The sequence below is a fragment of the Lissotriton vulgaris genome, chromosome 2_1 (assembly GCF_964263255.1).
Source record: "Lissotriton vulgaris chromosome 2_1, aLisVul1.2, whole genome shotgun sequence".
Lineage (NCBI taxonomy): Eukaryota > Metazoa > Chordata > Amphibia > Caudata > Salamandridae > Lissotriton > Lissotriton vulgaris.
In genome coordinates, this window is record NC_141687.1 from 2,128,660,832 (window position 1) to 2,128,732,920 (window position 72,089).

Below are 72,089 nucleotides of genomic sequence, written 5' to 3' on the forward strand. Positions count from 1 at the left end.
TTAACTATATGGGGTTAAGAGGTTTATCAAATGCTTTGTAAAAGCTTGCCGAAAAGCCATCTGGGCTTGGAACCTTGTTATTTTTGAGAGATTTGATAGCGGAGGAAATTTCTTTGTCTATAAAGGGGGAACCTAAAGGAGTACTGTCCTCTTCAGAGAGTTTAGGGAGATTTAGAGCGTATTTAACGCAATCATCTGGCTTGTCTACTAGTTTGTTCTTGTAGAGGTCTTCGTAGAAGGACTGAAACGTGGACAGAATTTTGTAATGTTTGGTGTGGATATTATTGGCGGAGTCTATAATAGAGGATATAGTAAATTGCTTCTGTCTGTGATTGAGGTAAGATGCGAGCAGTTTTCCTGCCATTACCTCCGCACAGTTTAAGTGCTTTGAACTTATTGATCCAAACCCCGGCTCGTCTGCTCACTATCGCATTATATTCATATTTATTTTTAAGAAGCAGGTCTAGAGAGTTGGCTGAATGGGCAGTTTCTAGAGCCTTGATGTCCTGTTCAAGTGTGTCAAGGTCCATATTTAACTTTTTTATTGGTGTGCGCTCTAATGCCTATAATGACTCACCTGATGGTAGCTTTAAGCACATGGAAAAAACAAGTATTAAGGACCAAGGGGAATTTTAAAGACCAAGCACCAATATGTTCCCTATAGACTTATAACAACACATATACCAGAGGGTCTAACATTTAAATACGCACAACGTTTCCAAAAAGGGTAACCTAAGACAACCTAGACCTATGTATATCCAAATAGGGTCATCCCCACAGTGGTCAGAGAAGGATGCCCATCAGTCACTACACGGAACCGCCCTTCATCATTTGGGATTCCGTCAAGACCACCACTGGGATAGCCAATCAACTATCACGATCGGGGGTCCAGATGTAGAAAGGAACTCCACCGCCGATCAGTAAGGTCTAACTGTGGTCTTGCTACTCAAGTTCTGAGGATTTTAGTACACGTATCAAAACAGGGGGACTGATGTTGCAGTGCTCAAAAGGTGTAAAAAAATTGAAAAATAAGTGATTGTAAAATAGGATGGGGGTACTAATAACTTTATTCAGGTGTTACCCACCCTTCCAATGTTAAAAAGTAGTCAGTGACAGTCACTGGTATATGGACTGCCCGAATGTTCTATGCGGTCGACATGTTTCAGCAATCTAGTGACAAGTTCGTCATTGCTTTCTTCAGGACCGTATTTACTGATGGCTACTGCAAAATAGTGATTGTGAAAATAAACATGTGCTCAGAAACGGATACAGAGATCACCAGATATCACTAGGTGTTCTACTCCCTCCTTTCAAGTTGTACTGAAAAAGAGGAAAGAGAGGTATGAGGTATGAGGTATTGGGCCCAATGATAATACGTGTGCACTCAGCGAGGAGTGCCTTTAGTATATATTAATGATACTTATTATTAATCATAAAGATGGTTATAATGTTATACGCCATGTTGTCTTAAAGGATACCTTGGGTTTGCCCTTCATACCTCTCTTTCCTCTTTTTCAGTACAACCTTAGGCTGCTTGTCTCTCCACGTCCCAAAAAATACACAGCATTTTTGTCGCAGTCCAATAAGGTTTGCCAGAAGGTGCGGAAGAACGAGAGGAGACGGGTCAGACCAAACAACCTAACTCACGCCCACACCAGCCTACATCCTCCTTGACAATGGCTGACATAGACAGGGACAATCGATCCAATAACTAAAAAGTGTGCCGGGAACCGTCACCCCAATTTCGAATCAAAGCCAGGTCAGACCTGACAAGTACTATGGACATGATCTTAAAAAAGTTAGCAGAAGTTCATGATTTAGCGAAATCAACTAAAAGCAACACGGACACCATGCAACTAGAACTCACAGCAGTCCAAGTGGATATGAGTGCGATGAATAAGAGCTTCAATGAAGCGGAACAGCATGTAAGCGATGTGGAGGACAGAACCAATCAATCTTCCAAAATCATGATGCGCCTCCAAAGCACCACAAACGAACTTATATGACAAAACCCCGAATTGGAAGATCGTAATAGGAGAGGGAACATACGCATCTTTGGGGTTCCGGAAAACTCAGAGAAAGACGCAGGTTCGTGTGTTGCCTTCCTTGAAGCCTGGATACCAATGATCATAGGGATCACATTCAAACATGGCCTGGAGCTTGATAGAGCACATAGGATTCCAACCTTCACTGTCCAAGGGAGGAAAGGCCCTCGACCCTTGATCTGCAAACCTCTCCGGTGGACTAGTTGCGGGCTATGAAGAGGTGAAGTAGACCGGCTGATGGTGTTGGCAGAGTCGCTGTGAGGGTACACCTCCTCTTTCCTGGTATGGGTGAAGTGAAAGCAGGATGGTGTCCAGAGCACTGTTTATGGGCAGGGCAGCATCGATCAGGCTAGAGATGTTAACATCAGTTGAAGACAGTGGGTATAGAGAGTTAATCACGAGTCTCAACAAGTCTCAGCCCAGCAGGGATGGATGGTAGTCGGAACACAAGCGCAGACAGTTCAGCAAAGGGTGCATGTTGGTAGTGGCTCACATACAAGCAGGCAAACTCCGGAGATAAGCAGCATACCTGAGCACCTGGGCACATGGGCACATGAATTGGGCACCTATTTTGAAGCCGAGATCCAGATTGATGGCTCATATTGAGGATCAGGAGCCGGGCGGGATGACCATTTGGAGCAATGTGCCACGTTGAGATCCCAAGAGGGGTTTTGGGCTGAAATGCTTAGGTATCAGTGTAGTGCGGGTTCCCGAACTGCCGTCGCCGCCATTTGAGAATCGAGACAGAAAGTGTGGTGGGTCCCGAGATAAGTCGAATCGTGCTGCAATTTCAAAGTGACCAGCAAGCGTGAGGGAATGATGGCAATGATCTTCGCGATGCTGAGTGTGAGGTTGATCGCGTGTTCAGGCGGCTGTGAGAGCTGTGATATCTGGTGCCATGGCGGTATTTCTTAGACACTAACCGCATTTACAGGGTCAGGCAGAACGAGGATTGTGCGCAAAACTCTCCGTTAACCGTGGCCACTATTAAAACCACCCACCTTCAGTTGCGCAAAGGTGGAGTAGCAAGACAGCTCTGTGTGGCGATCCAGGGTCACCAGCACCGAGAATGTATGCCTTGTTGAGATCGGCTACGGGATTCGGTGAGCCGCCATTTTGAGGCTTAGCGTAGCCGAAATGAAGGTCGCTGTTGGTGGCGGCAAATCAGTATTTGCAGGGCATTAAAGTTGGAATCTGTAACTGCAATGTGTGCAGAGCAGTTAGGAGCAGCTAAGCCCGTTGTCTCCGGTCCCAAGATCGAGAAATTCAGGAGTGAAATCGGCCTGTATCGCTCCTCTGTTTGCCGAGCGACGCGCTTAGGCAGCCATTGCCGCTGCCGTCTTTTGAAGTAGCCTTCATCTGACTGCTGCTTTTTCACACCATGAACTCAGTTCACATGAACTCTCAATGTAAGATCTTGAGGGTGCTATACCTTTGCAACCCTGTCATTCCTTCTTTCTTTCTTTCTGTCCTTCTTTCCTTTAAATTTGTTTGTTTCTTTCTTCCTTTCTTCTTTCGTTTGCTCGCACTTTCCTTCATTCCTTCTCCGGTTCTTTCTTTTCCCTTTTTCTTTTCTTTTTCTTGCTTGGCTCTTCTTTTTCCTTCTTTAATTTCTTCTTTCATTCCTTCTCGTTCTCTCCTTTCTTGCCAACCGCTTTCTTTCTTGCCTTCACTCTTTCCTACCTGCTTTCTTGCCTTCCGCTTTCTTTCTTTCTTTCTTTCTTTCTTTCTTTCTTTCTTTCTTTCTTTCTTTCTTTCTTTCTTTCTTTCTTTCTTTCTTTCTTTCTTTCTTTCTTCCTTTCTTTCTTTCTTTCTTTCTTTTATTCTTTTCTCTTTCTTTTCTTCTTTGATTTTCCTTCCTTTAGACTTTTTTCCATCTTCTTTCATTCCTTCTCGTTCTCTGCTTTCTTGCCAACCGCTTTCTTTCTTTCTTGCCTTCACTCTTTCCTACCTGCTTTCTTGCCTTCCGATTTCTTTCTTTCTTTCTTTCTTTCTTTCTTTCTTTCTTTCTTTCTTTCTTTCTTTCTTGTTTCTTTCTTTCTTTCATTCTTTATTCCTTTCTTTCTTTCTTTCTTTCTTTCTTTCTTTCTTTCTTTCTTTCTTTCTTTCATTCTTTTCTCTTTCTTTTCTTCTTTGATTTTCCTTCCTTTAGACTTTTTTCCATTTTCTTTCCTCTTGTCGCTCTCCTTCCTCCCTCTTTCATTCTTTTTTCTTTGTTCTTACCTTCTTTCTATTTCCTCTCTTTCATCCTTCTTTGTTTCCTTCTTTCCATTTTCTTTTTTTCTCTTTCTTTTTAGCCTTCCTCTTTTTTCCTTTCCTTTTTTCCTTTTTTTTCTTGCCTTCCTTCTTCTTTATCGCATGCATTGTTCGCTTTTTTTCTCACTTACCTTCCTCTTTCCTTCTTGGCTTTCTCTTTTTCTCACTTGCCTCCCTTTTTCTTACTTGCCTCGTCTTTCTTTCTTTCTTTCTTTCTTTCTTTCTTTCTTTCTTTCTTTCTTTCTTTCTTTCTTTCTTTCTTTCTTTCTTTCTTTCTTTCTTTCTTCCCTTCCTTCCTTCCTTCCTGTTTCTTTCTTGCCTTAATCTTTCTTTTTTGCATTCCTCTGTTATGTTATGTTGATTTATATAGCACACTACTCACCTGAGAGGGTTACAGGCACTTAGGTAGGTGAGTAGGTGTGTGCCCCAAGATTCTTATGTGAAGAGCAAAGTCTTTAGCTTTGTTCAGAACTCTTGAAGTGAGGAGGAGGCTCTGATATGTTGAGGCAGGTTGTTCCATGCCTTGGGTGCAATGTAGGAAAATAAGCGACCTCCACTTATTCTTTTGTGGGTGTGGGGAATGTGTAGCGTCAGAGAGAGAATGAATATACGTTTCTTTGGGGTTGGTAAAAGTGCAGGCAGTTTTCAGGTATTCCTGTTCTGTGTCGTGTAGGGCTTTGAATGCGCGTGTGAAAAGTTTGACTTGACTGCACATGTGAATGGTGAGCTATTAAAACTTCCAGAGGTGCAGTGTAATGTGGGTGCAGCGTGGAAGGTTAAGTATGGGTCTTGCTGTAGTATTCTGGATGTCTGGAGTCTGTGGAGAAGTCACTTACAGATTCTTGAGTAGAGAGTGTTAATGTGGTCCAGCCTACTTCTGATGAGTGCTTATGTGAAGGTCAGCCTGCTTTTCTGAGGCAGCCATTCAAGATCTATAGCAGCATTCATAGGATGTAGAAGCAGGCGGTGCACAATGCATTGACTTGAGCTGTCATGTTGAGCTTGTCTAGGATGATCCTTAGGATTCATGCGTGGTCTGTGGGTGTGGGTTTTCGTCCTAGCTTCACCAGTCACTAGGTGGAGTCCCATGGGGAAGCCATATTGCTGGAGACCACTGCTTTTGTCTTGTCGGAGCTGAGCATTAGGCATTTTGTTGGCATTCAGTCAGCGGGGTGTGAGTGTTTGATTGATTCAGATGCTCCGTCCATCACCACCCCCTTTTGTACCGCTTTTAGCCGCCATAAGTGTGGCAGTGTATGCTCAGACGTGAGTCCCTTGCTCACTTTGCCACTGGATTCAAGCAAGCCGGGCTGAAGACGGCTGGAATGCCAGAAACCGGTCCTCGGAAGCTTGTTTCCGGTCCAGGGAAGACATGGCTTGGCAGTTCGGGCTGGACTGTTCCCATGAGGCCCAGGGTCAGACTGATTTGCATATAGCCATGTCTGAACTGGGGTGGCAGAGTGGGCTAAAGAACGGTGATGGATTAAACCCAGATCTTTTGACTGAGTGTGAGTGTTTGATCGATTCAGATGCTCCGTCCATGTACCAGCATCCCGTCAGCTACCATGCTCATTCAGTTGGTAAAGTTGGTACTTGTGGTGGTTGCCTTGTCCATAAGTGAAAGAATGGATGAGTTGGATGCCATCTGTGTAGAAGATGATGGTGATATCTTGTGATCGGATGATGTTGGCGAGCTTTGCCATGTATATTTTGAAAAGGGTGGGTCTGAAAGATAATCCCTGTGGTTTCTTGGTCTATGATGTGATGGGCAGGAGCCTGACCCTTTGTGTTCTTCCCGTAAGCGGAAGAAACAGGTCCAGACTCTCTATCTTTCATTCTTTCTTTCTGAACTTCTTTATTAGAGGCATGAGGCTGTCAGCCAATGCCATGCTGATTGACTTTTTAAGTCTGTTTGCCCAGACCATTTTTTATTTTAATAAAATGATGTGTATAACATAGTTACCTAGAGGGGTTTTCAACATGACTTTGCCCATTAGTCCGAAGTTCTGTCATTCACATTTTTCTTTCATCCAATCCAGCATGCTTCAAGGGGTTAGCTCACTTCAGCCATTAGCTGACTTTGCTATGAGTTATTGCCTGCTGCCTTTTTAGCCAATAATTTTGTTTAGATTATTGAGGGTTCACCAGCTTCCTGAACAATAAAGTTTTCCAAAAACCATGACCAAATAAGAATTGAAGAATTGCCTAAACGTTGGTGGTGAACACAGACCTATTGGTTTTGCCTATGCTTATTTAGTCATTGATAATGAGCTGGAACAACAGTCTCATTCGGCCTAGAAGGCAGAAAAGACCAAGAATGCATACAATGTGTCTTCCATCACCCAGACATATATGGTAAAAAAAACATTGACTTATCACTCAGACATATATGGAAATAAAAACACATTGATAAGTAACAAATGTCAGTACATCATCCGGTGCCCATTGAATTTATTGAAAGCCATGTCAGTGGACACAGTCAAAACTATAACTACACTCACCATGATCCTCCTTTCAATCTGCTTAGTAAACCATGTGGTGTCCTTGTGTATGCACCTTTGCCTAACGGGCATATGAAGACAGATGGTGCTGTACAGCTAAACTTTGCATCTTCTTGTAGCCCTAATGTTGCATAGGTTTCAGGGAAATTACAACCTATGTACAAAGTCCTCGCCAACACACTCATATGATGTATAAAGCGTCATTAACACACGTCGGTCATGTTTAATGATGTTGTGAAGACAGATGAAAACACAAGACTAATCCTGGGCTTGATTCACAGAGTTTTGCTACACGGAACTCCAGGAAGTTATAAAAAAAAACTCCACGAAGTTCTGCAAGTGACGGAGTGTAGTGCAAACTGTTGTTCATGCTGGTCTTCCTGCCACTCAGGTAGTAATTTCATCCGAGTGGTAGCTCGCGCTGGCAAACTCACGTTTGCTAGCGCGCAGGAGAAAACACTCCGCTGCACTATGCGCGGCGCTGTCTTCTGCACTCCGCGAGCTCCACAGAGCGTGGAGTGCAGAAAACTATGCAGACTCCGCAAATGACACAGAGTACATCGCCCAGGCCTACACAAGACTAGAACTGATTGCAGCTCCACTGGTGGGAGACTGGGAAAGCGACGTAAACTGGTGTATGATCAATGAGAAGCCAATACATCATGGAAGGGGCGGCCCACACAGGTGGGAGAAAATTTGGTTGGGAAGGTACGCCTACAGGGGTTTTGATACAGGACCCACCCCAGGGTGGGAAGATGGGAAACAGCAGCAAACAATGTTGACCACTTCCATCTAGTTTATTTCCCCATATGTGATCCCTGGAAGGTTTTCCTACTTAACTGCGTGCCAAATGTTGCTACCTAGAGATCTCTGTATGCTGATTTTTGTTTGTATACTTATATGTTTTGTTTGTTTAAAAATCAGTAAAAATATCTATTTTTAAAAGACTAGAACTGCCAACACCATGCTCCCATAACACATGTTAAACAAAATAGAGGATTCCATGTCATATGAAAAATCAACTACTGACTACTAAGCAACTACTGTGTGCCCCCAATGTATTGCACTTTGATGACATGCCTATGAACACCGACTCAGGCTTCTCATGTAGTGATATCATGGTTGAGTAGTGCACATGTGTATAGCGCAAATGTACACCTAATTCACCAATTGATCAAGCAACAAAATCCATCCCCTTGCAAAACATAAATGGGCAGCTATAACTGAAATAGAGGTAATACTGGACCACCTTGGACCAACATCAGAATTACCTGCCAGCATATTATCTTTTGTAGATACCTTTAAATAAAACCCCAGATACTGATAAAGAGATGCAACTACATTAGACCAAGAAGCATTCAAAAGTTGGCAACCAGTAAACATGTGCCCAATATCTGCCACTTGACACCCACACTTTGGGTAATAGCAGTTATTTCCAGTGCTGTTAATATACCACATATAGCACTTATAGATCTTTTCTGGGGGTATAATATAACATACAGAGTTTTATATTACTGCAGCATAAGACTCACTGAAACCACAGATAAATTGATTAGGTCTAGAGCATCAGAGATATTTTCTTGCAAAATCGTCTGCCGCAGCCATCAGCTCCACTCTGGAACAAACTTCCACTGCACATAAGAAGTCTGCCCAGTAGATACACATTCCGCAAGGAAATTAAAACTTGGCTATTTCCCTAAAGTCATCTGAATGTCTGTACAGTTAATGTCTCATTCTAACACAGCGCCAAGACGCCTCGGCAATAGTGCGCTTTACAAGTAAAGACAGTCAGTCAGTCAGTCATTTTCATGGAAGATTTACCAAATTATCATCTCTATAATCACTCATAATTTAGTATAATTCTCTGACTGTTAGCTTACTCTCTGTTGTGTACTAATATACCAGGATGTCAGGGTATCTGACAGCAGTATTATATACAGGATTATATAGCAAGTAGTCACAAATTTGGAGGTACTTAAAGAATGACAATTGCAGAAGATCATGTAATGTTTGTAATACTGCAAAAGTGCATAGCCCATGGTTATCATGTAGCTGTCTGACAGTGTTCACAACATGGTCATATCAAAATCTAGCCATTGACTTGTGAAAAATAAGAGGGAATTGGGAATACCCCAGAAAGAAGTAAAAGAGTGAATCCTAGGGATAGAATATTTATAACAAATTTCAGCCCATATTTTGTGAATAACCATAATCTTAATGTGCACCTGTGTAAAATAATTCGGGTCTGAGAGTTGGCATAAATTAAACTTCAAAGTGCACCCCATTCTCATTCCATATCCATTCCATAGCCAAGGGAATAAGAGTCAAGAATATTGTTGTCACTTGGCTGGTGGGGACATTGTTGACATCTCTAAGTTAGCATGAGCCCTGAAGCCATTATGCTGCTTTGCTCACGTTACTACATGGCTTTATTTTTGCTGTGTTTGTTCTCTGCATGTTCCTGGAGTTTAGTCTGAGCATTGCCACTTGTTATTCTGTTCAGGCCCTAGCAACTACATCTACATCTACACAAAACATGTTGTTGGAAACTTGTACTTTGATGTTATGGGAATACATGCATGGGGGCACAAATTTGGAGAGGGACCTTAACAGAGAGAAGAGCAAGACAGAACCTACGTAAGGTGTGGGGTCTGCTGACAAAGCCTATTGATCTTCTATTATATAATAATACTTTTTCTTAGCAAGGGGAGGGAGGTTAGGCACTATAGTCTTTGTTCCATTGACTTTTATGATGACATCTCCTGTCATGATATATGGACTACTTGCTATGCTGACTGTATTTGTACTATGCATTTTCCTGCTTGTAGTGGCATGTATACTGCATGTTAGGGCATGTTAGTTCAAATAAATATTTTAAACTATTCTGTGTCTCTGTCAGATCTTATTGTGGACAAGTACAAGAGAGTGAGCAACAGGGTGTGTCTTGTTACCGCGATTCCTGAGGTTGTGTTCTTGGGTGCCTAATCATTTGTTTCTCTGTAAGTCAGTAGGAGAGCAAGTGAGGCACTAGAGATACTCGGTCCTGGGATTGTGGATACTAAGGTTGTAGGAAGACTCAGTCCCTATACACCAAGGTCTCACAATCCTGCACATAGTTCTGTGTTTGTGTAGAATCTCTGCAACACGGCGCCACCAACTATTGGTCTGATACTTATTCATGAGACCTCTGAGTAGCTCTTGTCTTGACTCAACGCAGAGTCCCCAATGTGGGGACTACTATTATCTTTGTTGTAGAAGTGGAGGCCGCTTACCGCTACGAGGTTTTCTATTATTGTGTTACATTTCTAGCTGTGGATGGGAATGATAATTTGGGTCATGAATATACAGCAACGGTTTCTGTACAGCGGGCTTATCGCCCTTATGCATTACTTGAAGTTCCATTGACAGCCTGGGAGCTTACCATTTACTTTAATGGATCCCTTCCTCACCCTGTTTCTGTGGTCTGTTTAGGCCCCTTATCGGTGGATGGGGTTACATGGCCTGTTTTGGTGAGTTTAACACCACATCCAAATTATGGTAATGTTACACATGCAGAGCTACGTCAGTTACATACCATGCTGATTCATATACACAGAAGTGTGATTCAGTTTATGTCAAGTGCAATGCAAGTGGCTCCGGCTCGAACTGCTTCTCAACCGCCAGGACCTGCTGGTGGTCTAGTCATTCGTCCAATCATGAATAATTTGTTATGGGCAAACATTGCACAGAAATGTGAGCAACTTGAAGCTGATTTTCCACACACAACTTCTGTAGAGAAGTTCACAGGATCCTTACAATGAGTTTACCGAGTGGTTTGATTGCCACTTTAGGTTACTGACCCACCTGGGGGACGGTGTTTTCTTCAGTGTATATACTGTGCTTTTGCGCCCCCTACATGACCGTTCTTCCGAGCGTTCTGAAAAACATTAAAGATGAACCCAGGGCGGGTCCAGCCCTGGATTAGGGGATGAAATTAGTGGGCAGGCTCCTATTGTCTGCAATATGATTCTGCCCATTATTATAGGTGAATCAGTTTGCTTACAAGTAGGTCAATGCCAAGCGGATGGTGGACAATGTTGATCGGCAATGGCAGTTGCCGTTTTTCATAGCGGATGTATATACAACTTTGGGTCGTAATAGATTAGGCATTCAATCGTTTACTCAACCGCAGATTAAGGCCCCTCCCGAAAAGAAGTGTTGTCAAGTCTTTACTAAAAAGGAATGGAACAGAAATCTGCAGCAGTAACAACAGAAGCCTCATTCTCGTGCAGGTACGCCTCCACCAAATGCTTCTGAGCGAAGATATGATTTGCGTGACCGCTCTAAAATTAAGACACCTTAGAGGTTCCAGGTTCCTGATCCTCGTTTTCCTCCCTCCTTTCAGGAATTTGGCAGAGGAGGATGACAGGATTGCAGAGAAGGTGAGTCTGCTCAAACAAGACGTAGCCTGCAGCGCAAGTTTGATGTAAAAGTCAAGCAGGGGGAAGCACCTCCATATCTTGCTCCATTCCAGAAAAAGACATTTTCCACTTTGACTGCAAAATATGCTTCAGACGGTGAGAACCTTGCTCCTCAACAAGCGTTGAGCGGTGACCCTCCTCAACAGTGCAGCTGAGGTTACCATAGTGCAGCAGACACTCTACCCATGCCTGGAGGCGAAAGAAACTGACACAATTATTACCAAAGAAACAACTGACACTTGATAGACACTTGATAGACTTTATGAAGTGATTCTCCAAATTTAAGGTGATATTAAATGCCCCATTAAAGCAGTGTTTGAGAGAATCTCATTTCTTCCTATGATATTTTGTTAGCTGAATTTGATTGGGCTCCCCCTTTATCCCATCGTGATGACAATAATATGGCTTATGCCTCCAAGTGGGCTTTAACCTAAGCCCCAGCATTATATCGCAATCAGGCAGGTTGGGATGAGGGTTCTCCGGATCATGTGATTCCTTGGCGTTCTTTGCCTAGCCCCAACCACAATCAAATGAGACGCTAAAGCATCCGTGAATGATACTTTGACTCAATTGGAATATCAGGGTTAGATTGAACCCTGTGTTTCATTAATGAATGACCCTCTTTTTCTTATATTGAAACTGGACGATTCATATCGTATAGGTTTGGATTACAGACACTTGAAGAGTCATATTTGTACCTTTGTGGTTCAGAACACCCATAGCTCTGCATTAGTGAATAACATTGTTCGAAAAAAGTACAAAACAACTTTAGATATTTCCAACTGCTTCTACAGCCACTCTTTGGCTCCAGAGAGCCGTAATTTGACCACATTCAGTGTGCTAGTCAATCAGCGCCAATATGCGAGATTACCTATGGGATAAAAGAATAGCCCTGGTGTGTTTCTGGCACGCAAAGTGTCCCTTTTCCATGAGTTCGGCTATGATGCTTTCTCATACGTTGTTGACATATATTTGATGGATGATGAATTTCAACCACATCTCTTGTGTGCGGACAAAATTATCACTCATTTTGCACACATTGGTTACAAATTCAATTTCGCCTTCTTGACAGTTCTTTTTCTTGGTTACAAACTCAATAATGAAGGTAGGGGGTTGGCCCCCACTTTCTGGAGAAATGTGCTCAATTGTAACCTCCAACTACACTTACAAAATTGCATTCTTTGCTGGATTTTTTAAATTTCAAGAGGACATACACTCCTGATTATGCCCAGCACATCAAACCTCTTTGGTCATTGAGACAACCTTTTTTCTCGGTTTCCTGTTGGCTTATGGAACATATCGTAATTCGTCAGTCTCTGCAGTCTAATCTGCTTGCGACCAACTACTTCTTAACACCAGACAACTATACAAATTTGGTCATAAGGGTTGTACCAGGTGCCTTAGGCTTTACTTACTTGACGGTCAATGAAGGAGACACATTCCTCATTACTTATAAATCACATTTGTATACTTTGGCTGATATGCGTTTCTCTTCTACAGAAAAGATTTTGTCAGCTGTCCAGTTTGCAATTGTGAAGAAACGCTATCTGGCTAAGAGCAAACACATTTTCTTGGTTTCACTGGTACCTGCTTTAGAGGACGTTACAAAAGCTGGTGTCCTGAATTTAAAAGCATTGCACCCATGTTGGATACAATGGGCTAGTTCCTTGACGTCGGCTGATGTCAATTTCATCTTTGGCCCTTCTTTGCAAACACAGGAGTTTTTACAATATGAACATGTTCATCCTCTTCCTTTACCACTACTCCCTCTAGATCAGTACAAGTGCTTTAATCAAACTGATGGATCTGTGAAGCCAGCCATTGGTTCTAAACATGCTTATTCAGTAGCCTGTTCAATTGTGGTAGGTTCGATTGTTGACGGGGATTTTAAATTCTCTTTGGTGCACACACAATCTCCTGGTGACTGCATGGCTTAATTGGCTGAGCTACGTGCTTTGGTTTTTGCATTTGAATTTACTGATCCGGATGTTCTAACACTTATTGTGTGCGATTCCTTTTATTGTGTACAATCTTACAATGACAATGTGTTCTTCTGGGCACAAAATTATTTTCGTGATTCTAAAGGTAGCGTCATCAAGCTGCAAACGATTTGGGTTTGAGTGGCCGCTCTAAAGGAATATTTGACACTCACATATGTTAGTCTTACATCGGCCATCGACTTGTGAGAGCACATGCTGTTGGTAATTCACTGGCTGTAGAGGCAGCCACATCTGCAGTAGCCACTTGTTCAGTAGCAGCAGTCACTAGGTCTATGACTAAAATTATTGATGATATTTTAGCAGCTATTGCTGATACGAAAGAGGGAACAGAATATCACCAAGGTTTCCATTCATGTTACACATACCACTAGACGTCTGATCAGCTTCCATTTGCAACTAATCCATCAGTTGGGGATCGGCTGATTCCCAAACGAGGACTGTAGGCCCTCTTTAATAATAGCCGCAAATGAAGGTATTGGTTCTGCACATGTTTCCCTTTTGCAGCAAAGTTTTTGGTTGCATGGTTTATACCAACAGGCACAGAAATATGTTCTTTCTTGTGACATTTGTCAACAAATTAAGCCTTTTACTGTTGCACGTCCACCACATACTCAACTTCAAATCTCTAATCAGCCGTTTGGCTGTATTTATCTCGATCACTGCAGTCCTTTGATGTCTGACACTGCTTTTAAACACATGTTGGTTGCCGTGGTTTCGTGCACTAGTTTCCTTTGGGTTTGGCCGAAACGCAGTGCTGACACTTGAACTGTAATTAAAGATTTGCGTGTCTTTGTTGGAACATTTGCCTGTGTCATCTTTCATGCTGACCAAGGTCTTGCATTTGACTGTAAGGCTTTCTGGGATGAGTTGAAGTCTTTGGGGGTGCAGGTGCAATTTTCTTGTCCATACCAGCCTGTTGTGGCGCGAATGAATTGTGACTTAAAGCTAGGATCTTACGTACCAGCAGGGTCTGGCTGACTTATCTCTATGGAGTTCAACGTGCAGTAAACAATTTCCCTAAAAGATCTCTGAGTGGGCAGACCGCACACAAAATGCTCTTTGACATTAAATGTTTTTGCCAGACCTTGATGGTTTGCGGAAACCTTTGACGTATATAACCATTCTGCTATGTTACTGGATATACAAAAAGCTTGTGATTCACAAGCAATAGCCCATTTGCCCTCTTCAACAGATGCAGCGGTGCTGGCTCCTGTTTCTGGCTGACTTCCTAAAGTAGGAGACTTGGTCCAAGAAAAAGTGGAGAAAGAATCATAATTTGGTCCATCCTACCGTCTACCTGTCAGAGTCCTTGGCATAAAGGGCACCCATACAATGATTCTGCCTCCATTACCTGGCCGAAAGGAGAATCGTTATGTCGTAATTGGCATGGCCGCGTTAGCGATTAGCTGAAGCTACACGTTGTCCTCCTTAAATTGGCTATATATGAAAACGCCATTTTGAATGTTGTGGCGGCCATTTTAGACCATACGCGGCCTCGTGGCCGGCGTGCCCTTTAGTCCGTTGTCCGTTCCAATGACTACTTCAGTCTGCCCAGCAACAGGCTATTTTTAGTACTGGTCAAGCTTGCACATGCGCAGTCCCAACTGACCAGTAAGCCTTTAGGAATGTGCGCCAAACTGACCAGCGGAGTTGTGCCCCCTCCAATGAGCTGGCAGTGTTCCAAAACATGACCATATATGTACATAAATGTGTCCTAACTTGTGCCGCCTATCTTTTATTGCCCCAAACTGTATATAAATCGGGGTCACACCGGTGTTCGGTGTGATACCTCTTGCATTACCGAAGGGTGCTGTTTGAGTGTACCACCACCCCATGGGGTCTTAATAAACTTGTTCTTTGCCTTTTACAGTTTCCGTGCCAACAGTTCTTGAGTGTAAGTGGGTTATCTTCGGAGCATGTAGGCCTTGAGAACCCTGAATACTTCAAATTGGCGACCACGAAGGGACTCATCGGCGACTCGGATGCCCGAAGGAGAGGTCGTGACGAAGGCTTGGAAACTCGCCATGGACGCGCGCTGCCACGAGTGACCCGAGTCTTGGCTGCCACGGTGTTTCTTCCTTTCCTTCCGATCTGACCTTCCAGGTGGCGCCGGTCTCCGACTGAGTTTTCGAGTGTCTGCGTTGCTGAGAAAGTGCCGTTTGGCTGATTTGGCTTACAAGACCTTGGCAGTTGGAATCTGGACATTTGAGAATTTGGGTAAGATTTGTGTTCGGTAAGGTAGTCTTTGGACGCTTACTGAAGTTCTATGATTTGTGATCGGTAAGGTAGTCCTCGGACGCTTGCCGAAGTCCTACGATCTACGTTTTGATTTGAGTTAGCTAACATTGTGATTTTGTGATCTTTGAACTTATATGTGTAGTGCACTTCACATAGGCAGGCATGTAGAGATGTTTCTCTAACTTTGTTTTTTCCTTTGAGCGGCACAGTTGTGTGAAGTACTGTAAGTGCCATTTTGTACGGTGTCACGCTTTCGTGATACTTTTGAACATGCCTATTTTCAGCACACTCCGAGGGATGTGCTGTCTTGGAGAGGGTACCACAATTAGGTTAGCGGAAGCACAGCCGGCTCCCCCAGAGGGAACACCAAATCGTGAGATGTATATAAAATGTGGCCTTCCCCCTATAATGTACAGCAAATTATGGCATAAGTATACAAAGTCGGATCCTGAATTGCAATGGCCTCTACATGGGTCGTTCGATTTACGTAAAGTACAGTTTGTGGAACAATGTTTGTTTCAACGCAGGTCTAGACAAAATATGTTTGATTGTGTGCGAATGTGGGAGAAAGCGGTGCGTGAGCGAATGAAGCGTGAAGTTGCCTTGGCGGACAAAGAGCAGCGTAAGGCTGCTCGGGATAAGGTTTTACAGCTTGAGGAAAAGGAGGCTCAGGAGAAGAAAGAGAGGGAGGAACGGGAACGTAAATTGCAAACGACTGGTCAATTTCCTATCCGTCGACCGCTTTATCCTGTCCTTAATAATGAGACTGATGATTTTTCATTGCTAGATCGGTCACCGCCTCCGTATGTTTCGCCGACGGCTCCAGCTGCAGATTCGGAGGACGATGGACAGGATAAGTCGGAACAGAAGGGGGTATCTGCTCTCAGGTTTACTGCGGAGAGGTCCGCACATTTACGTAGTTGGGCTCGTAAAGTGAATAAGAAGTGTGTTTCTCAGGATCAGTTGCTTGCGGAGAAAAAGGCGTGGTCGGATCTTGAATTAATGTATTTTTTGTCTAGTTTGGCAGATGAAGTTGTTGCTGCGTATCGTGAACTTTCTGTCACGTTAGAACCTAAATCGTTGTCAGTGTATCATGAGAATTTGCTTCAAGGTGTATTTGATCTTGCAGATGTTGATGACCTATTCACGCAACTGATCCAGCTGCGAGACGAAACGACGAAATTGCGGGAGGAGCGGAAAAGGAGGCAAAAGGAGTCCGAATTGGAGAATAACGGGCAGGCTAAGGAGTGTTCTCTCCGTGGTTCAGATAAGAGTTCTGCGTTGCATGTTATGCCTATGCGTGAAGCCGCGCCTTTGTATGTTCCACCTAAAGGGGAAGGTACAGATGATGATAAATTATCAAAAGATGCGAAAGGGTATTTTGTATATAACTGGGTATACACGCCTTGGAATAGAGCAGATGTTATGGAATTGAAAAACTCTTTACCTGATCTTCGGAAAAATCCAGCGGCATTTTATGAAGGGGTGGAAGGGGCTATTTCGTCTTGTGTGATGACTCTTGTGGATATAGATTTGTTCTTTGGGCTAATTCTACCACCTGATATGTGGAGACAAATTAGTAAAAATAATGATGAAACGATACTGGGGGGCACATGGAAAGAAATAAATGCTGCCGATTTAGATAGGGAACCGGCATGTAAGCCTTGTCAGTTAATTCTAGATCTTCCGGCGGCTATCTTGAATAAATTAAAGACGCTTGTTCCCTCTAAAAAGATTGATTGGACCATGCTAACGTCGTGCAAGCAAAAATCCGATGAAACGGTCTCAGATTTCTTTACACGTTTTGAGGAGGCGTTCCATGATTACAGTGGTCAATCTTTAACAGATGATACGGGTCGGCATTTGTTTGTAGATAAGTATGTGGCTAATCTCCTACCGGAGATTGCGAAACGATTGAAGTCGAGTGAAAGTTCCTGGGCCACGGCGACCCCTGCGTCCTTGTTAACTATGGCTCAGTATTATGAGCGTCAGGAATTGGAGGCTAAAGAAAGTGTTGAGAAAAAGGCGAAGGAATTGAAAACGAAGGTGATGTTGGCGCAGGTTCGGGGACCACAGGGTAGAGGGAATGATAGAGGTAGACGGGGTGGAGGAAATACGTCGTATGGTCGTACGGACATTGCGGAGGATCAGTGCGCTTATTGTAAGGAGTTTGGGCATTGGGCCGAAGATTGTCCGGTACTTCGTGAGCAACGTAGTCAGCGTGGTCGAGGAGGTGGAAGGTCGAGAGGAGGTTATACGGGAGCGAGAGGTAGCGGAAGTGATCGTGGAAGGGTTGAGGAGAGGGGCCGTGGCCAGGATGAACGAAATACGTTTGATAGGCGGAATCAATATCAGATTTCGGAGGGAGAGAATGTGGAACACCAGGATTATGTGCATGCATAGGACTGCGTAGGATGGGGTAAGGAATCAGTTGAAGTGCCGGTAGATCAGCAGGGTCCATATGTAACAGCGGGTATTCTGGGTCCTACTGATCAATTTCTTGTCGACACAGGGGCTACACGTAGTGCTTTGTCGAAAAACTTGGTTCCGAGGGCTCCCCTGTCTGGCGAAATGATTACATGTGTAGGGTTTGATGGCACACCCTCCCCCAGCCCATTGTCCAAGCCCCTTGCACTATGTCTTGACAAATACTTTAGTTTTGGTCAATTCTTGTTATCACCCCATACACCAGACAATATCTTGGGTATTGACTTGCTTAAATATTTTCGAGCAACGATACGTTGCGCCCCTGAGGGAGTGCGGGTTATCCTGAATGACAATTATCCTGACCCGATAGGTTTTACGCCATCTTAGATGTTCCAGCTTTGGCCTCTCTACCGCATACGTTATGGGCGACCTCAGATACTCATGTGGGAGAGATGCGTATTCCACCAATACACATTACTGTTAAGGAGGGGGCCCCTCTACCACGAGTGCCACAATATAAGATCTCGAGAGAGGGTGAAATTGCCTGGACACGTATTGTTCAGGATTTGATTTCTGCAGGGGTTGTGGAGGAGGTCTGTTATAATGTTTGCAACAGTCCTATTCTTCCGATCCTTAAGAGAGACACTGACGGCAAAATCTATCGCTTTATTATTGATCTGCGAGAGATCAACAAAATTGTCATTCCCCAATACCCGGTGGCGTCCGATATTACGACCCTGCTTACCTTGGTTCCACCAACGGCCACCACGTTTAGCGTCGTTGATTTAAAGAATGCGTTCTTTTCCATTCCTGTTCATCCTGATAGCAGATACCTGTTTGGCTTTACGCTAAATAATAAATCGTATAGATTTTGTCGTGTTCCCCAAGGTTATACTGAAAGCCCTAGCATCTACAGCCAGGCTTTGAAAAGGCAGCTTGATTCGTTTAAATTGCAGTCTGGCGTTGCTCTCATCCAGTACGTGGATGACCTTCTGCTTGCTGCTGACACTTATGCACAATGTGAAGAAAGTACAATTGCGTTGCTTTCCTTTTTGGCACAGAATAATCATAAGGTTTCGAAAAAGAAGCTCCAATATTGTAGACCCCAGGTGACCTACCTCGGTCATCTGTTGTCTAAGGAGGGGCGTGCATTAACATCTGATCGAATTCAAGCAATTCTAGACACACCAGTCCCCTGCACGCAGAGAGATGTACGTGCCTTCATAGGGTTGACGTCCTTTTGTAGACAATGGATTATGGGTTTTTCACACATTATAAAACCCTTGCTAGCGTTATTGTCCAAAGCTACACCAATGCCCTTAGCATGGACAGATGAATGTCAGAAGGCTTTTGAACAGTTGAGACAGGCCCTTTTTTCCGCACCCGTGTTAGGCACACCAGACTACACGAAACTTTTCACATTGTACGTGCACGAGAATGATGGGTGCGCGTTGTCAGTGTTAGTGCAACTACACGGGGATAAGCAGAGACCATGTGCATACTTCTCTGCCATCTTGGATCCTGTAGCACGAGGGTTGCCTGGGTGTTTTCGAGCGGTAGCAGCAACAGCAGTTGCCATACGACAGAGTGAGGGAATAGTGTTATCACACAAACTGTTGGTGTTAGTTCCTCACGCAGTAGATGCTCTGCTAAACCAAACAAAGACCCAATACCTCACGAGTGCACGGCTAACAGGATATGAGCTGACACTTTTGGCGCCACATATTACACTGAAAAGATGTGCTACTTTGAACCCTGCCACTTTATTGCCTTATCCGGCCGAGGAGGGTCAGGAAGAAAAACATCATGATTGTGTTTTCCTGACCGAGGAACAGACAAAGGGTCGTGTCGATTTACAGGATGTCCCACTTCCAGATGTGGATGGGGAACTGTGGGTTGATGGATCGTGTGTAAGGCTGCCAGATGGTACGACTTCCGCAGCCTATGCGATCACGACACTTAAGACAGTGGTAGAAACAGCTAGGATACCACAAAAATCGGCTCAGGCAGCAGAGCTGATAGCCTTAACAAGAGCCTGCGAATTGAGTACTGGTCTATGTGTGAACATATACACGGACAGCCGGTATGCCTTCGGAGTGGCACATGACTTCGGGCTGCTCTGGAGAGAACGTGGGTTTTTGACATCACATGGAGAGCACATTATGCACGGAGAGCTAGTGCGTGATCTCCTAAATGCGCTGCTTGGCCCAAAGAAAGTAGCGATAGTGAAGTGCAGTGCCCATAAAAAGATCACGGATAAAGTGGGCCAAGGAAATGCCTTTGCAGACAGCATAGCAAGACAAACGGCTATGTCCCGAACTAGCTCCCCCATGTACGTGATACAATCGCAGGCTGAGCGATGGAGTGATGCTAGAGCAGAAATATTGGATATTCAAAAGTCAGCTACTGAATCTGAACTTGCGGCATGGGCAGCAGATGGGGTACTAGATGATGAGGGTTGTTGGCGAAGCAAAGACATGGAGAAGTGGAAATTGCCTGCGGCTTACTTGCAGGCGATGGTCCAGATGACACATGGACTGGCGCATGTCGGAGCTCTTGCAATCACTCGGCTTCTAACACGAGTTTGGGAACATCCTGAGATTGCTAACACTGCGAAGAGAGTAGTGCAGACCTGCCTGGTTTGTTTACAGCACAATCCTGGAAAGGGGACCCATACTCCGAAAGGAGGGTTCGTTCCACCTTCTGCACCATTTGAGGTACTCCAAATGGATTATATCCAACTCGAGCGCTGCAACAACCTGAAGTATGTCTTAGTGGTGGTATGTGCTTTTAGCAAATGGGTTGAGGCCTTCCCCACGAAAGACAATACGGCTTTGACAACAGCTAAGGTGTTGCTTAAGGAATCCTTTCCTCGCTTTGGAGTTTGTAAATTTCTGTGGAGCGATAATGGGCCTCATTTTGTTGGAAAGATTGTGGAATATGTACTGAAGGGGTTAGGGATTCAGCAGAAGTTCCACGCTGTATTCCACCCTCAGTCAGCAGGTTTGGTCGAGCGGTATAATGCCACGTTGAAGCTTAAACTGGCCAAAATTGTGGCGTCTACATCGTTGAAGTGGCCAGATGCTTTGCCGCTAGCACTACTCTCTCTCAGATCAGTACCCCATTCACGAACTGGCCTTACGCCCTATGAGGTGGTGTTTGGGCGCCCGATGAATATCTGGGGGGTGCCTAAGCCGCGACTAATACATGATGTGCCTTGTGTTATGATGAACGACTATTTGGCACAATTAACAAATGATTTGCTTTCTATTCATCAACAGGTTCGAGAAGCGCTCCCTGATAACTCTACTGGAGAGGGCCATGATCTCCGTCCAGGGGACCATGTAATGGTCCGGTCGTTTGAGAGAGCAAGCAGTTTGGAGCCCAGGTGGAAGGGCCCCGAACAGGTCCTCCTTGCAACCCGAACCGCTGTATGAGTGACCAACAGGAAGCGGTGGGTGCATTCGACACACTGCCGCCGTGTCTCTCCGGATCTGGTGACTCCTGCTGTGCTGACCGACTACAAAGAGATCTTGGATAAAGAAAAGAGCCCAGCTGTGACGTCGGTCGAAGTAGAGGGAGCCTTCCCGGACCACGCTGTTGCCGGACGAGAGCGCTACAACTTGCGCCCTCGATAAGAAGATTTTTTTTTTTAAATGACTGGTTGGTTACCGCTCCAGGTTTGTGAAACGGAAACCGGGAATTCCAAGGGGGGGGATCAGTTCTGCCAGTGTAGCGACACCCGTCTTGGCCCGGAGAAGAAAACAACGGCTACCTCGGAGTTCAGCACCGTATTTTTCTTTTTTAGGTATATACGCACCTGTATCTGAGACTTTGCGAACAATTTGTGCTATTTGAGACTTTGCACGAACCTTTCTGAACTATGGCATCCACAACGTCACGAGATAAAAAAGTATTGGGTGCCTTTCTTTTCGTTCTGACTATTGTGGTGATAGCTGTTATAGCCTGGGTAGTTGAACTTGTGGTGCCTGTACGTGCACATTTGCTGCCGACTACCCCGGCTCCGTCTGAACATTTTCATTTTACATTACCCTTTCATGAAGAACGTCATAGGCAAACGTATCTAAATAACAGCTTCATTCAGATTCTTCACCACACACATAACATGACCAATACCTCAAACTGTTGGGTGTGTGGGATGTTGCCAGGGCACCAAAAGAGAGGGGGCACCCCACTTATTCCACTTCCGTTTTCACATAATGGATCATGCAACGCCTGGTACACCCTCCTCTTTACTTTGAGATGGCCAACCAAAGAGGGGGTGCTTTTCCGTTTGAATAAAGTATGTTCCCATGACAAGGATGGGTTTCCACGGGCTGAGGGTACTCGATTTGAATGGGAAGAGTACAGGCCTGATAACGTGTCTGCCCCACGTGTGTACAGCAACCAGAGGAATATTAATGTATCAAGTGCACATGTCATTAATGTCATTGCCACAAAAGCCGATTTATGTATCAGAAATAAGGGTTCGATTGCAGTGGGGAAAAGCGAATGTAATACTACTCTCACTTTTGATAGCCCGAATGGCATCTCATTTGTTGCATCACGGAATACGTATTTTATTTGTGGAACGAAGGGTTACCATCAGCTTCCATTGGGGTGGTTGGGCACATGCTATGTATCGTTTGTACTACCTCCTGTATTTATTGCTCCACCAATGTATCACAATGTTACACGTTATATCATGACTTCGTCCTGAATAGGGTTAAGCGAACTGTTGTTCTGGATGACATTGACCAGACTGATACTGCCTTGCAACAGTATGTGGACTTTAATTTGGGACTATTCTCCTTTGTGGGGGCCGCTCTGAACAGCCGGAAAATCAGACGACTGACACGTGTTGTTGAGGCTGTAGCGAATGACACTGCCATTGCCCTGGGAAACATTACCGAGGAACTACAGATTTCTAGGATCGTTACGCTTCAAAACAGGATGGTGTTGGACGTAGTTTTGGCTGATCGTGGGGGGGCATGTAGAATTATCGGAAGCAGCTGTTGCGTATACATTCCAGACAATTCTCCATCTGTTTATGATGCGATATCTAAGCTCCATAAGATTGCAGCTGAGATACATCCGGACAATGGAACTTGGACGCTTTCAGGATGGTTCTGGTCCATGCTTGCTACTTGGGGCTGGAAACTGTTGACAATTCTATGTATAATTGTGGGTGCAATGTTTTTCATATGCCTATGTATTCAATGTGGCCCAGCCTTATGTTCTATGTGCCTATCAGCCTGCATACCATCAAGACGAGCTCTTGCTCATGACAAAATGATGCTTCACAAAGAGGTAACCCAAATAATGTTAATAGACATCGAGGACGAACATCCTGATTATGTTCACTATGAGGTAGATTCAGCTAAACGTTAAAAGGGTCGTCTGTCGTAATTGGCATGGCCGCGTTAGCGATTAGCTGAAGCTACACGTTGTCCTCCTTAAATTGGCTATATATGAAAACGCCATTTTGAATGTTGTGGCGGCCATCTTAGACCATACGTGGCCTCGTGGCCGGCGTGCCCTTTAGTCCGTTGTCCGTTCCAATGACTACTTCAGTCTGCCCAGCAACAGGCTATTTTTAGTACTGGTCAAGCTTGCACATGCGCAGTCCCAACTGACCAGTAAGCCTTTAGGAATGTGCGCCAAACTGACCAGCGGAGTTGTGCCCCCTCCAATGAGGTGGCAGTGTTCCAAAACATGACCATATATGTACATAAATGTGTCCTAACTTGTGCCGCCTATCTTTTATTGCCCCAAACTGTATATAAATCGGGGTCACACCGGTGTTCGGTGTGATACCTCTTGCATTACCGAAGGGTGCTGTTTGAGTGTACCACCACCCCATGGGGTCTTAATAAACTTGTTCTTTGCCTTTTACAGTTTCCGTGCCAACAGTTCTTGAGTGTAAGTGGGTTATCTTTGGAGCATGTAGGCCTTGAGAACCCTGAATACTTCAGTTACATTTCCATCGAACATGTCAAGCTACACCATATCGCCGATACTGAATAGTATGCCTCTCAGTATTCCATGCTGAGATCTTTCACTGAATCCGACGGCTTCTGTTGCTTCGACTAATCTCCAGCTAGTATATCATTGGGCATGCTGCTACGGAGATGCATATCGGTACGTTGTTGAATAACTACCTCTGGTATCTCTTGCTAACATCTACATTACGGTGATGAGTGGTAATATTCCATCAACTATCTTGGGGGGAGGTGTTCACTTGGGCACCAGTCTCCTCATGTGCCACTGGGGTGGTATCTATGCTGTCAGTTATGGAGAGGAGGTATGTTGTCAGAGGGCCCCCTATGTCTCTAGGCCTGGAGATGGGCGGCAGTAGTTTGGTATAGCTGAGTGATTGCTCCTGCCATGTTGTGAGATCATTCAGCCATTCTTTAAATTTGGGAGCTCGGCCTCGTCCCCATCTGCATACTACCTTACGTTTTGCAATTAGGAATCCTACTGCTAGAAACTTTTTATATGGAGTGTCAACATTATGTGTACATCCCAGTAAGGCTGTGACTGGTGATACTTGTAGTGGCATGTCTATCATTTGTGCCATACCTGTTAACTCCGTCCTCCCTAAGTTTAAACTTTTAGAGCTTGGTCGGGGTATAATATAGTCTATGTAGAAACTTATAATGGATGAGACTCTGTTGGCAGTAAATGCCTCTGTCTGTTTATAGCAGAATTCCTATTGTTCATCCTTCAGTTGCATCCCTAAGTCATTGTCCCACTCCATGCGGGATACCAAAAATTTGAGTTTAGGTGCTTTTTGTGTATGGTGGTAGATGAGTTAGGTGGCATGTGAAGGAGGTTCTGCCTGCAAAGGCGCGTGAGGCAGTGGTAGTGTGAGTGGCTCTAGGGGAAATGCCCCTGTGGCTGACCTCACACTTTGCCTGAGCCTTACAAACATGAATAGTTCCATGGTGGTGGGAATGTTTGAGCCAAAGAACTGCTCCCTGCATTGAATGGTGCCCCCCATGTAGAGGTCTCCCCATGAGGTAAACTGTAGCTTTTCTAGCATTGATCGACATTGACTCTTGTATGTAACCTGGAGGGATAGATGAAAGAGCAGAGGCATTTTGGAGGTTTCATGGAGTAGGCAGAGGTGTATAACATGGACGAATCAAGCCTGACATCAATTTTCCTCCAACCTGGGGTAGTGCATGAGGCCGTGGTGGAGTCCCGCTCTTGCCCCCCACCGGGTTGTATTGAAAGCCTGAGGAAGGAGTGGGGGCCATGTACCCCTATTCTATCGCAGGTGGGGCATGAAGGGAGGTGGATGGAACTAGTAAGTGGCAACGTGCGTTTGAGCACAATAGTAATGGAGTTCAAAATTAGGCACCTCTTAATCCCTCTTGTGAGAATGGCACCATCATGGTGTCCAAGTTGAGTCTTGCTTCTTTGCTCCCCCTTACCAGGCAAAATATTTGTGTTTTTAGCGTGCTGAAGAAGTGTTTTCCAGGTTTATATGGTATATTGGTAAAGAGGTACAGACACTAGATCCACCCATCCGAAGAAAGCCGGGGACATCCCCATATATCGTAGGTTGCCTAGGAAATAGTCCCACTCAATGGAATCAAATGCCTTGGTGGCATCGAGGAAGACCACAACTGCGGCACTGCTGTGATCAATATCTTGTAAAACTACAGGGCATGTCCGAAGGTTGTGGGACGTCGCGAGGTTGGGGATGAATCCTGATTGGTATCGCAGAACCAGCCTCTTCATTAGCAAGTTTAGTCTGCTGGAAAGGACGTTTGCAAGATTACTGAAAGAGGGCGGTATGAGTCGCATAGGGTGGGGGGTTTGCTGGTTTAAGGAGGGATGTGATCAGGTCCTCTCTCATGGTGGTCGGGCGTAGTCCCTCCTCCCTGGCCTCATAGAAGACTGCTTTTAATATAGGGGCTAGTTGCTTCTGGTACGTCTTCCTTTGCAAGTTCGCTGTAGTGATTTCATCTACCTCCAGCTCTGCTACAGAAATTCACGCTGTGAATCACAGTATCTTTCAAATATGCGGGGAGATCAAGCGGTTGTCCCCTATGTGTCGTGTATAGGGATTTGTGGTATGTCATGAAGGTGTGTAACTGCTTGGTGAGGTTTCTGTGAATTTCGCCCTCTGAATCTTGGATTTCCCCTATATAGTTGGAGAACTTTGGCTGTCTAACTAGACCCACTATTACCTTCCTGGGGCAGTTCCTCTCCCAATATGTTCGTGCGACATGATGCTTGCCACAAACTTTGCATTCACGTTCGGCGGCGTCTTTGTTTTCCGTCAGCTGATGCTGTAGCATTGCCCTAGCCGGACAATCGTCTGTCGTGTTACTCAGTACACCTTCTAATGTTTTAATTTCTGTTTCTAATTGGTAAAGATCATTATGGATATCTTTTAGAATACTCCCATCCTTGGCAATGCAAGATCCCCTGACAGTATCTTTGAAAGCCTCCCAGACAGTGGTGAGGCTCGGCATGAAATTCCCATTTTGCTCAAAATACTCCAGTTCAGCTCTGAAAGCACTGTCTAGGAGGTGCATTGAGTTAAGTCGCAACCTAACATAGGGAGACTGCTCTGCGGGAGGCGTCGCCAACACCATCTTCACCGGAAAGTGGTCCGAATACGTTCTCGCCAGGTGAGTGACTGTGTCCACCCAGCCAGCTGTTAAGATATAGTCCTCAGGATCGGTTTGTTGATTGGTATGCCCACCTCTAGATCGAACCAACACCTGAATTGCCGTATGGCACAGAGCATTGACAGGATCAAGCGAGTGGATAATAGAACAGATCAGGGAAGGAAAGGAAGGGGACAGCAGGGAGGGAAATCTGAAAGACATAAACAGAGCACATACATAAGACTAGGTTTCTATGCCTTAGAATCAACAATACACTTGGAACTACTGTAAGGAGTTATGCCTGTAAAGGAATATTTAAACCTTGTAGATGTGTAAAGGCAACATAGGAGTTGATGCGGTGAAACTGTAGTAACACAAAAGGCATGAACACGTGATATACTACTTGTCATATCATACAATGTAATATCTACATATCCTGACTCACATGAAATAGGAACATACCTAAGTATCCCTTTACTAAGCTTCACAGGGGAAGAGTGTAACCTATACCTCCAGAACCCCTGTTAAATAGAAGAGGTACATACAACAGTTAACACCTTTAAATATCGTAATACACATGGCCACTTCTAGATGAGAATATAGTTCAAATGAAATCAAACAAAGAACACCCCTGGAACTCTTAGCGATTCCTAGCACCCAACTAATGCCTCTTAGATGGGTATGTGGCGGAATCCCAATGTATGAAAAGAACAACCTCAATAGTACTTAGAGCTTCCCAAAAGGCTGCTATAACAAAGCAGAGAATACACCGTTGGCTGAAAATGCCAACCAAGCCAAATCCAATTATATACAAGTCACAAAACCAGTACCTCGATAACCGCCGTTACCGCGGAATCCCAAAGTATGTAGGAAACCTGAAAACAGCGATCCGCTGTGAAGCACTGTGGTGCAAGCACCCTTACCGCACCAGGACAGCCGAGTCCTCAATCCTGAACAAGCTCACAGACCGGAATACCCGACACCGATCCCCAGCCGCCGTCCTCCTTAAATGTTATCATTGTGAGAACGCGACGCGCCGCTAAGGATCTCGGAAATCGTAGTTCCGGCCCATGGCATGCCGGGAGACGTAGTTTGATTACGTCACAATTGTGACACCAGCCATGCCTACGGACACAAACAAAGAGTCCAATCTGGACCAGGAGGAACGTACGGCAGAGTAGTGTGTACATTCTTTAGTTGTGGCATGTGTGTATCGCCATGCATCCAGGAGGTAATTTTCCAAAACTATTCCAGTTAGCTGCTTCTGCATGACAGTGTAGTGCAGGACGGTATTATGTGATCTGTCTATTGCCGGAAACACGGTTGTGTTGAAATCACCACCCCAGAGTAGGTAAGTGGAGCATTAGGTGATCGTCCACGTTGGGACCATAACAATTGGCGATGGTTATGTCATGAGATGCCAGGCATCCCCACATAAGACAGTAGCCACCCTGTGGGTCAGTGGAGGTGCCACCTAGAATGAATGGTGTATTATGTTAAATGAGACTTGCAACCCCCCTGGAGAAAGTGTAATAGGATGAGAAGCAGCGATGGGATGCTCACCTAGTTACAAAGCTGGGCGTTGAGGTAGGGTCTAGGTGGGTTTCCTGAAGTATGGCAACATGCACATGGTGTCTCTCAAGATATCCCAAAACGTGATGTTTTTACGCTGGTTGTTTAATCCCCGGACATTTCATGTTATACAGGGAAGATTAGTCTGCATTTCAGTAGGAGTAGGTATTGAATCTGACGCCACAGCATGAACTAGATAGCACTACTAAGATGTGTATACGTCGGACATGCATATACATTAAAAACCTCTCCTAACTTTGAAAGTAGAAAAAACAGGCAGTACAGAAGTAAGGGGTTCACCCGCGTAGGTAAATCTAGGGGCCCGCGACTCGCCATCACCACCCCATGTCCCACTGTCTGCCACCTCCCCTGGGCTGGCTGGTACTGGTCACGGGAGGAGGGTGAGCATCCGGGCAGTACAGTTCTTTTAGTCTCTGAAGAAGAACTGTTATCAGCTGGAACCGGAGCAAGTCTTGTATGTTGAGCTTTTGGCATATTAAGTTGAATGGTCAACGTTGGCATCTGGGAGGACCACAATTAATCCTGTGTCGACAGTGGGGACATGGATCTAGAATGAGATCTATTGGAGGATGTGGCTGGTGATGCCCTATGACAATCTTTTAGGTAGTCCTTGACCTGCTGGGCATTTTGGAACACGTGTTTTTTCCCCTGCTGCGTGATATGGAGCCACACCGGGTATAGCATAGCTTAGGAGATACTCTTGGTTTGCAGTTTCCTTTTGACGTTGATGAATTTTCTCCTTGCGTCTTGCACATTTTGGGTTAAGTCCGGGTAGAACGCAAGGGGGGTGTTCCCGTATTCCACCTTCTTCTCGTGCCAAACGTAGTACTTTATCCCTATCCCGGTAGTTGAGGAGTCAGACTATTACAGGGAGTGGAAGTTCCTCTGGAGGTGGACGCGCATTCATGGATCTGTGTGCTCTTTCTATGTCTAGGTATTTAGAGAAGGCTTCAGCTCCGAGGAGGTCTTTATTGAGCCTCCCTATGAAGTCTTCCATAGGGCCCGTGTTGGTTGTCTCCGCCAGGCCTAGTATACATACATTGTTCCTCCTGGAGTGCGCTTTCAGGTCATCGTTTTTTTCTGCGATGATTTTAAGCAATCTGTCCATCTGTGTGCTTGCTCTTTGCAGCTCGTGGCACCATCTTCCAACTCAGAAACTCTGTTTTCCGCCTCCGTAATGAGTTGGTCATGTTGTTCTAACTTATGCACACTGGAGTCCATTCGTGAGTTCAGCATCTATGGATGTGAGGCTGTTTTTCAAGGTGACCAGCAGCGACTTCCAGTCCTCCTCCTGGCACTCAGGTGTCTCAGTCGGTAAACAGTCAAAATATCGAGTTTTTAATTTCGACCTACACTTATATCGAGTTGCTAATATCGATGGGACAGAATATCGATGTCCAGAATATCGATGGCCAGAATATCGACCCTAAGGTAAGTAATATCGAAATCACTAATATCGATAGCATATATATCGATGTAAGTAATTTCGATTTACTAATATGTGTTAGAAATATTAGTTAAGTATTTAAATTAATTGTTATAATATGTGTTTATTATTAGCGCCAAGATGCCCACGGGCCTTCGCTGCGCTTAACAAGTGTTTAAATAAATAAATACATAAAAAAATTTAATATGTTTTTATAATTTAAAAATATATAAAAGTAAATAATATGTTTTACTACCACAGCGGGTTGTGGGTTTATAGGGGAATAGGGTGGGAAGTAATTTATTTGTAATTAAATAATTATTTTTCAATGATTAATTTATTTTGCAATTAAATATTAATTGGCAATGATTTATTTTAATTGATTAATTGATTAATTAATTGATAATTATGTATATTTTTAACTAAATTATATGTTTTACTACCACAGCGGGTTGTGGGTTTATAGGGGAATAAGGTGGGAAGTAATTTATTTGTAATTAAATAATTATTTTTCAATGATTAATTTATTTTGCAATTAAATATTAATTGGCAATGATTTATTTTAATTGATTAATTGGTTAATTAATTGATAATTTATGTATATTTTTTACTAAATTATATGTTTTACTACTGGAGCGGGTTGTGGGTTTATAGGGGAATAGGGTGGGAAGTAATTTATTTGTAATATTAATTAATTTTGGGTAAAGGGGTATTTTTAGGGTTCAGGGTCAGTTTTCAGTTTTTGGGTAAAGGGGTATTTTTAGGGTTCAGGGTCAGTTTTCAGTTTTTGGGTAAAGGGGTATTTTTAGGGTTAAGGGTCAGTTTTCAGTTTTTGGGTAAAGGGGTATTTTTAGGGTTCAGGGTCAGTTTTCAGTTCTTTGGTAAAGGGGTATTTTTAGGGTTCAGGGTCAGTTTTCAGTTTTTGGGTAAAGGGGTATTTTTAGGGTTCAGGGTCAGTTTTCAGTTTTTGGGTAAAGGGGTATTTTTAGGGTTCAGGGTCAGTTTTCAGTTTTTGGGTAAAGGGGTATTTTTAGGGTTCAGGGTCAGTTTTCAGTTCTTTGGTAAAGGGGTATTTTTAGAGTTCAGGGTCAGTTTTCAGTTTTTGGGTAAAGGGGTATTTTTAGGGTTCAGGGTCAGTTTTCAGTTTTTGGGTAAAGGGGTATTTTTAGGGTTCAGGGTCAGTTTTCTGGTTTTGGGTAAACGGGTATTTTTAGGGTTCAGGGTCAGTTTTCAGTTTTTGGGTAAAGGGGTATTTTTTGAGTTCAGGGTCAGTTTTCAGTTCTTTGGTAAAGGGGTATTTTTAGGGTTCAGGGTCAGTTTTCAGTTCTTTGGTAAAGGGGTATTTTTAGGGTTCAGGGTCAGTTTTCAGTTTATGGGTAAAGGGGTATTTTTAGTGTTCAGGGTCAGTTTTAGGTTTTTGGGTAAAGGGGTATTTTTAGTGTTCAGGGTCAGTTTTCCCTACTGTTGCACCCACTGGAGTGGGAATAGTAATTATTGTTAAGTAATTATATATTATATTTGATTTATCATTTTATTTTTTTATTAAATATGTATTATTATTATTTTTAACAATTATTACATATATTTAAATATGTTTAAGTAATTAATAAGTATTATTTACAGTTTTTTTATGTTATTTTAAATTTAAAAAAAATCGATATATTTAACAACGATATTTTTAACATCAATATTAATTTTTCGATATTTTGGTACTTACCATGTTGTACATAGGGCGTCGATATTTTTGCTATCGATATAATTACGCCGATATTTGTGTAGGTCGAAATTCTGTCTGTCGAAATTCTGTCATAGATCCGTCTCAGTCTCTGGGTGCTCATCGGGTTGGGACCGAGGCATTTTGTGTGCCTCCAAGGGTATTTTTGTTTGCTTCCCATCTGTCCTGCCAGGGAGCAGGGAACATCACCTGCAGTAGTGATGAGGAGGGTGAGAGTGGTGCTGCAGGTAAAGGGGTGTATGAGCTCACTGCCTCAACCACTGGAGGGAAGCGTGCACTGTGCCTTGCCGTCGATTCAATTTATCGGTGAAGCACAAGTTTGCCAGTGAATATCGTACATGATTACTCTTGTCGGGCCATGGTATACAGCTGTTACCCTAATTTTGCTGTAATGATTAGGTCTCCGTGTATGCACCAATGCGTGCTGCCATCGTTGTATTTATGTACGGGTGGCTGGAGGAGAGGCCCCTTTCAGTGAGTATGATCCTGGCACCTTGAGATCAGCTTCAACAGGGAAACGTGGGCTGCAGGTCCCAAGCGGGTAAGGAGGGTGACTGGGAGGGGGATTGCGGTGTCGTCTTCCCGGTCCACTGCACGTGTATGATCCGATGTGGCCCAGCTCTTCACTCGATCAGGGGAATGCCACCACAGTGGGGGCGGGTGGAGGCAGGACTGCTTGCCCTTTGTGTTGGGCCAATTTTTGATGATGTTCCTGGCTATTGAGGGAGGAACTATCCTAGATTAGGCTGCTCAGGGTAGCACACTTGTAGACATTCCTGCTTTGCAATGGTCCCCCCTCTCAGGCGCTGCAGTGTCTCCGGGAGCGGCCTTGACCCAACCCCCAAGTTCTCCCACCGAGTTCTCTGCACTGGGCTCCTCACCGCGGTTCCTGCCTCCAATCCCTGCTGTTTAGGCTATCTCACCCACCAACATTGCGCTGCTCAATGTGCGCAATGGATTTGCGACTTCCACACCAAGGACAAGCTGCGGCCTCTGTCAGGTGACTATTAAGGCCTTGGGGACCAGGCTAACCGGACGGTCCAAGCGCTCCCTTGAGGTCCTCCCACCTGCTCCTCACCTCATTGCTGGTATGCGTGGCGTTGTTTCCAGGCAAGAGGGATGCCAAACCGGTGGCACACCGTGGGCGTTATTAGTAGCAGGACTGCGGCCTCCGCTCTGGTTTGAAACTGCGGGCTTTGGTGGTTGGTGAGGCCGACTGCGCGGAGCAGACTCTGCATTGCGCTGTGCCCATCGGAATTGCGGTGCTTATATCTCAGCTCCCAGTCTGCACTGGCTCTGGATGAGGAGCTGCAACAGGACTACTGGCAACGGGGGTTTCCAATTCTGCTGGTTAATTCTGAAAATTCATGACCGAGGATGGTGCTGACGTATGTTCTGGTGCCTGGTTGGCTAGAGCCTCACTGGTGTGCGGCCATCTTGGTTGCACGCCACAGAGCGCCCCCATTGTATCTTCCACATTGACATTGTACAACATGAAGTTTCTGTCTTGTACCCTAATCAAAATCAGTTACGTTCTGTTATGCAGTTTGCATGGATCTTACAAACGCTCAAAAAAGTGGAAAACTAATATGGGATTATCTAAGTGCTATGGCACTTATTTTGCCATTTAATTTAACTGATAAACATTAATTATTGTCACACATTGTTACATATAGAACATTTAGAACAGTTACAATTTTCTGTGGTAGAGACTGATTAAGCTGTCTAGGTAATACATGGGGTTATTTCACTAGATATCTTATAATTTCAGTTTACAGCATGCATGAAACATTACCCCATAGGAAGATATGAACCCCTCAGCACTAATTATATTTATGAATTGTGGTGCTTGCCTTTCGCATTTAGATGTCAAATTGCAGACAGGGAAGTATTCCTTACTGGGAAAGATTGCAATTCAATAGTAGGACATTCCCTAGTCTATAAACAAGTTAAACTTCATGGCACCTGTAATATCTCGGCACCTAATCTATCTTGTCTTCTAAAAGGTACCCTAGTCCCAGCTATTATTCCTTTGCGAAAGTTGCTTTCTAACGGCAATCATCCTATTTTGAATAACCACAACTACTGCGTCTTACGGGCTCGCATTATGTATATGGTAAAAGTTTCCCAATGCGTTACATGTTGCAGCAATGTCCTTTTTCCACCCCGGATGGGATTTTAGATACTTCGCTTTGGCTTTCCATTTCAACTTTGAAAACAGATTTCAATAAGCTAAGCAGGCTGAAGTGGCTCTCACATCAGCTCGTGAGACCTTCAAATTACAAGTGGCGAGAACCGCAAGTGAGATACACTCACTGCTAAATACGAATCTCCTACTCCATTTAGGAGAATCAATAACCAAATATTTAATACGGCCTTGTTTTTACTTTCAGAATTTTTTTGGAGTAATACCAGCCTTTATCCTTTCGACTTTTTAAAGCGCCTTCGGAGAGATTCCCATGTTGCTCTTAGTGGTTTACGGAGTGCTGGTTCTTCTGCTCTTACTACATAATGAATTATGTGGTTCAGCCCAGCCCAGCCCAACCCAATTGCGGCTGTACCATGACCGAAAGTGACAACTTTTTTGATGCTTGCCATTAGCTACTCTTGGCATCAGCTATAGGCTAACTTTCCGCCACGTCTACTTCACATGCGTGCAACCTGTGTTCTACTGTGCCGGCGCCGGTTGGCTGGGCCCTGGGTGTCTGACTCTCGAATACATCACACGCTTACCTGGATTTTTAATTGTTGGTAGGTCCATTGTTGGCCCATGACCAGGACTGTTCTGGGGATAGCCGCTTGTGGGGTGCAATTATTCTGGGAGCATTGGCAGGCTTGAGCACCTGTGCATATGCGCAGCGCCTCTTGCAGCAAAGTATCATTGAATATCATGCAGGTTGGCCTGAAATGATCGTAGCTGCCGAGGATTTTGAGGAGCATGTCTGTTCGTTCGCCTTGCTCAATTTGATGGTAGGGCTCTTTACAAAGGAAAGCACGGATGGTCTTTTGGAGCTGATTGCATTCCAAGGTGCACAGGACTTTTTTGATTTCGCTGGATCTCAATAAACGAGCTTGGAGATCCATCTCATAACCCTGTTTTTTCTTACTTTCGATGGCACAATATTTTTTTTTCTTCTCCTCCTCCTGACTTATACATTTAGACTTTTTTCCTCCATAAATTTGGCCTTTTTCCAACCGCGTTGGCTCTGATTACCTCTGCGTGCTGCTTCCCATGGTGCTACAGACATGGCCATGGGATGGGTGTCATGTGGCTGGTGTGGACATTGTCGACATCTCTAAGTTAGCAAGAGCCCTGCAGCTATTATGCTGTTTTGCGCATGTTACTACATGACTTTTTTTTTGTAAAGGACTTTGTTCATGCCTTTCACATGAGAACTGTCTGTTGTGTTCGTTCTCTGCCTATTCCTGGAGTTTAGCCTGAGAATTGTGTGCAAGGTCGATAAACAATGCCCCTTGTTATTCTGTTCTGGTCAGTCCCTATCACCTAGACAAAACATACCAATGCAGCTGTTGTTGGAAACTTGTACTTTGATGTTATGGGGAAACAGGCATGTGAGGCACACACTTGGAGAGGGACCTTTCCAGGGAGAAGAGCGAGACAGTGCCTATAATCTAGATCTCCCATCAATAGGCTAAGGTATGGGGTCTGCTGACAAAGCCCAGAGATCTTCTATTATATCATAATACTTTTTCTTAGCAAGGGTAGGGAGGTTAGGCACTATAGTATTTTCTACATTGTCTTTTATGATGACATCTCCGTTCATGATATATGGACTAAATGCTATGCTAATTGTATTTGTTCTATGCATTTTCCTGCGTGTTGTGCCACATATACTGCATGTTAGGGCACGTTAGTTCAAATAAATATTTTAAACTATTCTGTGTCTCTTTCAGATCTGATTGAGGACAAGTACAAGAGAGTGAGCGAAAGGGTGTGTCATGTTACAGCGATTCCTGAGGTATCTGGGAGTGTTGTGTTCTGGGGTGCCTAATCATTTGTTTCTCTGTGAGTGTGCAGGAGAACAAGTTGGGCACTATAGCTAGTAGGTCCTGGGCTCGTGGGAACTAAGGTTGTAGGTAGACTCAGTCCCTTAATACTGCATATACTTCTGTGTTTGTGCAGAATCCCTGCAACATGATCAGTTAACAAAGTGTAAATATGGATACCAAATGCTGTTCAGAAGTAGATCTTAAAATCTAACAGTGAAATCCAACCTGATTGTATGGGAGCTTGATAAATAGTATAGTCTGTCTGGCAGTCTTACAACCCCAAATACATCTACTAATGGCCCGAACCAATCACTTGAAATAGGAGTCAAGAACACATAGCAGAATTGCTTGAAATAGATAAAGTCAAGGAAATTCATGTTATCAATAGTGCATCATTAGGCTATGCTGATTGGGAGGCAGCACCAGGACCCCACCTTAGCTATATATATGGGTTTTTATTTACAACTTCTTGAACATGTTACTTTTTCACCTCCTGTAATTCCCAAAACATTTTGTGCATTGCATCTTTCTCTAATTTACTACTTTCCAAAATAAATGACATAGTAAACCCACATACTGATGCCATTAGGTATATCAAATCACATGAGATGGCACATATCCAATAGTCACCATTGTAAATTCCCTCAAAAGCTGGTCAATCAGGATCTCTAATCAGTGTTTAATAGAATTGATCTTGGAAACATAAAGTGACACCTTTCCCTACAAACATCCAATAGCTGAAGTGTCAGAATTATAGGGTTATGATCTTAAGTAATCTTGGGACAAACCCCCGTAGTCGGTCACTGTATGAAATTGTAGCCTGAACCTGAAATACTGGGAAGAGACAAGAGGTAATTGACAAAACATGAACAGTTTGTTTAATTAACCACATGGCTGCTGCGGGGATTTTTGCCCTGTGCTGCAAATTGCCATTTTGCTGTTTCCATGACGATCTCAGCTCGTCATCAGCACACGACACCCGTGGGTGATGATGAGCTGAGCTCTTCATCAGCAGCGAAAGGGTTAAACAATGTGGCCAGGAGCACATCACAGGCATAGAGTCCGTGGACTGTCTCAATTTACAATCGGTCTATCATAGACTTTTATACAGTTCAATGAATGGAATAAAATAGTTCAGGCAATCCTTATTTGGTAAGATGTTTTTCCCTTTGTCTTTGGAGCCTTAAATAAATGTATTGGATGAGTAATCCGGGTCGGCGTTACATGGATACAATGCAGCTAATGGGTTGCATGTCCAGATGTCTGGCATGGGGAGCGCATGATCACTGAGTGTGTGTGTCTTAATTGGCTAAGTGGTCCTAACTTCATGTGACATCTGACTTTATGGTGTTTTGGGAATGCACGCACCCTTCAGGCCATGTGTGCTTTATTGGAGCCAACCTCCCTGGACCATTGTGATGCCACTATCTGTGAGATTGATCTGGGGTTTTCTATTTGTGTGTTTGTCTGCTGACTACGTGCCAGCCCACCTGTGATCTGTCAATCAGTGATATTGGGCCTGGGTCTCAGGGCCTGCCTAACTACGTATTTTTGAATCGGGGTTGACGTGAAGTTCACCGTGGACCAATTTGTCAACAAAGATGTGATTTGGTTTTTATACACAAATGTATTGTTATACATATTGAAATAGGGTTTTATAATACTAAAAAAAATTAAATTAAATGAAATACATTTTTATAAAGTGTTTGATTGCCTGAAAGCTTCTTGGTGCAGCTACTGTGTGAATTTAACAAAAGAGCTTAGAGTTGTTAACGGAACAGCCAGGCTTTTAAAGATTTTCTAAAGTGCAGAAGACATCATTTCCTTCAGAATCAAATGTAGAGTATTCTATAGTTTAGCAGTGCAAGTTATACAGCTTTTGCCTCCCCAAGAGGACCGTCTAAACTTTGTAACGATTATATTCTTGACTGTGGAGGAGTGCAACACCCTGGAATTTTATACATAGGAAGATTTGCAACATTTGTGTCTTGCTAGTGCTAACAAAGTATGGAAATACACATCAATATAAAGTTCATAGTAATTAAACAAAGGTTTCAAAATATATATGAGATAAAGTACCCCCTGCGGTATAGTATAAGGATATTGCAAGTAACAGAGGAGTTCCAAAACCATATGGATGATGGCCAAGTTCCCTTATAAGGTTATGAAACTTTCAGATAACTTGTAATATGCTTATCATGTATTCTAGGGGGACTTTGGGCCATATGTAGGTAATCTCTATTTACCAATTCTTAAATACCGAATTGTACTGATTCTGTATTTAAGAATCGGTAAATAGAATGTAGGTAAAAATTTGGAAAATGTTACCGATTCGGTAATATTCGGTATTACCGATTCGGTATTTACCGATTCGGTAATTCCCATTCATTCCTATGGGCATGGAGGCCCATAGGAATGAATGGGAAGCCATTCACTATTACCGATTCGGTAAATACCGAATCGGTGATAGGGGGAGCAAATACAAGGGTGGCAGGGTGTCACATTGACACTCTGTTGCAGCCCTGAATCGTGCATTTGTGCACATGTGGCGCACATCCATGCCCTAAGGGCATGGATGTCTGCCACACAGCACTTTTAAAAAAGCACAAAGTTGCTTTTTTAAAGGTATTCGATATTTACCACCAACTTGTAGTAGGCGGTAAATAAAGAACCCTTCAATTAAAAATGCACTCACTTGAGTGCTCCCTACATAGGATTTAAGGATTTGGTAATTTACCGATTCAGTATTTTAAGAATTCGGTAATTTACTGATTCCTTAAATTACTGATTCGGTAAATTACTGAATCCTTGAATCCAGCCACCTACATTAGAAAAAGGTAAATACCGGTTGGTAATGGGAAATTTACTGATTTTCGGCCGTTACCGACCAGTATTAAACTACCTACACTTGGCCCTTTATCCCATATAAAACATGGTCACACCATCACCTTTCCCACAAACCACTTAAAACCTTGGAGTATAGCTCTTTCATATGAAAGAACGAGCATGTTTACAAACATGAAGAATACAAGTAAAACCTCTAGCACAAAATTAAATGCATCAAAAATATGTTAGATATTTGTTGCAAGCAGATATAAGAATCAGTTCAATAAAAGTCAGTTAAAAACAGCTGCAGTATCTTGAAATATGTAGACATGCAGAAAGATTCTAGCTTTTCTCTAACTAAGAAATGAAAAAAAAAAACATATTCTCTTTGTCATCGTAAGCTGTTAAACAGAGCAGAAGAAAGAAAAGCAACGGCTCAGTTTTCTCAATTGTAATAACTTAATATAGTTGAGTTCTGACATCTTTTCTTTGTAATCTGTGAATGAGTGCATTGTTAGTCACCCATTATAAGGAAAGTAAAGACGTGCTTTTATACAGGGGTTACAGAATCCAATGTATTAGAAACACAATTAGTGAATGGTGTATTTACAGGGATTACAGAATCCCATGTATTATAATAAAACACAACAGCAATTTAAACGACAAATAATTTTAAATACACATGAACACAAGGAAGAAGAGGGAGTCAATGATTTCTGAAATTTTGTGAGCAACACATACATTCTGGGCACTGGCACGCCTCTGAAGCAAACATCTATATACAACTGTTCCTTTTTTAATGACAGATGTGCGTCTGTAAGCTTCATATTGCTTTGGCATATACCCTCTGCCCTGACATTCAGAATCCTTGTGAGCTCAGAATGACAGCTACGACTGTCATTTAAATCGCACATTTCCACAAGATTCTGTGTCCAGCAGTGGCAACATAACGAAAAATAAATGCCAGCATTGGATGGGAGAAAGTTGGAAAACATGCTTTGCCTTAAGTTATCTATTTGAAAGTCAGTCTATTAGGTAACACTCCAAACAAGCATTTGCAATGCAATAGGTCTCGTATTTGCAAGAGTTTGAGCTATAGGCGTTCTAAACGAGAATGTCTTTTATCCATGTGTTTTGGTTGCTAAATGTACATATAAATGAATACAAACGTAGCCGTACAAAACTTACCTCTCCTCCGACGTAATTTGAAATGAAATGCACACTCCAAGTGAACACATTCCAAGCAAATATGTGAGAAAAACATGTAATTTTAAGTTCCTTTTCCGGTTTGTGAAAAGGGTCTTCAAAGAGCGTGGTGAAAAGAGAAAATAACTGCCAACATAAAGAAATAGTTATTGATGTAGGCTTGTGTTTGTGGAACATACCTGCATGTGGCACTCAGAAGAACTATGATCTAAGCCCGCTGTGAGGTTTCAGACTGGATTTTGATATAATGCCAACTTCAGTCTGCTGGAATTGAGGAGTTAGAGAATTTGGCAAGAGGGTGTAGCATCATTTACCCATTTAGGTTTGCAGCTTTTGTAGGGTATGGGTGTTATCAGAGTACTTGTAACCCAACTCACGAAGGTAGAAATTGAAAGTGTGTGTGTGTGGGTCTGTTTCTGTGTGCCTGTGTGTCTGCGTGTGAGTCTGTGTGTCTGTGTGACTCATTCACTACCCTGTGAAAGTTCAGTCCTGGATGCTCATGAAGCCCCTGTTTGGTACATCTCACAATGACTTCTTCCTGCTCGTTCTCAATGACTTCCTTACAAGTCAGATCTGATCTTTACTCTACTCTCGTGGAGCCTCCAGGGCCCCCGTGACTAGCCCCTTACAATGTGCCATAACCGCACGTCATCTATTTAAAGCTATACATTCCAGGAAAACAATCTAGTTTTTCCGCTGATCGATGATATGTGAAGAATAGAAAGCACTCTTGGGCAGATCAGTTCTTATATGCTACTTAATTTTAATGGTTATTATCTAACAAACGTGTGTCCTTGTTATGAAGGTGCACCACTTTAAATTATAAGGGATCAGGACGCAGAAGTGCAGTTTGTCTATCTTCTGCGTGCATTGACTACGGGTAAAAACCTCTCTGCTCTTTTAGCTAATGTATGTTCGCACTGTTTATTTTGAGTACAATGTGAGTTAATAAAGGAAGGTGCACGGAAGTGAGTGCGGGAAGGCCTAAATGTAGCAGCAGAACAGACTGTCAGTTATTATGCAGTGCAAGAATCCAACGCTGATACATGTAAAGAGAAAGCACTGTGTGCCACGCTGTTTTGTATAACCAAATTAAAGCGGGTGGCCTCTATATTCATGTGTGGATGAGGTAATAAGGGGTGGGGCGATAATGAGCCCAGCACTGCAGCGTGTCTGGAGCCCTCGGGGACCGTGCGGACTGTTACTAAAAACAAGATTAAGAAAAGGATGTCAAATGTAAGCAGGAACAACATGGTTACCTTAACACACTGGCAGCTAGCAATATTACAATGAATGACAGACTGGTGGTGGAAGGAGGGCACCACACGGGGAGATACACCATCTGTTGTAGCCCGTTTTGCTTTTGCAAGCGTTTTTGATTGTTTACGTCTCTTTTCTCTTTTTGGAGAGGTGTGGGGATAAGCAGAGAACCCCCTGTCCCCAAGTTTAATGTTCCAAATTTTTAAATGCTTGCATCTTCCGCAAAAAGAAATCCTGCGGTGCGGCGCAGACAAGTAAATAACCCGGGTTCCAGAGGCACTTTTGAAGGCATCGGCAGACAAGGGAACACAGGGAAAATAAATACGCGTGGCGGGCTATACAGTAGCGAAAAACATGCCTTTGCGCTGGTCAATGACCCAGGACACACAAACCATAATGTAAAAGGGTGAAGGATAAACTAGAAAGGGTGTTGGGGACAAGGTGGAAGGGAAGACAGCGCAGTTTTAGAATGTGACGCAAGCTGCGCGAGTCCTGCAAAAGACAGAGATCAAAGACCAAAACGTGGAACACGGACACAATATGAAAAAATGGGACCAGCGCCGCGAGCGTCAAGGAAAAAAAAAATATGTGGCGGCTGTGAAATGGGAGCCATGAGCCTGCCAGTCAAACAGAGGAGCTTGACGGGGCAAGGGGAAGGCAAAACCTCCGGAAGCAAGTAAAAGCAAATGGCGGCTGTAAAATGGGAGCCCCGCTAAGAAAAAGTAGTCCCTAAATAGACTAATTACAGCCCAGCAGTGTAACTAAACAGTAGTTAGTCGGTGCTACTTCCTGCAAAACGGCAGCACAAAGGAAGTGACATTTTGCATCCCAAACCAACCATAAGCAAGATAAGAAAGAACAATGCAATGTTAAACAGATGGCATGCAGCAGCTCATATTAGCTGCGAATAGGCGGAGTTTCACTCAACATTTAGAATACTTTATGTCTCGCTGAGACAGCGCACCCAGCACATGCGCTGCTCTCTACAAGACCTAAAAATGTAAAGCAACAAGTATACCTTCATACAGATGGGAAGCGTTCCTGTTGCGAACAAATACAACCTGAAATGGTATGAATATTGCAGCTTAACAAGCAAGACGCTTGCATAGGCAGAAATGAATATTGATGCGAATTTCGCATGCATTAAGAAAACACAGAGCTGCCGTTCGAAAAGCCCCAATGACACGTGGAGAATAAGATGAATCCCACGTGGTTCACTGGCAACCGTTTTCTGAAATATTAATCAAATGGTAAACATACATCCAGGCCTGCCAACGTGTAGATAAACGTGATGGTATGGCTAAAAAGAACACATGACTGTTTTGTGAATCATCAGATCAATTCTATGCAGATGTTCCTTTCTGATTACCATTCATGCAGAACCATTTAAAACGTGCACTGCATGATTTCCAAATAGTATAGAAAGAATGCCCTGGGTAGCAAAGCTCTGCCCTCAGATTCATTTTAAGGCATTAGCAAACTGGGTAAATTACAAAGGGGCCCGCATTCCAGGTGGCCTTCAGGTAAAGGTACTGCCAGTGTAATCATTATGAAAAGAATTAGCAGATTATTTCACAATGTTTAAGTCTGGCATTTGAAACAGCCTGAGCTGTCACACAGGACAATTGCTTCTAAAATAATTCAGAAATAATATACTTATATAGAGTGGCGTTTGTTTAGTGTGCTTCATCCATCAGTCTATTTGTCATTCACACTTTGCCTCCTCTCATATTAGGATAAAGTAGAGTGCAATGGGTGAGTCCACTTTAGCTACTAACATTGTTCACTTCCGCCTAAAATCTTTCTCTTTAGTGACAAAAGTAGTTTATAGCGTTCTTTTTACTTAGATTTTTTTTAGAATACATTAAAAACAGGCTACTTATTTTGCTTGCACTGGGGTGTCCAGTCAAATGTTAATTTATTGAATACATCTATTTTAAAACTCTGGTTATAAATTGACATAACATTGTAGCTGTCTGCGATTTGAGTGCTTGGTTAAGTGGTGATATATACCGACCTTCTACAGAAATAGCGATAAAACGCATACCCCAATCACAGTCTTGATATCTTCAAAATATCGCTAGTATATAACTGCTACAACAGTGAATGTTTTTACATTTAAAACATATAATGCAAGCATATCTAACCAAGTTGAGGTAAGAGGGTGTTTTAATTTCTTTTTCTTTTTCTCCCTTTTGGTGTTTTTGCTTGGTATAAAATAAAAAGAAGTAACCACTCTATTAACCTTGCCAAATCTTGTTAATTTAATTAACAAAGTGCTGCCATCTGCCATTACAATGACTGAAAGTGCGAGAGTAAGGATTGGGAGGAGCTGGTCAGCCATCACTAAGTATCCCGTATCTCTTTTTTTCCTTTTTTTGCCCTCATTTTCCTTCCGATAGAATGGATCACAACCCAAAAAGTGTTCATTTGCCATCTGAATGGTTGCTGCTCAATGTACCAGTGCAGAAGATGAGAGAAACCTTCTCCATCTTTTTCTCCTCAGCCTATCCAACTTAATCATAAGACCTTAGAGATAATCACCTTCTTTCATATTCTATAGTTATTTCATGTCCCTGCCCCACTCCCTTTATCATTGCCAAAGTCATGAAACAATCTGCCGACTTCATCTACTGCCTTCAGCCATCTGCACAGATTGGTGAGGTAAAGGGGATTCCAATAGCCAGTTTCTACAAATGTCCCTACCTGCAAGCAATATCATATAAAAGAAAAGTATTTTAACACTTACAGTGATTGTTGAATTCAATCGAGTGTACATCCCAAACAAGATCATTAGGAGCTATCCTCTGCTTGATGACATGCGATCTCTGATAAAATCCTACTCACACCCTCCGAGAAGGTACTCACCTTGGGACAGGTGAAAACATATGGATATCGTCAACGTTCTCCTTCCCACACTGGTTACAGCATTGAACAGATCCTGTACTAAAGTTGGCAGTCTTGTTTGGTGATCAATACATTTTGTGATTTGTGTTCTCCGAGGGCTGCTGATTCAATTGTAGGAGTTAGGTGAGTTAAGGATCTTGCCACACACGCGAATGTTGATTTTACACTTTTTATCATTCGCCTTCAGTAACTTCCACTACCAAATGTAAATTATTTTTTTATGGGTAGAGGATCCAGTAACCTCATTTCATACTCTTATCATTCCCCGGCATCCCACTTTTGTATCAACTGGTGCTGGACCAAATGCTGACACTTGAACCACGAGACAGCACCATTAGTTTCTCCGAGAAATGATTTCAATGTGATTAGCCCATTGTCCACCCTTAACTGACCCCAGGATATTATGCCAGTTCGATCACGGAGAGTTCTTTCTCCAGGAAAGAAGGGATCCCTGGTGAATTCCAACTGGCATACTCTGAATAATAATCTATACCCAATGTTCTTCTGATATTGTACCACACTTCCGCAGAATCTTCAACAGGACATTCTTGAAAACCGGGGTCCCGAACTTTGTATAGAAACGTATCCAATCCTAATGACCCAGCATTGTTGTGTATATTACTTCCCTGCTGGAATTGTCGGGGCTCAACAAGAGTATTTTACAATTTCTAAATTGGAAAAATTGATAATAGAATAGCGCGTGCAGGAATGCCACACTTTCCTTTTCAAGTTTCCTTATCTTTTTCATCCAGCTAAGTCTGAGCCCTTTGGAAGCCCAGAAAAATCCCTCCAGCTTGTTTTGTATCCTAGCAAAGTGTTCTTTGGGAAGCAATAGTGGGATGCTAGCAAGTACGAAAGTCAACTTGGGAACAATCATCATCTTAACTAAATGTGTCCTTGCATATGGTGTAATTGGGAGGTGGTTCAAAGATGAGCCTGTGGTCACGTATATGTTCCTTTTCCATGAAAAAGAAGAAAAATTGAAATAGGTTTCATAATTTTGATCTGGACTCTATAATATACAATGTAATGGAAATGCAGCACTTTATAAAGTAAAATATCTTCCAAACAATTTAGTCTATAGTGCAGTTAATTTATTCATTGTAGTATGTCCATTGATATTTTTAGTATATTCTTTTTTTGGCTTTTAAATTAATATTTGGGAACATCTTCCTCGTTTTTAAATTAAATATTGGGAACATCATCCTCATTGGTAGATTGCTGTGCTTGATGTAAATCTACCAATGAAGATGATGTTCCCAATATTTAAATGAACTTGAGCACAGTATGTTCCAATCATGCATTACAAATATTGAGGAAGGCTAGTCTTTCTCCCAAACGCGTCTGCTAAAAAGAATAAAGCATTTTTTAAGAAACCCCATGAGTACCCTGTATACTTCTTGGAGCCCAAATTTATATGTCTGAATTTTGCCATCACACTCATGGTGGCATGCGCTGTGAGTTCGGCAGCCTTTTGGTGGAACTATATATATATATATACTGGATATATAAAAATATATATATATATATGTATTCACTGAAAAAACCACAGGTTTCAGGGACGTCTAACTATAACTCGTGCTCCCGCAATACACTGCTGATGACATCCCATATTACATCACTCATGACATGGTCAGTGATATTACAGATGACATCACTGATGACATCACTGATGACATCATCCAGTGACTGAGTGTATCTTAAAGGTTAAATAATGTTTTATATATATATCTATCTATATATATATATATATATATATATATATATATATATATAGATAGATAGATATATATGCCAAGGTTTATTGAAGAATGAGAGTGTGTATGAGTGTCTGAATGGATGATTTAGTGGGTGCGTGACTGACTGTATTAGTGAGTGATTGAATGTGTCTTAGTGAATGCATGGGTGAGTGACTAATCTGTGTGAATGTCTGTATCAGTCTGTCAGTTGGTGTGTAAGTGGCTGCATGGGTTGGTGAGTAGCTACATGAATGTCTATATAGGCTAATGATTGGTTGCCTGAGTACCTGTATGGGTGGGGGGTATGACTCCCTGCATGGATGTGAGTGGATATCTCAGTGGTATACGTGTGAGTAACAACATATGTGAAAGGCAGTATATGCAAGGTTTGGAGTATAAAAGTGACTATATGTGAGAGTGAGGATTGTGAGAGTGACTGTATAGATGAGTGTGTGCTTGTGTCAGTGATTTTATAAGAGAGTAAGTATGTGTTAATATCTGTATGAATAAGTGAGGTGCTGCATGTATAACTGTATATGTGAGTACATGGCGATTGATTGATTCTTTGCATGACTCCATGGGTGAGTGAGAGCGTTAGTATGGGTATATGATTGCATATATCTGTGGCTGTATAGATGAGTGACTGTGTGAAAGAGTGACTGTATGGGTCAGTGAGTGGATGTGTGTACACCTATGAATCAATGAGTGGATATGTACTAACTGATATTGGTTTGTCTGTGGTTTCGAGAATGGTAGTCTGTATTTTAGAGTGGGTGTATTAAAGGTTATATTTGGGTGTGAAGAGGTGCATCAGATATTAAGTGGATGATGTCATCAGTAATGTCATTTGATATGTCATCAGTGATGTCACTGAACATGTCATGAGTGATGTAATATATGACGTCATCAGCAGTGCATTGCAGGGAGCCAGTTATAATTAGTTCAGCTAACTATAGCAGCCACATTTCTCTGATTTTGTACGAGTGAAATTTCTAAAGTTTTTTAAATGCTAATTCCTAGCTATAACGTCCCTGAAACCTTGTTTTTTCAGTGAATTTCTAAGGTTTTTAAAATGTTTATTCCTAACTATAATGTCCCAGGTACCTTTGTTTTTTTCAGTGAATTTCTAAGGTTTTTTAAATGCTAATTTGTAACTATGTCAACATAGGCAGGACATGTGCAGAAAGAGGAAGAAAGATGCAGAAAGAAGCAATAGAAGTGCAGAAAGAGGCAAGAGAGGTGCAGAAAGAGGAGGAAAAGTGCAGAAAGAAACAAGAGCAATGCAGAAGGAGTCACTGGAAGTCCAGAAAGGGGAAGAAAAGTTCAGAAAGAAGCAAGCGACGTGCAGAAAGAACCAATAGAGGTACAGAAAGATGCCTAGTTTGACTGTACTTTACAACAGACTCTTACAAAGTAGCATAACTATTAACCCTTCTCCCAAAATATTTAAACCTCACTTTTCTCTTAAAGGTTGACTACTAATGGACTGCTCAGAATGTTAAGCCTACCAAACATAAAATAGCAATACTAAGCATATCACTGTTGTAAGGTATGCATGTGTGTCTCTGTTTTAACTATTGAAATGTTACTTAAAAATAACCATACAAATATTTGAATACCTGTGTTTCAAGCAGCATACTCTGTAAATGTGTGCACAAAAAGGTACATGCATTTCTTTCTGCTCACAGTACAGGGCACATGGGTATTCAATACTATATTTGATGAGATCTATAACACCTATATTTGTATTTGTATTTAATTTATTTATAAAGCGCTAACAATCATCCTAGGTAGGATATCACGGCGCTGAGGTTTGGTGCTGAGGGGTACGGTGACCGCATTGATTACTGATTATTCTGGTTTAGGGAAGAGTAGTGTCTTTAATTGTTTCCTAAATGATAAGAGACATTCTGTCAGTCTGAGATTGGGAGGTAGATCATTCCACTTGGTTGCAGCTAGATGAGAGAAAGCCCGCTCTCCCATCCTGACAGTCTTCACGTGGGTAGTGTTTGCTCTTCCTGAAGTTCTGTGGAATTTGACTTTATTGTGTAGAATGGTAGGGCCTGTATTGTAAAGTACCTTGTGTGTGATACACAGTAATTTGAAGTTGGCTCTTTGTCGCATTGGGAGCCAATGTAGTTCTCGCATGCAACTTTTGGCCGAATCATATCTCTTCTTATTGCATACAGCCTTTGCCGCGGCATTTTGCACTATCTGCAGTTTATAGAAAAGATAGCCTGCCATTCCAACAAACAGAGAGTTGCTGTAGTCCAGTCTGCTCATCAGCAGCGACTGGACCAGGGTCTTCCTACACTCAGTCGGAATCCATACATATATATACATATATATATATACATAAGACATGTCTGCCTGTGCAACCGAATGCCAGAGCAGAACTGAGAAGATTTGACCACCTATAGGAGAGGTTACCTGCTATTTAAGCTACCATCTTTAGATGCATTAAACAAGTAAGAATATATGTAAAAGTAATCATATACCTCAGTCAAGAGACCACGCAGACCTTTAAACTTGACAGCTTGCACTTCTAATTTGAGTATAGAAATAGGTGGGAGAAGTTCAGTAAGAAGCAAGAGAGTTCCATAAATAGGCAAAAGAGGTGCAGAAAGAGGGAAGAGGGGTACAGAAAGAGGCGAGAGGGGTGCAGAAATTTGCAAGAGAATTGCAAAAAGAACCAACAGAGGTGTAGAAGGAGGCAAGACGGGTGCAAAAAGAGGCAAGAGTGGTGCAGAAATTTGCAAGAGAGGTGCAGAAAGAAGCAAGAGCAATGCAGAAAGAACCAAATGCTGTGCAGAAACAGACAAGAGGGGTGCAGAAAGAGTAAAGAGAAGTACAGTAAGAAGAAACAGAGGTGCAGAAAGTGGCACGAGAGGTGCAGAAAGAAGAGAGGTGCAGAAAGCGGAAGAAATGGGGTGCAGAAAGAAGAAAGAGAAGTGCAGAAAGAGGCAAATGAGGTACAGAAGGATGCAAGAGAACTGCAGAAAGAGGCAAGAGTGCAGAAAAGAGAAAGAGGGTGCAGAAAGAGGCAAGAGAAGTGCAGAAAGAAGCAAAAGAGGTGTAGAAAATGTGAAGAAGGGTGCATGAAGAAGCAAGTGAGGTACAGAAAGAAGCAAGAGAAGTACAGAAAGAAGCAAGCAAGGTGCAGAAAGAGACAAGAGAAGTTCACAAAGAGGCAAGAGAGGTGCAGAAAGATGCAACAGAGGTGCAGAAAGAGGGAAGAGGGTGCAGAAAGAGGAAAGAGGGTACAGAAAGAGGGAAGAGAAGTACAGAAAGAAGCAACAGAGGTGCAGAAAGTGGCACGAGAGGTGCAGAAAAAAGAGAGTGCAGAAAGCGGAAGAGATGTGCAGAAAGAGTCAAGGGAAGTACAGAAAAAGGAAGAAAGGTGCAGAAAGAAGCATGAGAAATGCTGAAAGAGGTAAGAGAGGAGCAGAAACAACCCAGAGTGGTTTGCCCACCATTAGTACCAATTTAAAACCCATATTTAGCTATATGTAAGAGATGACCATTCTAGGTTTACAAAGGGCCTTCCACCATGCTATAACACGTTTCACTGCATTTTTGGTAATGTTTGAGTTGTTAGGAATAGAAGCCAATTTTTGTGTTCAAATCTGCAGATTATTCAGCAGATGATGGATTATGTGGCAAATATGAAAGTCAGTGCAGCCAAACAGTTGCATAATTCCAATGGCCCTGCTCATACCGCTGACTAGTTCCAGAAGTGCTTCTCAGTGGTTTCTTCTTTTTTGTGTCATTGAGTTTATAGTTTAGCTTCTATGGAATCAAGGAAGACCAAATCTGAGGTTACCTGGGCCTGCGCATGAAAATCTACAAAAAAAGTAACATGTGTGAAGCTTTGACTAAGAAAAGTGGAGATGTTTAAGAACCCATTGACTTGTCTTGTAGTTATGAACATTTTAAATTTGTAAATATACTACATTGTTGGTATGAACTTCTAACACAAGGGTCTCCAACCTTTTCTGTAATAAGAGCTGTTTATTGTAGATAGCCAACTCTGTGTACACTATACCAAAAGAAGGTATATTTTAGTAACTAAGTTGAACTCAGTTACAGGCAAGAAAGACTTTTCTAGCAGGTAATACTTTCACAAAGACAGTGGAAATATTTATGGTCTTGCTTTGGCATGGTCAATAGAAAACAGTAACACTTAATACTTGAAAAAGAGTTATATGCAATAGATGAAATTCACAGCAAACCTAAGGATGGAAAAAGGGTTATGCATGAGCAAGTAAGTACACAACTTACTTTTCTTGTCTTTGGGGGTTTGAGAAAGGCCCCAGGAAAGGGTTAGTTTAAGGCAGGCACTGCACCGCCAGTGGTGCTGGGGTGACTGGGTGCAGAGTTCAATGAGCCCAAACCTAGGCAATGGAGCCTTGGGCTCCCAAAGAGGTGTGGAGTTCAGTATCTACACCACAGCAGTTGATACCAGCAATGATGTTTGCTCTTGTGGTCAGTGGAGAGAAATGGGAATGAATGGAAGTCAGTACACTGCCAACGCCGGTACCGTCACTGTCGTCATCAGCAAGTCACTGTAGATTAAAGGGTGGCCCCACCAGCCCAGCAGTTGCATTGATGGAGATGCGCAGAAGATGGAAAAGTTCCGCCGATGTTTGGCCTTCTTGGAGAGGCCACTGTCCAGCTGCGTTGCTTTCTTCTGGCAGGGTAGAGTTGTGTTGACCAAGGTTCAGTCCTCAACCACTTTGCTTCCTGTACCAGCAGACGCCTGGGACTAGCACCTCCAAGGGTAGTTCTTGGAGAGTGGGTGAAAAGTGGGTGAAAGCTGGGTTTTCTTAGAGACTTAGCAGGGTTTGTGGAAGGACAGCAGGTCTTGTTGTCAAACAAGCTACAGGTGGTGGGGTTTTTGCTGGGTTCCATATGCAACTGTTCAGTTCCTGGTCCGGCAGTAGTCTTCTTCATTCTTCTTCTTTGGTCTGTCGAATCCGAGGAGAAAGTTTCAGGGGGGCCTTCAGTACTAATTTTAAGGGTATTACTGAGGTTGGGGGGGCGGGAGCCAATGGCTGCTGTCCCCTAGGATGACTATACCCTTTGGGTACCCACTCCCCCTGGGGAGAAGGCCACATACATCTTCCTAAAGGGCCTATTTCTCCATTTCAAAGATGGAGAATTTCTAAGAGAGGGGTTCATCTCAGCTCCTGGCGACCTTAGGGGTGTACTAACAAATAATAGAAGCAGGACTTGCACAGCGTAGTAAATCCAATAGTTAATGTGTGTTAATGGTCTGTGGCGAGCTACCAGTGATGACGCTGTCTGTTCCCATCAGCGTAAAGGATAACGACTAATACACAGCTCCCTCCACTAGGACAACCACTATATTCCGCAAACCCACCGATCGCAATTCAATTTTACACTACCAGAGTTTCCATCGACCTGGGTTGAAACAAAATTTACTCTTTCACAGTTGATGCGTGTCAAAATGATAGTGTCATATGACAATGTGTGCCAAGAAGAAATATCTCACATGCTGGAACGATTCAGATCACGAGGATATCCACAACAAACTCTGGATAAGGCAGTTAACCGATGTAGGAACATGAAACGTGATGAATTGTTACAAGTTAGACCAAAAACGGAAAACTCCAGGATGGTCATGGTGTCTAAATACACCGTTATGAGTAATCTTTTTAGAACTATCGTTACAAAACATTGGTCTTTACTCAGTTTGGAACCTGATTTCCAGGGAGCTTTTGCAGAACCACCGTTGTTTGCTTATATGAGGGGACGCAATTTGAAAGAAATTTTGTCCAAACATAGGGAACAACATGAATCAAAAACATTCAAAGGACTTTGACCCTGTTATAATTGCAGCAATTGCATTTTAGGTAATGTCACCAACCATCCCATGAAGGGTCAACCAATCAAATTGAGAGTCAATGCTACGTCAAATTCCGCTAATGTAATTTACATGCTGAAATGCCCCTGTGGGAAGTGTTACATTGGTCACACAGAAAGAAAAATAAGAGTGAGACTGTTGGAACACAAAAGCAACATAAGAACTGGGAATACAAAATCAACAGTAGCGGCACATTTCCTGGAACAAAAACACACAGTAGCCCAATTAAAATATCTTATATTGGAGCAAGTGACACCTACACATAACAATAAAAATACGTTATTGAAGAGAGAGAATTTTTGGATCCGCTTCATGGGAACGATGCAGCCACACGGATTAAATATTAGGATGGAATTCCTATGCTATCTATAGACTTTGTAACTCTGTTTTTTTGCTATGTATTTAATAACACACATCATTTATCTGATATGGATTCTGTGTATTGCTATTTTGTACATTTACACATGCATTGTTGCTTTGCCAGGTTTTTCCTATCACCACCGGTTCATTGAGCACAATCTTTGTTTTATGTAGCGACACATCAGGCAACTTTCTTTCTTTGCATGGTTCGTGTGTTTATATCCTTTCTGTTTTTAATTTACCCTTCTAACATGGCGCTCGCGTCACGGTGCACAGTCCTTTGTTTATTTTTACTTTCACCATTCTTCACTGGCCGCGCGTTCACTTGTTGCGTCTTGGGACTATTGGGGTAACTGACTCGGAGCAGGTCGCGTACTGGAGGTTCTCGTGCACCATTTTTGTAAGTACCTCTACGGAGGACATTTGCTAACGCGCTCGCGTTTCTCACAGCATGTCCGAGTAGGTTATGCTCACGAGTCTAGATCTACTGTTGGTGCATTCATTGCGCACTTCATGTGTTTGTTGTCTTCAACGTTGCGGGTCACCGCTCACTGTTTATTTTATGTTTGGGCACGGTCATTCACTTTGCGCATTTTTGCGTGGGTCATTTTTGCTTTCTAACACATTGGGTATAATGAGTTTGACACTGATATGGTAACGCACGCAGTTCTAGAGCTCGTTGGCATGTCACAGATTCTTTTCACTTTGTCCAATCCAGATATTACCTTTGGTTTTTCGTATGGGGCAAGGTCTCTGAACATCACGATATTTTCAGTTTATTCTGTTTAGTGCATGGCAGACAGTCAGTGATTGCTTAGCAGTACATTGCTATGGATGAACTCAGCAGTGATGGCATGTTGTTTTCTTTTATGTTTGTAGAGCATTCCCCTGAGGAAGGGCTACGCTATAGCCCGAAATGCATTGGGATTGGGAGTGTTAACGTTGGATTATACCTCTTATGGATTTGTTCATTGAAACTGTTTTTCAAGCAACCTTGAACTGCTCATGAAAACAATGAGCACGGATTAAAATATTGGAGCAACCTTCTTTATTTGTGGATCTAACTTTTTGAACTTGTTTGAAACATTAGACTTTATTGTAATTTGTATACAGAGCACCGGAGAGTCTTCCTCCTAGTGGAGGGCGCTGTGTATTAGACCCTAGGGGTGTGCCTGGATGAGGTGGACACTACTACTCTGTTTGCTAATTTTCCCGCCTGTCCTGCCACCAAAAGTGTGGCCTGGACATTGAGGAGGGCATCTCTACTAGTTGGAGCTTCAGAAATCAGCACATCACAAGGTGAGAGCATTTGAGGCTCACCGGCAAGTGTTGCTGTTTCTGCTAGGGGGAGGTGTGAAGCACTTCCACTCAGAGCAGACCTTATTCTTGACCCAGGGAGCGCAAAGGCTTGCACCCCATGAGGTGAGAAACCTGTCTGGTGGTAGCTGGTTGGTGCAGACTAGTCCGCCAATACACTAGGAGTTGGTCGTTTTGAGTGTATTTTATAATAAATACAACAATCAGTTATGCTGATAAGTTTGGTAACAAACTTCTCCATTTCTAGTACAACCATCATGGAGCTGTGGAAGTCATAATGACAACCTCCCAGTCCATGAACTCAAAATATCTTCACTGCACTTACAATGTCTTTGAATGGCACATACACTGTAGGGGGCATATTGCTCATGCAGCTGTGCCCTCACCTGTGGTATGGTGCTATAAGACCTGGTAGAAGGGAATATATGTAATTTCAACTCAGTTTGGTCTGCACCAAAACACACAGCCTGCTATGGCATTGGGTGGGTGTTAAGGCGAGGGGTCTCTGAGGGTGTCGTAACACATTCTGCAGCCCTCAGAGGCCCTCTCTGGTCTCAAGGCCATTTGTACCAAGGGTACCTTCTACAAGGGACTTGCATGTGGCCAAGAGGTATACCAATTGTGAATAAAAAGGTACCACTTTTGGAAAAAACAATGGTGCTGGGGCCTGGTTAGCAGGGTACCATCACACACTCACTCAAGTTGGCATCAGGTATCTGGCAAAAAGTTAGAGGGTAACTATGCAAAAAAGGGGACGTTCCTACACAATCCCCCAAACAAAAGAGGATGAGACTAACCTTTCCCAAGACAGTCTTCGTCTAAGTGGAAGAACCTAGAAAGCCAATCCTCATTAGCATGGGCCGTCCCAGGTCAGTGTTCCACTGTAAAGTCTATTGCCTGTAGGGAGATGGACCATCTCACAGGTTGGGATTTACACCTTTCATTTGCATTAGCCATCTGAGAGGTCTGTGGTCAGTTTGTATTATTATGTCAGCTCAGAACAGGTAGGCTTTCAACTTTTGCAGGGCATACACTGAGGCAAAGGCCTCCCTCTCATAGGCACTCCAATGCTATTCCCTGGGGAGTAACCTCCTCCTTATAAAAGCAACAGGCTGATATTACCATTGTCAATGGTCTGGGATAGGAACACACCTATCCCTAAGTCAGAGGCATCAATCTCCACAAGGAACTGCTTGGCATAATCTGGGGATTTGGGAATAGGAGCTGATCTTTCAGGAGATCAAAAGCGTTTTCACAACTAACTGTCCAGTTCACTTTCTTTGGCAATTTTCATGGAGGTAAGTCCTGTGCGGGTTTCATAATAGATACATACTCCTTCATAAACCTTCCCTTTTCTACATTTCAGACACCCCTATGGTAATCGCAAGGGCTGGGTGCACTGTAACTACAAGGTAGGACAAGCCTTGATGAGTATGACATGTCCTAATAGTGAATTATAGTAGCCATTTTCGTTTTTCACTATTGCAAGGCTACTTGTTCCCCATAGACCAGAATGGGCAGTTTGAATATTACATCTTATAATCCTAACTGACTCAGGGAACTAGGTAGACATTGGAAAGCCAATCTACATTAGCATGGGCCGTCCCAGTCAGTTTCCAGAGCTATGCCAACACCTGTTGAAGAGTGAGTTCTCTGACCCCAGGGAGATGACATTGGAGGCAGACCTTTTGGTGGATTCCAGAGGGTCTGGAGAGGCATTGGGAAATGACCCTGAGGAAAGTGGCTCAGGTATCTTCCAACCCAGAGTGGTGGAAGGGGTGCAGAGTAGCCCAGCTAGGTCCCGTTGTAGTGGGAGGGGTGTAGGGGCTCACATCCTGTCTCAGTGGAGAAGGAATGAGTGTGGGGCTGCAAGTCCCCAGATGCCCGAAACCCAGTCTCAGGGCCTGGATGTTTCTTTAAGGAAACACCAGGTAGGGAGCCTAGGCTGTCCTGATGGGCTGCCCGTTGAGGGGGATCCCCTAGTGTCTGGTGAACTGGGAATGTCTGTAAGCAGGCCTCCATCAGTTCTGGTGTCTGGCAGTGCCGCTACTAAGTGGAGGGTGCAGAAGTCCAGACTGAGGGGTGAGAGGGGGAAAGAGTCCCCAGTGGAAGAACCAGTGGGACAGGGGCCAGCCAGAAGGGCTGAGTCACCGGTGAATGACCATGGTGACACCACTACTGTCCTGGGGGATCTTCACGCACTGTCAGATGGACAGTGGTCGGGAGATCTGCGCCAGACCGACTATCACGCATCACATGAGTTATGTGTAACCCTCGGGCAGCATATGTGCTCCCAATGAAGTCCTGGTATGCCGAGCAACTGTTGAACCTCAGGGGTTGGACCCTGGGTTGGGAAGTCAGGTTCAGGTATTGTTCGCCCTGGAGGAAGGGGCAACTGTAATCAGTGCCCTGACCGATGTAGTTTATAGGTGTACCACTACAGGTGCAGCACTCTGGAACGGGGTGCAGAGGGAGGGTGTCCTCGCCCCTGACCCCGGCTCAACTGGAGGGTTTAGACCCGAGGTTGGAGGACTAGGTTCAGGAAGCCCAGTTGCAGGATAGAACCCGTGAACTGGTGTTCAAATTGTGCAGGACACCTGCTACAGGCACCCTGACAATTCTGGAAGGGGGTACTGCTCTAGGTGGGAGGGTACAGAGCCCCAAGGAGGAGGACCGGGTGTGGGAGAGCCCACACCAGTGTCTTGTCCAGCTTTCGGGTACAGGCCTGGGGCTAGTGGGTCAGTGCAAGGATGTCAAACTTGACCTGACAGGGGGGAGAGTGGACAAAGGGTGCCAAGCACCTTGGCCTACTGCCCCCGCACTCTGACACGACAGAGGTTGGAGAGCCCTAAGAGGCATAAGGCCTGGGTCTCATCGTTGACTACTGTCAGTGGCCACTGTGGCTTGCTGTCTGTCTGTTGGGACACACCTGTGAGCAAGTTAAAGTTAGATGATGCACCAGCGGTGTCCACAGGTGAGGAGAAGGGTTCCACATGGGTTAGCCTGATGGACCCTGAGAGTACGGACAGAGGAATTGAAATGGGTTCAGATTGGCGTAGAACTGGAATATGCCCCTGCTGTTGAGGGCCAGGTCCATGCTATATCACCCAAAGCAGGGAAGCCCATCAAGGTAGTGATTGGTCTACCCTGCGTTTTGGCTGGAAGGGAGTTGTGTTGGACTTGGCTCTTTTTGCAGGGTCATCCCTGAAATTTTTGCTTTCCTCCTCTTTTTTGTCTGACCTGTTTTTCTTGGTTTTATGACTCTGGGCAATTTACCACTGCTACTCAATGCTAAAGTGCATATGCTCTCCCTTTTATAAATTGATGTATGGATTAGTGATTCCATGATTGGCTGGTGTGGTAAAATTGTCAGACCATAGTACAGAGCACTGAGTGTGCCCAGGACTTGTAAACCAAATACTACTGGTGGGCTTGCAGAGCTGGTTGTGCCACCAACAGATGCAGCCTGTAAAAGTGTGTCTCAGGTCTGCCATTGCAGAGCCTGTGTGCAGTCTGTTACTACTATGCTGACTGGGCAAGTGCACCCACTTGCCACTCCCTAAACCTTTCCTTTTCTTCGTATCAGACACCCCTATGATAGGCCAGAGGGCAGGGTGCACTGTACGTATAAGGTAGTACAAGCTCTGATATGTGTGGCATGTCCAAACAGTTAATTATAGCCATTTTCGTGTTTCACTATTGCAAGACTAACTGTTCCCCATAGGCCAGAATGAGCAGTTTGATTATTACATCTTATAATCCTAACTGACTCAGGGAACTAGGTAGAAATTCGAGTTTAGTATGCCTGAACTCAGAATGATAAAATACATATTTTAGTGAAGTTGGTTTTAATATTCTGTGTTTGAAAATACCACTTTTAGAAAGTAGGTATTTTCTTGCCTAACTATAAAAGCCTGCCTCTGCTAGGTTGTGTATTCCTCGTCTGGAGTTTGAGTGACAGGGGCTACGGGATTCCAGGAGACAGTGTGAGTCAGCACAGGGCTGAATAGAGAGATCTGCATGTAGATGGGTGGGAGGAGTTGCACCAGGGACCTGCATAGGGCTGTGCCTGCCTTTCACAATGCCAGCTCTACCCCCTATAGTGCATCTGATGTCCCTGGCCCACACTGTCAAAGGTAAGAAGGAGTCATGTAAATAGAGTGCTCCAGGACTGACCAGAACTGGTTTGGACTGGGCAAAGGCCTCTCTACCTTCAGAGACCAAAGAGAAACTGTGTTTAAAAGAGGGGACCCAAACCCCAGAATTTTAGATCACTTTTGACAACAAGAAGAAACCTTTGCTGAGGAGTGGAACCAGAGAGACTGGGGAGAGACTATCCCTCAGCTGATGTGCTGCTTGGGGGATTGGCCTGTAGTGCTTGCCTGACTGCCAAAGAAAGGAGAAAGGAACTTTGTGAGCTTTATTCAACTTGTGAAGGATCTCCAAGGGCTTTAGAGAAGAGCTCGCCTCCTGTTGAAGTCTCAGGGACAACAGACTTTAACCACCAGCTCCCTAATTGTTCTTTGGAAGTGCCTGCAACTGTTTTAGGCCTCCTGAGGGGCTGCGCGTTGCAAGGAGCTGGAAGCACGACTCAAGAAAGAAGAAGCGTGTTGCAGTCGCAGCCGCTGCTGTTGCATCACTAAAATGTCACCGCTGTAGCTGTCGCATTGAACCGCATCACAAGAAACGTCTCACAACATCGAAGAAGCGTGTTACCTTCACAGCCGTCGCATCACTGAGCAAGGATGTCTGCGCTGTAGCTGTCGCATTGCACCGCTGAAGCACCTCGCATCCAAGGAGAAGCGTGCCGTTCATCGCAGCCGCTGTTGTCGCATCACTGAACAAGGGGTCACCGCTGCAACTGTCACATCGAGTGGAAGCGTCTCGTATCACCGGAGAAGAGTGTCGCGGCCAAAGCTGCTGTTGTTGCATCACTAAACAAGGGTGTCGCCGCTGCAGCTGTCGAATCGAGTCATGACATTTCACAACATCGGAGTAGCGTGTTGCATCAAGAAGAAGTCGTCATCTTTGTTTCTTTGCATCGGATCTTCAATGCATCATCACCTTTGCATGTAAGGAACTACTGTATCACCATCCCTGCAACACTTTTGTTGTAAAAGCGTTACCCATCTCAAGGTACATTGACTCAAAGTGTCGCATTTTAGATCTAAATTGAACTAAGCTAATCCTACCATTTTAAGTATAGTATTGTGGATTTTTGTTGTTTGTGGTCTTGTGTTAAATCTATATAAAAGAATACTTATTTTTAATATAAAACTTGTGAAGTGTCCATCTGTAGTGTTGTCACTTGATCACTGTATGTGTTCACAAATGCTTTACACACTGCCTCTTAGATTTGCCTGTCTGCTTGAGCCACGCTACCAAGGCGGTGAGCAGGGGTTATTTTAGGAGTGTACCCCCTTGCCCTGACTAGAGGCAAGGGTCCCTAATTGTCACAAAGTACCTACCTCTGCCAACTAGAGACCACCAAATCTAACAATACCTAACTATGCCCAACCTGGAGGTGTAGGTGAAGCAATTATGTGTAAGTGCTAGGATATGTCCTAATGGAACCTAACAGAGCCAAGAATTCACCGGGGAAGTACTAACCCCTCACATGATGGTTCTTAATGAAGGACCCCGTCTCTGCGTCAAGGATGGGCTTTAGGAAGAGCCTAGAGACATGGCTATTTGCCAAAGTCTCAAATCTCGGCATCTCTCATCCAGCTCTTCAATCTGTCATTTTCATCTGACTAGTTTTCTTCCAAAGTGCCAGGATACCTGCAGGGTGACAGCTGCGCTATACAATAATAATATACAAAACAATACAATACGATGGCACACCACAAGGGATAAAATCCAAAAACAAAAGGAAATGATCGGTCAAATGTGTGTTGCTGTACTAGAAACTATAGAAAACTAGAGTGTGTGAATAGTGAAGAGTATTACAGCTGACTGAGATATTCCCAGCAGACCACCTCTCTGGCGGAGTTTCATCATATGGGATGTTTGTTAGTACATCCAACTAGCCGCCCAACCCATCAAAAGATGGTGCGGATATGGATGTGAGATTGAAATCTCTAATCAAGCTGTTACTCAAGAGATGGTCTAGTGGGTGTGTAGTGCAGTGCTGTGGTGAAAAATTAAAATTAACGACTTAGACAAAAATAAATTTAATGGAAATGTCTAAGTGTTAAACATAAAAACACGCCTGGTAGTGAATTTATAACTACGCTATGGCGCTGTGCAGGAGGTCAACATGTTTCAGCCAAACAAGATACTATCCGGCTTTCATCAGGACCTAGTTGGTAAGCTACTGCCACTATATAAACGTGAGTGCAATAAAGAGTAACAAATATATTTAAATAATAAAAGTGCATGTATCTACCAGGAACCTGGAGCCCCAGTGTTCACAATGGAGATGTACATAGTTTCTCAAACCTATTGAAAAACAACAATAATAACAGTATTCACATAAATATCCAATTATTCACAAGGAACTGTACAGACAACACACAAAGCATAAGAATTATTGTACTTAGCTTATTAAATTAGTGTATTAGCTCTTACACACAACTGCTTTTATCAAATGGACCACTTGTGTGTACTCACCGCGCTCTGCGTGGGAGATGACCTCACCTCGCCCGGCAGCCGCTCGGGAAATATGAGGCCCCACTCTAAGGTGCAAACGGAAAAAAGGCATAAATTTCAAAGTTATATGCCCTGCCTACTGGCTCTGGCATCCTATTACTATCAATCCTCCTGTGGACACAGTCAGTCTGAACTATAGCAAAACATCAGGGAGAAGCATAATGGTTACCCCATGTTCTCTGAGGTAAAAGAATTAGAGATTGGGAGTTGGTTTCAAGAAAGTTGCCTAAAAGATTCCAGGGAGGAGTCCTTACCTGTCGGTTGGTACCTCTCTCTGTCATCCGAGAGGGAGTGGAGGTTCCGACTGGGACCGGACTCCTCCCTTTTATATCAGCGGTGATTGGATAATTAGGCTGATAAAATACCAATTACCCACCAAAAGTCAGGGTTGTATGGGCGCCGATGAAAAGGCGCATGTAGGCAATTGCCGTTAAACCGAACTACCAGTAAAGCGGACTTGTGCGAACTTGTGCTAAATTCGAGCCGCAGCGTTAGCGTTGATCTGGCGTGCATGCGTGCTCGAAATAAAGAAGCCCCTTACTACAACGGGACGCGCATGGTATTTTAGCGCATGCGCATGGAAAATATGCTACCCCACTGTGTGTAAGATTCGCTCGTTAGACGGTGCCTTTCGAAAGGAAGCACACCCTATTTACTCGCGCACGCGCCCAAGGAAATTGATATTTCAGCTATGTGTTAAGACAGCTAGTCTCTCAAAAAAAGCTGCAAAACACAAGATTCCTTTGTCCAACTGTGATTTGACAAAAGGGACTTGACAAAAGTAAATAAAAGGTTGCAAACTCAGGAACAATCAATGTTATGGTGAGCCCGAATGGGTATTTTAGCAAGGTGTAGAGGTAAGCGCACATAATACATTACAATAATAGGCGTGTGCATAATCTTACTGTGTATTCATCTCAGATAAAATGTATTAGGGTTCGAATTTACTGAGATATGTTCATATTTCAGTATGTTGTAGCTACACATATTTATGCTGTTCTTTTAAACTAATACTTTTTGTTCATTTTATCTGAGATGAATACATAGTAAGATTATACTTCCTTTCTAAAGGCACTGTCTAACGAGCGAATCATGCACACAGTGGGCTAGCATATTTTCCATGCGCATGCGCTAAAATACCATGCGCGTCCCGTTGTAGTACGGGGCTTCTTCATTTCGAGCACGGAAGACAGAGAGAGGTACCGACGACAGGTAAGGACTCCTCCCTGGAATCTTTTGGGCAACTTTCTTGAAACCAACTCCCAATCTTTAATTCTTTTACCTCAGAGAACATGGGATAACCATTATGGCTCTCCCTGATGTTTTGCTATAGTTCAGACTGACTGTGTCCACAGGAGGATTGATAGTAATAGGATGCCAGAGCCAGTAGGCAGGGCATATAACTTTGAGATTTATGCCTTTTTTCCTTTTGCACCTTAGAGCAGGGCCTCATATTTCCTGAGTGGCTGCTGGGCTGGGCAAGGTGAGGTCATCTCCCACGCAGAGCGCAGTGAGTACACACAAGTGGTCCATTTGATAAAAGCAGTTGTGTGTAAGAGCTAATACACTCATTTAATAAGCTAAGCTAAGTACAATAATTCTTATGCTTTGTGTGTTGTCTGTACAGTTCCTTGTGATTATTTGGATATAAATGTGAATACTGTTATTATTGTTGTTTTTCAATAGGTTTGAGAAACTATGTACATCTCCATTGTGAACACTGGGGCTCCAGGTTCCTGGTAGATATATGCACTTTTATTATTTAAATATATTTGTTACTCTTTATTGCACTCACGTTTAACAGTGGCAGTAGCTTACCAACTAGGTCCTGATGAAAGCCGGATAGTATCTCGTTTGGCTGAAACATGTTGACCTCCTGCACAGCGCCATAGCGTAGTTATAAATTCACTACCAAGCCTGTTTTTATGTTTAACACTTAGACATTTCCATTAAATATATTTTTGTCTAAGTCGTTAATTTTAATTTTTCACCACAGCACTGCACTACACACTCACTAGACCATCTCTTGAGTAACAGCTTGATTAGAGATTTCAATCCCACATCCATATCGGCACCATCTTTTGATGGGTTGGGCGGCTGGTTGGATGTACTAACAAACATCCCATATGATGAAACTCCGCCGGAAGGGTGGTCTGATGGGAATATCTCAGTCAGCTGTAATACTCTTCACTATTCACACACTCTAGTTTTCTATATTTTCTAGTACAGCAACACACATTTGACCGATCATTTCCTTTTGTGTTTGGATTTAGTCTTTGATGTTGGGAAATGAAATGGTAGGTCATTAAATATATTCCCTTGACCCTCCTAAAATTCTTGTTTTTGACACCACAAGGGATGTCAGGTCTTTCCCTGTCAATGGATCAGCCTGCAGAGTCTCAGTCCAGCTTGGAACTAATTCTCCTCTGTGTGTCTAAGGGGGAGTAAGGGACTTTTATACTAAAGTAGTCACCCCATGCTTTTCTAGAATCAATATGTTTTGCAAACATTCACTAATCCCCTGCTAATCCTTTTCTAAACAAACATGAACATGCACAGCTGGCTGTTGGCCAAGGATGAAATGAAAGTGGTGACACTTGTACAGAATAAATCTACCATGCCTGGAACATGTTTATGTATGTCAGGTATCGGGATTAAGATATGGTACCAAGAGCCTGATGTCGGAGAGACAGAAGTAAGCTACTAGGTAAAAGTTCACCTCTGTAAGACCGTTACGTTGTGTGGATGGGACATAATGTATGTAAGCGGTATGTACATGTTGGGACTAACCTAAAGGACATGACACCAGTAAATAAATAAAGGCTTAAAAATGCTAAGTTGTTTAAACAAGTAGTTCAATGAGGCACTGACTATAAACATCTTCTAAGCATGATGGAAACATAATATGCAGCAATGTAGAGGGGATGAAAACAAAAATGCAACTGAGTGAGTTCAATTATATTGAATTCATGAATCTCCCCAGTCTGGCTAGGTTATCAGCTGTATTTTCAGTAAAGAACAAATCTGAGCCTCCTTGCAAGTTCGCACACCCTTTGCCCTAAAAATAGGGTGTAGCAGGCGGCATTGAATGTCAGACAGTTAGAGGCAGCAACATAATAGATGCAGCCAGGATTCTTTATGATATGTGCTTAGCCTGCACAAGGCCGCCTCCCCCTTGGGTACCCGAGCTGGATTAAATTCTGAAATCGGTAATATCTGCCATTTTGTGTCGGATTCTAAGATCAATCAGTATATAATCAATATTACTTTTGTATTCTTCTCTGCCAAAGGTCGGTTTGGCACATGGATCTGAAGGAGAGACACATTATGATATGCAGTTTGCTCAGCCAAGTTTGAAGACTATACACAGTCTAAAAAAATTATTCCAACATCAACACTGTTTTTTTTTTTTTTTTTTAGAACTCCAGTCGAAAATCACAACCTTAATGGAAAATAGGGATTGGAGAAACTGCTGAATGCTGTTAACAGACTTATTTTGTGAACAACAATATATACTAAAAATGTACAAGCTTGTGTCAATTGACTTCATCTACTGGTCTGATCAACTGTCTTTCATCCTCTTGCTTCTGCTCACCACAGCATACAGCTTGGATCAACAGATCAACCCACTTCAGCCATTGGCTCCTCCCTATCTGAGTGCCATAATCATATTTTCAGACACTGCTACTGGACCCTTCCTGTCACATGCAGTATGCTATATCTCACACAGTGGACATTTTGCAACTCATAAAGAATATCACCATTCCAAAATAGTCACCCTCAAATACATTTGTTCCAATATTTACCTATCCATGAGTGGTGCAATGTGAATGTGAAATGTTTGCTCTTTAAATTTGCTAATAGCTTTTCCACTATGGTCACCATTGCATACACATGCGTACAGACATATAGAGTTCCCGCTTCAATTTTATGTGTGTTTTTCAAGTGCATTTTCACACACAGGTGTTTCCTAGCTCTGATCAGATGTGTGTGCCTAGCCATACCTAGATAGGTTGCTTAATTGAAAAGCCAAGTCTTCAGCTTCTTGCAGGATTCACAAACAGTAGCTATTTTGAACATTTTTGGTATGTGATTATTCTTTAGCTTTCGACCGGATTAACTCACAACTTCAAATGGTTTCCAACATCTAGCAACAGAAAAATATATAAACAAGTAAAATCAAGTGAGTAAAGGCAAAGCCAATAGCTAAGCAGATGAATACTAGCCAGTGCTTGCATCAGAAGCAGTTTAATTAGACTTTTTTTTTTACTGAAGGGCACTAACCCCCCCATATAGAACACATTAATGATAGTTGATCATCTGCAATGGAATGGCATACACTGCGGTACCAGTGGCGTCTGGTTCTACAGCACGGGTTCACACTATTTTTCTGATAGTACTGAAAATTCAAGATTCAGCTCCCTGGCCACCTCCTCCAGCATTACTCATTTACAGTTTCTGAATTGTCCCCTTTGAATTTCAATTGTAGGAAAATGCCATTTTTGGCATGAACGGCCCCATTTTTCTTGGACCGATGCTCCTTTGTTTCTCGACTCAGCCCTGGGACACAGCTAAGCAGGTTCCAGTGCATGTGCTCTGACATGTAAAGTTTGGCAAAACTCCTAATTTGCTACGTAAAGATTTCTATAAGGCCATTATATATTGTGTGGAAATACACCTATGACATGAAAAGTTAAATGGCACTTGTGGACTGCAGTACTCTGTCTCTCATCCACTAGTGTGACAAATGAAAACATGGCTGCAGGCCTAACATTCCAGCCTGACAGCCGCAGTGTAAAACCAGCACTGGGACCGGTTAAAATAACCCTTTTAACAGATACAAAACTCCTTTATAACTTTTAATATCATTAATTTGCTCTTATTTAAGATTTATAGCCCACATGATAGACTAAATCGTATTTAAAAGTGGAAACGTAGAAAATGAACATTACACTGTCCTCACTCAGACAAGGCCATTAACAGCCTGATTCATGATCGGGCCGTTTTGCGAGGCTCAAATAGCGAATCATAAGGAATCGCTATTTAAGACTCGCAAAACGGTAATCATGTAGGAATCGCAATATTAATTGCGATTCCCACTGATTCCTTATTTGCGATTAGCTAATTGCTAATCGCAAATAAGGAATAACTCCCCATGCATTCCTATGGGCCAAAAGGCCCATAGGAATGCATGGGGAGTATTCCTTATTTGCGATTAGCAATTTGCTACTCGCAAATAAGATACCGATTTAAAGGGTGCCAGGGGTGTCCAAAGGACACCCTGTAGCACCCCTTAAATGCAAATTGAAACAGGTGTTGCGCACACACATGTCCAAAGGACATGTGTGTGTGCAACATGCAACTTAGAAAAATGCTTTTAAAAGCATTTTTCTAAGTTTTTGCTATTTACCGAGAGGTCTGACCTCTCGGTAAATAGCGGCCCAAAATTGCATTTTCGCAATTTTAAAATGCTTCATGAATTGCATTTAAGGAATCTCAAATAGAGATTCCTTAAATGTGATTCCTCGCAATTTAGCGATTTAGCAATTACCGATTTTTGCATTTGGGATGCTGAATCCCAAATGCAAAAATCGCACTCGCAAAGGGCCGGATTCTCAGAATCCGGCCCTTTGCGAGCCGATTTAGCCTTCATGAATAAGGCTGTAAATCTCTTTTCACTGTGGCAGCCCTACCTCATTGCGGGAAATCATTTTTTTGACACAAGGGGTAAAGACTTCTGTAAAGCAACAACCAAAATCACTTCCAGGATGAACCACAACTAAATTAACCTGTGCTTAACCCCTGATAGCTTGGCACAAAAGCAGTCAGATGGAACTTAGAGGCAATATGTTAAGTATGTATGCAGTACACAAGCAGGAATATAGTGGAAACACCAAACAAGAAAACTCTTACACCAATTTAGGATAATAGCGGTTGAACGTAATAAATAATTTGACAAAGAACAAGTTAAATTCAATCAGTAGAACCATAGTTATGAATCTGTAACAGTGTTAGTGGAAACCAATGACTAAAAGATCAATGCAACAAAAGTGGGCATTAATTCACTTGAGACCGGGTTAAAGTCAAACGTTATAGCCGATCACGATGGAGAACAGTTGGGATGCACAAGGTAGAATGGACCTGGTATCTGCTTATCTTATATAAAAGTTCAGCAGGGCAAAAGAGCTTGCAGTGTCTATGAGGCGTGAGATTGCCACTCAACAAAGTTGTGGTGAAGATTTCCACATTCGGACTCAGCCTCTTTTTTGGAAGGCAAAAATCTTCACTGTGATGCCTTCTTCAACTAGTCACTGAACAGGATTTGCTGTGGCAGAGAAGAATGTAGGTGAAGCTATTGCACAGTCAGGCGACCGACGATTCATCAGATCGGGGAACAGGTAGATCCTGGTTTCCTCTCAGTTCTCCAGCCACTTTTTGATGAAATAATGTTTAAGTCTCAAGCGTCTATATTTGGCTGTTTGGGCATCTTTGGCAGGCTCACTTCAAGAAGGGTTCATGTGCAGGATTTAAGTTGTTGGAGCTTTCTGTGGAGCTTTCTGTGTACCTGTAGCTCAGAACATGAGCTGTGGGCTATTTAGGGCCTACCTTAGGGGTGACACCTGGTAAAAGGTTGATTTTGCTGGGTCAAATTGGCAGTTTAAAATGGCAAAAAGGTTGCAATGGCAGGCTAGAGATGTGTTTAAAGGGCTATTTAAGTGGGTGACACAATAAGTGTTGCGGACCCACTAGTAGCCTTTAATTTACAGCCTTGGGTGCATGTTGTACCACTTCTAAAGAAACGTATAAACAGTGGCAGTGCGTCCATTGGGGCGCTGGGGCAGTGCCCCACTAATACCACATGGCCCTTTGATCGATTGTTCTACTTAAGTTCAGTATGGTTGTCATTCAATCATTGTTAATATTGAAATTAAATACTCAAGGCTTAATGACGCTGAGCCTCAGGCCATGCCCGAGGCAATCGGACGCTGAAGGGGGTGGGTGGGGCTGCGACAGCAGTGCGTGTTTGACTGACAGGCTAGAACAGCGCAGCAGTGCGCATGTTCGCTTTTGGGCTGGTCATTTTTATGATCAGCCCGAACATGCGCACTACAAGCCTTCCCCATAAAGCGAGGGATGAGAGATGCACTTGCTTCATGCAACGCAGCAGCCGAGCCCGCCCGGTCTACTATGGGCAGGGAGTATTCCTTCCCTAGCCAATACTGAAGCTGCTAATGCAGCAGTGTCTGGATTGGGTGAGAGCAGGACAATGCGCAGACTGGGCTATTTGGTGGTGTGCGTGGGTTAATCCCTGCTAGGCCAATCCTGACGCTGTTGGTGACACGGCTGTTGTTCCGGTTAATTTGTAGCCAGAAGGTGCCAACCTGGTACTCCGGCCCAGCAGGAGCCGAGGCGGCACGGACAGACCGGTCAGGTAAGTTTTTTATGATTAATATTACCCCTGGCCCCCCACCCCCGCGAGACCCCCCCCCACAAGTAATGGAGCCGCAACTGCAGTTCTTCTGTTTGTTTGAATGCAGCCTGACAACGCCTCTGGGGTGGTGAAAACACAGGTGAGGTATGGGCGACTGTGCAGCACCGGAGCTCAATGGACCTGCGCCTCATTCCCTCTTCTCATACTTGAGGTGCTTATCAGGGGCAAGCTGAGCAGCGGGGCTTTATTTGTAGTTATTTGAGAATAATGTGCATCTCTGGTGGGGGGACATGGCTGATCTGAGGTATGTTTGTCAGGGGGGAGGGGGCTCCCCTCACGCTTTAGCTGCATGCCAACAAAAGCAAATAAAAGGATTCACACGAGAAAGAGACCGTTCAAAGATGCACCCTTGAAAGGCCCTTGTGCGCCACTTTGTCTGGGCAGCCTGTCATCTCATCTGTTGGCGCAGTGTGTGCGGCAGATGACAGAGTTAGCGTTTGCTGCCCGGGTCTCAGTGGGGGTTAGAGAGGTGCTTGGGATGTGATGGGAATGAGCCAGGGGTGCGGTGGGGTTGTATTGGAGGACCGTAGTGTTTAGCGCATCTGACTGAGCTGGGTGTGGGCTGTGCCAGTAATCCTGCCTGTCCCCTCTCCTGGATGCCTGTGTTTGGGTGAGTTTTGTTACCATTCCTGCCTGCTTCCTTCGCACCCTTTAGCGTGTCCTCTGCATTGCACACTTGAATGTGATTAACTAGTATGTGCACATTCTATGGGAGTGGTGTGTGCGTTAACAGGTGTGTTTGTAGGTTTGGGTGAGTGATGGCTGTGCATTGAGGTCTGCCTGTCTCTCCTCTCTGTCCCACCTGCACTCTGTCCTCCAGGTTGCACGCTTTATTGCTATGTGTAGTTTATTCCTGGCGCACTTGCTCTGGGTATTGGTGTGTCCCTTGGGCTGATGTTCTCTGGTGATTGTTGTGTTGTCATTCCTGCCTGCCTTGGTGTCCATTTTGTTACACACTTTATTGAATTGTTCTGTCATATTGAAGTATACGTGATGCTGTTGTCAGAGTAATGTTTTATAGCACCTGTGTTTGTGCTGGCGCAGAGGCCAGAGGAGGGCTGTCATGTGATTCTTGCCTGCTATATGTTGCCAGCTACATTACTAACCTGTGTGTCATCTATTTTGTTACACACTTTATTAGACTGTGCTCTTACAGAAGAGGGCCAGATTTTGAGTTGTGAGAGTAGCGTGTGTTTTAGCACTTGTGTTTGCACTGGTTCAGGGTTCGGACGAGGGCTGTGATGCCTGTCTGCTCTGCGTTGCCAGTTACATTCACTGCCTGCGTGACATCCATTTCCTTACATACTTTATTGGACTGCTGGTATATTACAGTACGGGGTTGTGGCGAGAGTAGCCATGCTTACACACTTGTGACACGCTGCACAAGGTTCTAATTAAGGGTGGGCGGAATTTGCGAAAATGACTTTTGCAAACTATTGCGAAATTTCTCAAAATATCCACGAGCATGCAGAACCTTCGCGAAGATGCAGAAATTGCTTTTCCAGCCCATTCGCGATGTGTTTTTACATGCCAGCGAGGAAATGTAACTTGCTCTAACTTGCCTATGCGGCCGCTAATGGGCGTGGCCATCTTGCTTGCGATGCTTATTTCCTGTTCCGGGTCGAATTACGTGTTCGCAATCGCGAGCTCTCACGGATACACCAGCGGTAAGCGGATTACACTTTTCTGAAGAAAATGAGTCATTAAGACCTGCTGTTGAGATTCCCTCACCCACCCTTGCTTGAGTTTTCTGATGACTGTCACACCCCAGAATCTGGTTGTGCACCGTGGTCCCTGAGACTGGCACCCCCTGCTGTGAAATCTACGTGCAGCACCCCAATTCCACAGCCTTTCTTCAGTCCAGCCAACCATTGTAGAACCTGTGAACTCCTTCGCCAAAACTGTTAGTATTATTACACAGGGCACACAAGGCTTGCAGAATAAACGTGCAGTGCATTCTAAGCACTTTCAGCCAATCCGACATAAATGAAGGCTGTGGTTCCTTCATTATTATGGTGCTCTTTGTGCCACATTAGATTTTAAAAACTGTGTATCTTGTACTTGAGCATATAAGAAGTCAGACTACGTTGTATTTGGGCAGGATTTGTCCTAACTGTAAAACTAATGGATTAATAATAAACTGCTCAACCTAAGTGTTAACAGTCCTTCTATACAATAATATATCTTATGGATATAAGGATGCAATTATTGATTAATATTTGTGCGATCTATATCAGATGTGCTAAACCTACATCACTTTCCATGAATAAGCCACAGCAGTCAGACTTTGCTATCTGTAGGGAACTGGGGCCAGTCCCCGTGATCACTTCTCCCTACCCAGATAATAATCTGGCCCCCGCTGTAGGCGCTTAAGCTGCGCTCGCGATTATTTGACGCAAGGCAGCTACTGATATTTTTCCTGCTGACACCAATTTCCCGAAATGAATCCGGCCGCAGAGGCCAAAGGTCAGAGGAAATGTTTCAGGATGACCTCTATTCCAAACATAACTCAGTCTTTTCCATAAAAGGAGAAAACTATTTTGGCCTCTTAGGTTTTTTTCATTTGAAGTTTTGAATACTCACACCTTAGAGCCTCTAAAGTGTGAGCATTCAAAACTTCAAATGAAAAACAGCTAAGGGAAGGGAGAAAACCAATGGGATGGGGCAGAGGGAGGCTGGTTCTGGGAGGAATTCTTGACAAATAAGGGGGAAAGTGTGAATGTAAGAGGAGGGGCAGGGCTAACTTCTGAAGTTCTCTTGCATTCTATAAAACGGCTATCTACATGGAACCACGAAATGATCATAGAAAGCTGCAGATGACAAATGGAGACGTGAAGTAAATTGGTTCAAATGCTGCTATTGGCAGGAACTGATCACATGACCATTGTTACCACCTAGACACAAGAGTAAAGAACGAGAGCTGCGACTATCCCATTGAAACAGTATGTTGAATAGACATATATGGCACTGAATAAAGTATGGTTATGTTCAGTACTGGGCCCACCAAACTGACCGTATGCTCGAAAGTCAATGTCTTAATAGGAGATGCTGGATTTCTATGAGACTGGGGTAGTAGGTGGTTGTTGATGGGTCAAGAGATAATGGAGATTTGGTGTGGCACAGGCAAAGCTGTGCATCTCTTGCTTGATACAGCTCACAGTGCTCACTAGAATTTAGCTGCATGAATGGTGTGCAGAAGGACACACCATGAAAGGAAGCCTCTTCAAAAAGCCTATAAAAGACTTTAGAGGGCCCGATAAGGATTTTGTCAGTAACCAAGGTGCACGCTCTACTGATGGGGCCACCTGCGAACCTATGCAGATATGTGGGATTACAGAGATTGTTGAAGCTAACCTTCCCAAAAGCCCTTACTTTACCGATTTGAGTAAACTGCATGTGTTATTATTTGAAGAATTATTTTTGCAGCCCCACATGCATGCAGTAGTGTTCAGAATCCATCCAAAGATAGAATTAAACTGCTTTAATCTTTTCCAGACGTTCAAACTGCTTCCTTTCTTCAATAGCCCCCTGTTAAAGCAATCACTGAGCCTGAAAGTATACAGTCCTATAATTAAGCAGTTTAACTTATAATCAGACCCTCTGGAATAATGCGATTTTGCGGCCAGGGCATTTTCTAAATAGTCATAATGTTGCCTCTATTGCATAATCATCACCCATCATCTGCTGGATAAGCTGCAGATTTTAACAAAAAAATTGTTTCTCTTTCTCAAACAAATCAAAGTTAATAAAAACACAGCAATGTGTTGCCACACAGTGGAAGGCCCTTATCGAATGGTTGACTGGTCGCTTTTCTGTTCCTTATTGCACAGTAAATGTTGAATAAATTATTGCAAGAAGGAACAGGGCAGTTTTTAATGCGTTTAAAATTTCAGGACTATATGTTCCCACTGCTTAAGAAGCCTTGCTTTATCGCTGCATTAATTTGCTTTAAAATGCATCATTTGCTAATCTTTTTTAAATTTCTTTCTCAGGAGAGGGACTCTTCCTAGACCCCATGTTTGTCCATTGAACTGGTTCACATTGCTAACTAGTGTTTTCTACTGGAAAGGGTAGAGCCAAAGCAGTCTTGCTTAGTACGCTAGCCCTCTTCAGAAGTCAGACTTGCTTGGCAACCCTGAAATTCTCTGAAATAATGTCTGAGTTTTCTTTTATGAATGCCTAGAAGAACTGAATTTTTAGTCCATTTATCACAGAAATAGTGCTGAAAATTGCACCAAAAGGATGCAATTTTCTTTTTATTTCTTCAGGGGGAGAATCCCCCCAAACCCTCCTCATTGCCATCAGGCTCTCTGGCTGCGTTCGCATACGTTGATTCATTCTGCATACGCCTCACCAGTTTCAATTTCCCCCAGCCGCCACTGCTCATAAATAAATTAAATGTGGCAATAAGGTGTAGTCCAATTTTACCATGTTTTCTTTTTTTGTTTTGTCATTTTTTATTTGCATTTTTGTAAAAATTAATCACAGGAACAATAATGATAATAGCATTCAACACGTCACAATTCATAGTAGAGAAATGAATACATGATCAGCAGAAATATATATAGGAGATAAGTACTATTTGTTAAAAAATAGAATTGAATAAATATAAATAAGAAAAAAGGAAAACAAAAAGGGGGGTTTGAGATAATAGATAATGTGGATAGGTATAAGGAAGAAGTTAGATATCAAATAGTATAATAAGACGTAAGATAAGGTAAGAGAAGATAAGTTAAGATAGGACTAAGATTATATAAGATAAGATAGAATAAGCTAAGATAGGATAGGATAACCAGGGGTAGGAAAGAGTAAAGGGTAAAAACGAGAAGAACATAATTGGACTAAGGTAGAGAAATAGTAGCATTGGGGGTATTAACATCAATATTAATACCACTATTCATTTTCAAGAAATAGTGACCAAACGTGAAGGAATATGTCAGTTTGATTCTGGAGGTTATAAATCACGTTTTCGTGTACTACCTTGTGTATCATAGTTGTCAAGGAGGAGTTGTGGATTTCCAATGACAAAAGATACACATTTTTGCAGTGGCAAATGCTGTATGAAAAAGACAACGTTGGGAGTTGGAGAGTTTTGGGGAGAGACGGAGATCAGGAAGAAGTATAT